The following is a 70272-nucleotide window of genomic DNA, read 5'->3' as shown; positions in this document are numbered from 1 at the left end:
TGTATTTGTGGAACTTTGGACTTTTTCCGAACAAGACCGTTTACACTTTACACAAATGGTTGCGCAAAGACAAAGTGCTTCCTGTCCATACTGAGGCACAGTTAATTGGCCCATTTTACCTTGTTAAAATAATCATTATTATTATTGACACATTTTAATTTTCATACATTTTACAGCCTACCTGGAATGTGAGAAAAGATCCAATGCATAATGGCGTACCTTAATGCAAGTAAGTCTTTGATGCATATAAGTATAATTGTGTACCCTATATCAAAGTCAGCACATGAAAAGTTCCTGTTCCTCCTAAAAGTGTCATTATGAAATAAATCAATAGAAGACGCATCAAGTCAACAATACTAAATTTGAGTGGCATAAATAATTGATTCTACACAAAGTCAAGAACAGATAATTAGTAGGAGTGTAGTAATGAAACGGTAAAAAGTTGATTAGCGGCACATCCATGTTAATTAGAGGAGAAAGAGTCGAATAATCACTGAATGCTTTGCGTAACTGAAGGCCCGCGGCGTGCACTCTCTCCTTTTGCGTGCTTATTGGGCCAGAACAAGTCCAGGAAGTTTAACAAGGCTTCAGATATATTTATCAATCAAACACTTGTTGAAAAATCAGGCCATTGATTAGCTGTTAATTGATGGTTGCCCTTGGAATTTTTAATGCTGGCTAGCCATTAAGAAGAGCCGCTATGTTTCGGGGTGGCACCAGACAAGCAACTCATCACACGGAGTTCAAAGGCAACAAAATACAACTGAAAAAAAAAACCAGTCAGTTTACGTTGAGGTACATTTGACAGAAAACAGATTAGTACCAATTCACATTTCCAGCACGCCCAAAGTCAAGAGTTCCTCACGGCCGTTGTCATCGTTTCGGTCGCGATAATACATTTGCCAGTCCTCCGAGGAAACAGGCATGTTTCCTCGAAGGACTGGCAAAGGTGAGCGGTAATTCTCAGACGGCCGTCGACAAGATAACTTGCTGAATCCGCAGAGGACAAATGAAGGTCGCCGAGCTTGTTAGTCAAGCGAGTGCAACGACGTGTCTTCGTAACGTCTCGACAAAGACAGATCACTTTGATGTCCCTTCCATGTTGATAACAGTGATCTGCAGTGAGGTTTCATGACTGGGGAGGCACTGACGTCACCCCCCCACCCGGTAAAATTTGTGCGACACCTAACCGTGTCACAAAAAAGGTTGGGGAACGCTGCTCTAGAGTGGCTTATTCATTATTTAATTTTCGATCGTGCGTACCACTCCGTTTGAAAAGACATGCTCCGAAGTCCCGTTGTCCGAATCAAACCTTTTAACTCCGGAGTTGGTCTTCCTTTACTGATGACCTCCTGCTTCGACCGAAAATCCATAGTTGAAAATCGGTTGGATATGTAATCCTCCATTGTAAACGAAATGTAAAAACGAGGAAAAAGAATATAAAACGAAATAAATAAACGACTCCTCCTCAGTTGTTCACTATAAATTTGAAGTGGAGATCACTTATTCTACAGGTGGGCGCATGAAGCATCCCGGGATCACTAGCGCCCCCTGCCATAAGGCTAGAGAACCTTTTTTTTGTTGCCTCCGTAAGGTCTCGTTTCAAAGCTGTTTTGTTCACATGACGTTACAGACAGATGACAAAAAACACGAGATATTATATACATTAGTTTAACTACGGAAATTAGTTCATATAGCCACAGCGACATAGAGACAGACAGCAGTTCAATCTAACTGCATAGACTGTCAGAATAGGCAGCCGTGTGACATCAGTCACATTATACATCAGTTTTTGTGAGAATCTGTGTGTGCAGACTAAGACCTTCTGCACGTACAACAACGACAAACCTTGGTTTACACTGAACCTCAGGAGGCTGCGCAAAGTCAAGGAGGAGGCCTACAGGAGCGGCGACCGCGAGCTGTTCAGGCAGACCAGAAACACACTGAACCGAGAGGTCAGGAAACCTAGGAGGTGTTACGGGGAGAACCTGAAGAGACACCTCTCTGCCAATCCTGATCCCTCAACGGTGTGGAAAGGTCTGCAGAACATCACGGGCTACAAGAAACGAACCCCCCCCCCCGTCCTGTAGAGAGCCCAAGGCTTGCTAACCAGCTAAACAAGTTCTACTGCAGGTTTGATCGGTCCTCCCACACAACGGGACCTCCTGCAGCACAATCTACATACTCACCTCTCCCCACAACTGCTCTGTCCACACCTCTATCATCGTTGTCACCCACTCACTCTCTTGCAGAGGCCGCGCCCGCACTCCAGGTCCGCGAGGAGGAAGTGCGGCAGATGTTCCGGAGACAAAAGACCAGGAAGGCAGCGGGCCCAGACGGCGTGTCACCTTCCTGCTTGAAAGTCTGCGCTGAGCAGCTGGCACCCACCTTTGCACGGATCTTCAACCGTTCTCTGGAGCTGTGTGAGGTGCCCTTGTGCTTCAGGAGCTCCACCATCGTTCCGGTGGCCAAGAAGCCCGCCATCACAGGTTTGAATGACTATAGACCCGTCGCACTGACATCTGTGGTCATGAAATCGTTCAAGAGGTTAGTGCTGAACCACCTGAAGGAGGTCAGGGGCCCCCTGCTTGACCCCCTCCAGTTTGCCTACCGGGCAAACAGGTCAGTGGATGATGCGGTCAACATGGGACTGCACTACATCCTACACCACCTGGACACCCCAGGAACGTACGCCAGGATCCTGTTCGTGGACTTCAGCTCGGCGTTCAACACCATCGCTCCTGACATCCTCCAACAGAAGCTCATCCAGCTTGCGGTGCCTGCCTCCACCTGTCAGTGGATCACCAGCTTCCTGACCAACAGGAGACAGTGTGTGAGGCTGGGGGGCATCACATCTGACATCCGGACCACCAACACTGGGGCCCCTCAGGGTTCCGTCCTCTCCCCACTGCTCTTCTCTCTCTACACCAATGATTTCTCCTCAGGTGACTCTCCTGTGAAGCTCCTGAAGTATGCAGACAACACCACTCTCATCGGACTGATCCAGGACGGTGATGAGACTGCGTACAGACACGAGGTGGAGCGGCTGGTCCACTGGTGCAGTCAAAACCATCTGGAGCTGAACCCGCTCAAGACCGTGGAGATGACAGTGGATTTCAGGCGAGACCCTTCACCACTTTTACCCCTCACTATCCGCAGTAATACTATTCTCTCCACAGACACCTTCAAGTTCCTGGGAACCACAATCTCTCGGGACCTGAAATGGACCGGCCACATAGACTCTGTCCGGAAGAAGGCCCAGCAGAAGCTTTACTTCCTGAGACAGCTCAAGAAGTTCAACCTGCCGCGAGAGCTTCTGAAGACCTTCTACACTGCCATCATCCAGTCTGTCCTCTGCACCTCCATCACTGTCTGGTTTGGATCGGCCTCCAAACAAGACAAGCACAGACTACAACGGACAATCAGAACTGCAGAAAAGATCATTGGAATCAACCTCTCATCTATCCAAGACTTGTACCTGTCCAGGACCAGGAATCGGGCAAGGAACATCTCTACAGACCCTTCTCACCCAGGTTGCAGTCTATTTGAACTACTCCACTCCGGACGGCGTTATAGAGCTCGGTACGCCAAAACCAGCAGACACAGAGACAGCTTCTTCCCCCAGGCTGTTGCTCTGATGAACTCACACCACTCATAGTGTCAGAGACATTACTGTGGAATAACATCCTGCTCTTCACACCTTTTTGAATTTGTCTACACTGTTTTTGCTATTATTCACATGTCCTGAATGTTGTTAGTCACCTAAATGTTGAACAGAGGGTGTGTTTTTACCGAAGTCAGATTCCTTGTTTGGCACGCTCAAACATGGCGAATAAAAAACTCTTGAATCTTGAATCTTGAATTACACAATCCTCAGCGGAGGCAAAGCAGGAAGTTGCCTCCTCCGAGCGACTCGTCTTCGGTTTTAACACAACTATAAAAATTCAGCAATTTTGGTTCAAAATGATACAAAACTACTCAAATTAAAAGGAAAATTGCTTTATAATAAAAACAATTGAATTTATTTTTTCCCCTTTTTATGATGGCAGGGGAGGGCTGGCCTTTCCTCCTCTGACCGCACGGTGCTGGTTGATAACCCGGGCCGGACTGGGAGATTTTTTCAGGCCAGAAGTCAGTTATCTAATCAGGCCACCCTGGCCTTGCCCACACGTGCATGTTCACACCCACACTTAAATGCATGGGCACAAGCAAAACGCATTTGCGCGCGCACACATGCACACAATAATGCTTTGGGTTTTATTGTGGGTGGTTAGGGTTAGGGTTAACAAATCAAAATCTCTCTCTGAGTCTGACTGTCTGTCTGTGTACTGAGTTGGCCTTTCCCTTGCCCTGTCTTGCTGTCTCCCTGGAGTTGTCTTGCCAGTATACTCTGCATCTGTTGGCAGTGTCAGAACAACCAGCATAGTAATTATATTATCGACAAGAACACATTTAATCAATATCAAAAGAATGATATGGTTAAATATATGTTTTTTTTTCCAGTGTTTCATGCATAGTCATAGTCTATTCAATCCCATGCATTGATAGATGACTGTCTGTTCTTAACCTGTCAGCTGCTCTGATCTAGTTTGGGCCTACTGTCTGAAGCACCAAAACTGGCAATATTTCCACCTTTGCATAGGAAACATAGACATATACATATTTTAATATTAATTTAGCCAGGGCCAGTTACAAAGTTTAGAGGAATATGCAAGTAGAATAACAAATGACTTTTCAACTTACAAAATCAACTAGAACTAAATCTAACAATAAATAAGCAGAGGGGCAGCCTTATGGCTGCGGCACATATGCACACAACACATGCAAACTGGCATGCATACACGTGCGGGCACACCGTTTTTAATGGCACCGTGTGTGTGTGTGTGTGGGGGGGGGGAGCTGAAAAAATCCGTAACTTTTCTGCGTTTGGCCGCGTCCTCCTCCAGCGCCTTTCTTTTTTTGTCCCTCTCCGCACTGCCTTTCCTCTTCTTTTTACCACGTTCGAAGTCCATTATCCTCACTAGCACCACTCGCTAGCTACAGCAGATGGCACCTGCCATAGTAACACACCCCTTCCTCCACACACGCTCTGTGTGGTTGATACGGACTGTGGGGGCGGGTGTTAATTGATATAAACCAATCGTCTCTCCCTCCTCACATGCTCCTGGCCTGAGTGGCCTGGCCTATCTCTTTGATAGGGTCGCCGCCGCACCAGCAGATTTATAGAAGGAAAAACAAAAAACAGAGACGCAGGCCAATCCTAGGCCGGCGCTTCGGGAATACTCCCGATTCTCCCGATGGTCAGTGTTGACAACTATTAGCTTTTGTTTGGGAACGTTCCGTTGCAGCTCGAAGTCTGAGACATAATTCAGCTGGAGTCGGGCCAAAGCCTGCTAAGAGCAGAGAGTGGATTTGGTTTCTGGAAAATGGACGCTTTTGGAGGTTTCTGTTGGACGCCAGCAAATGATGTCAATTGTACGTCACTAAACTTCATCTGACGAGTCTCACTTTTGGATTAAATGTATGAGTTTGAGCTTCTGCGCATGGGCTTTCCAAACAGCTTAACACCAACACTGATCCTTCGAACAAAAGCCAGAAGACCAAATCTTGTTCTGTCTGTGACCAAAAGACCAAAGCTGACTGGAACTTAACTTGAGGCCCCAAACCAGACCCCCATGCAACAGGCTCCAACAACTGTCTATCATGCCATGTCAACCAGCTCAAAAGCTGTCAGCAGGCTGAGTGGTTGTATTGCTCCCCAAAGTGGTGGTTGGTAGGAGGCAAAGGTTCTTCTCACGTTGGCGTTCCGATCTGATGTTCGTCGCGTTGTGCTCAAGATCGTGGTGTCCGAGGCCGAGACCTGCCTGAGCCCAGAACTGGCTACTCGACCCGGGGAAGACCAAGATTTTTGGGAGTTCAGACCCAGTCAAGACCCAGGTTGAAAGTAGGAGCAAGAAATTACATTTAAACCCTGCACTGTCCAGGTGTTGTTTGAATGTTAGTGTTCTGTCAAGTTTCACACCGAGGTACGTGGAAACGGGCTGATGCTGTAGCCAGGTATTATCCACCATGACGTTCAGCTCACGAGCTGCATCCTTGTTGTTGAGGTGGAACATTGAAGATGTTGTCTTGCCCATGCTGAGCTTGAGACGCCAGTTCCTCATGTATGAGGACAAGATATTCATGTCCTCGGAGAGGCCCTGTTCTGCTGCTTCCCAGGATGGCTTATGAAGTAGGATGGCCAGGTTATCTGCATAGCCATACTTCTTTGACTGGGTTGCAGGCAGGTCATGGATATAGATGTTGAACAGCATTGGTGTCAGCACTGAGCCTTGTGGGATGCCGTTCTTGAGTTTCCTCACCCTTCTGCATTGTCCATTGCTGGTGTGTAGCCGGAAAGTGCGGTTTTTCAGCATCTCCATGATCAAGTTCACCATATGGTTGTCTGGGATGGTTTCCAGGAGTTTCATATGCAGCCCACGCATCCAGACAGTGTCGTATGCAGCTGTGAGGTCCAAGAAGACAGTGCCAGCCTTCTCCCCTGCTTGGACGCTGTCTTCTAAGTGTTGGCACAGAAGGGTCACCTGGTCCGCCGTGGACCTATCGCTTTGGAAGCCAACCTGTTCTCTCGGCAACTGGGGGTCGATCACTGGGTTGAGACGTGCATGGAGAAGACGTTCCAGGAGCTAATCGCGCTAATAGCTAGTGATCATTTGAACATCTAGACGTCTATTCAACATTGAGGTTCTCTTCAATACATTTAACCTGTGATCCTTACCTTTGTGTAGTTCCAGGATGTTGTGGAAATGCATTTAATTAGGTCCAGGGTGTGAACATTTACATTTTTTAATACAGAAGAAGTCATACTTGTGTTACCTGCAGATATAAATACTGTTGGATTTTGTACACAATTTAGGGCTATCAGCGCCTCAAGGCAAAAGCCATTGCCAATCAATGATACAATTTACTCACTGCGTGCTCGTTTGATTTCTTCAGATTTAGGAAAATGCTAAGACACTGAAGCAGAAATTAGATTTACACAGGTTGGTTGAGTTTGTTGGATTTTGTCCACAATTTAGGGACCGCGCTATCTGCGCCTCATTGCAAAAGCCATTGTCAATCACCTGTTATCCAATTTACTCACTGCGTGCTCGTTTAATTTCTTCAGATTTAGGAAAATGCTAAGACACTGAAGCGGAAATTAGACTTACACAGGTTGGTTGAGTTCAATCACAATTCTTGTTAAGAAAGCTCTGTTTTCAGGAAAGTACAATACAGCGCTGGGCCTTTCGTGCGACCATGCTCAAGAGCAGAAAGTCTCCATTCAGAAAAGGCAACGTTCAAGGTTCTTTGGTCATCTTATATTCAGTTGCACATGCCGGTGTGGGCCGAGTTTGATGGGTGATGAGTCTTTGGGGTGGGGCAAGTTCGCAGTAGAGTTTGATTCCATGGGAGTGGGTGGTGGTTCGGTGAGAGCTTGTTCCGTGGGGTTGGGTGCTGATTATGGGCGATTCGATGTGTGTGGGGGCTGTTGTTTTCCTAGGTATAATTATATACTTAAAATATTTCTTTTATTGATTTAATATGTGAATATACTTGTCTGGGCGGCTCGGTGGCGCACTGGGTAGCACGTCCGCCTCACAGTTAGGAGGGTGCGGGTTCGATTCCACCTCCGGCCCTCCCTGTGTGGAGTTTGCATGTTCTCCCCGGGCCCGCGTGGGTTTTCTCCGGGCACTCCGGTTTCCTCCCACATCCCAAAAAACATGCTTGGTAGGCTGATTGAAGACTCCAAATTGTCCCTAGGTATGAGTGCAAATGGTTGTTTGTCTCTGTGTGCCCTGCGATTGGCTGGCAACCGGTTCAATGCCCAATGACGGCTGGGATAGGCTCCAGCACGCCCGCGACCCCCGTGGGGACTAAGCGGTTCAGAAAATGGATGGATGGATGGATATACTTGTCTGCTTATGTACTTTATTTGATGAGGTTTGAGCATATCTGTTTTTGTAGCTAGGCAGGACTTTTTGTATTTCGACCCCATTCCTTCACTCCCTCTGTTGACCGCAGTTTAACTGAGGTCACCAAAACCGTTGATACCACCAGGGTCCCTCTGTTGGCACCCCACGTCCCTCTGTGGAGCTGCATCAAGTCACTCTGTGGGGCCGCCAATGAGTGAGAAAAATAAGTATAGGTAAAATTCATACCCAGACATTTGTAAAAGATGGAGAGTGGAAAGGCAATTGGCCTAGACAACATTCCAGTGACAGCATGGCACTATCAAGGAGAGATGGCAGGGGAGATTCTTAAAAAGCGAGAAGATTCCTGGAAAGGTGCTGACTCCCATTTTTTATTTCAGACCACGGCGATGCGCAGAACTGTAGTAGCTACAGAGGTGTTGTTATGTTGATTAAGCAAAGCATGAAGTTATGGGAAAGAATGTTAGAAGCGAGGCTTGGAAATCTGTGGAAAAAATAATGGAGAGTGTGTCAAAGATGAAGATGTTGCAGGACATGCAGATGGTTGGTGTGACAGGACAGAAAGATTTGGAAACGATTGTTCTGTTGTCGCGGCCCCTAACAAGAGCAGCCGAAAGAAGAGGAAGACGAGAAAAATATGTGAGAGAAAAATACATAAACAGATAACGAATTACATACATACTGAAGAAATGGGGTCGAAATACAAAAAGTCCTGCCTAGCTACAAAAACAGATATGCTCAAACCTCATTGAATAAAGTACATAAGCAGACAAGTGTATTCACATATTAAAGCAATAAAATAAATATTTTAAGCATATAATTATACCTACACACCAAATCAATAAAGCAGACATAACTAGACATTTTTAATAGGTGGTAATGACAAAGGTTTTTATAACTTTATGAACTGAACTATATTTCTGAGCACTTTGAAATAACAAATGTTTTTTGATATATTGCCTGAATAGCTTAATGACCCTTAAGGAACTGTTTAATGCATGCATAATGGTTTTCTAAATCACGAACACTGCCAAAGTTGTCTAAAAATGTTCAATACTTGATTGTATCTTATGTTTTTACTAATGCTAGACGTCAGTTTTCGATTACCGTTTTTTTCCGTGTATAGTGCGCGAAATTTACCTAATTTATTGTCCTAAAATCTGGGGTGCGTATTATACATGGGTACAAAGAAAAAAAAAATTTAATTTTTTTTTTTTAATTTCCTTTTTTTTTTTTTTTTAAAGAAAGTCATGGTACAACAAAACCAACAACAGGACTGACCGACAAAGTCGTGGAACAAAAAGACAGGGTGACATTACCAAAGACAGAAACAGAATGACAGTAACACATGCAATGATCCAACGGTGAGCGAGGGGCAGACAGGACTTAGATACAAAACACGTTACATCGATTGAGGTGACACAGGAAGAGAGGGGCGACGCGAACAGAAACTATGGCAACCTAGACACATAGCAAAACTGGGGACGAGACATGACAAATCTCCCCCGAAATAAAACTCACCTTTCTTCTTGTTTGTTGTCAATCGCGCATCGCATTCAGCCATCCTGGCCAACACACTTAGTCAGTAAAATACATAATTGACGACACATCGTTTGATGCGATGGTGCAATCCTTGAGGGTGTGTTATTGTCAAATATTGTTTGTTTTTAATCTCCATCGCGGACCGGATGTCATACGGAGGCCGCCATTACAGATGCGCAGAACAGATGCGCAAGACACGTCAGCTATATTAAGAGCGAGAGTTGTTTTCTTCCTATTAGTTTCAATTCAAAGTTTAATTAGCAGTTTCAATCAGCAAATAACAAAATGCGTATTACAGGTAACATTTTATTTCACAACACTTTGCCTTGTTCCTTTGGTCTCTGCTGTTCATCCTAAAACACAAAGGCGCTCTTTAAGCAATGCGACAGTGAGCGCCCGGCGCGCTACGGTTGCGCGACCGCACCAAATTAAGCTCCCTGCGCAGTGCGCACTGAGGTCCACTTAAATTTTAGAAAGTACATCAGGACTTTAAAAATATCTTCTAAATTTCAGCGACGGCTCTGTCACAATAATGCTACCAGCGCGGTGCAGTTGGGCGGTCGGCGGCGTGCTACGGTTGAGAGTTCTCTCTTGCGCTCTCTCTCTCGCTCTCGCACACACGCGCACACACGCTCACGCGCACACACGGAAACCGGATATCATACGGAGGCCGCCATTACAGATGCGCAGAACGGATGCGCAAGACACGTCAGCTATATAAAGAGTGAGAGTTCAGTTCTCTACCTAAATCCGTATTACAGGTAATATTTTATTTCACAACACTTTGCCTTGTTCCTTTCGTCTCTGCTGTTCACTTCAAACACGCTCCATGCGACCGCATTGCTCTCGTATCAGACAAGGCTTGCTCGATCACCTGCTCGTTTGCTGTCCCGTGCGCGCACGGAGCGCGGTGGTGCGTTTACGGGCAGTCGGAGAAATCAACGCCAACAAAAAAAATTACATCCAGCCTAGTTAAGACCATACCAAAGACTATAAAAATGGGACCCATTGCCTCCCTGCGTGTGTGACGATCATTGGGACTTAAAAAAAAAAAAAAAAAAATTCATAAAAATTGGGTGCGTATTATACATGGGTACAAGCTTTTTTCCAGCATCAGCATGCCATTTTTAGGGGTGCGTACTATACATGGGTGCGCACTATACACGGAAAAAAACGGTACTACTGAACGTTCTGGACAGAGGGAAATATTTTGCCTAACAAAGAAAAGATATGGTTGGAAGCATGATTAAACTAAGAATATGATGACGTAAGCAAGTACATGGAGTATCAAAAGAACAAACAAACAAAAACATGGTAAATGGTGAGAACAAGCGTCTTTGGGTTCTTGAAAAGCGCTATACAAATATAATGAATTATTATTATTATTAACAAACTTTGCATAGTCAGGGAACATTGCCGTAATTTTCGGACTATAAATTGCTCCGGAGTATAAGTCACATTCTGGGAGGCAATTTATTCAACAAAATCCAACACCAAGAACAGACATGAACGAGCAATAACAGGCTAAACGATACGGTATCCTAACGTGACAAACACAAACAAGGAGCTGAGAATGGGCCTGACCTAACATTCAGTTATTTAAAAAAAACTATTACATAAATAACACGTTTATAAAACCATCTGTGTCACTCCAAATCATTAAATCCGTCGATCGTCCTTTGTCAACAATGCCGTGTGCCGCGCCGCAGTTCAGATTATTCCACAGGCCCATTCAATGATATATAAACTATATTTTAAATAACTATCACATAAACAATATTATCAAACCATTTGTGTCACTCCAAATCATTAAATCCATCGATCACATTTCTCATCCTTTCTCAGCAGGTGCCAGAGGGAGCCAGCCAAGGACTCGGCCAAAGATGATCGCCAAGGCCGAAAGACGGGATGGAAGATCGCCCATAACCAGCACCCACTCCCATGGAATCAGAATCTCCTGCGAACTTGCCACACCCCCTGACTCATCACCCATCAAACTCGGGCCACACTGGCATGTGCAACTGAATATAAGCTGACCAAAGAACCTTGAATGTGGCCTTTTCTGAATGGAAACTTTCTGCTCTTGAGCATGGTCGCACAAAAGGCCCAGCACTGTATTGTACTTTCCTGAAAACAGAGCTTTCTTAGCAAGAATTGTGATTGAACTCAACCAACCTGTGTAAGTCTAATTTCTGCTTCAGTGTCTTAGCAGTTTCCTAAATCTGAAGAAATCAAACAAGCACGCAGTGAGTAAATTGGATAACAGATGATTGGCAATGGCTTTTGCCGTGAGCACGCTCCCTAAATTGTGGACAAAATCTAACAAATGGTGACCATCCGACGTGATTTCTTCAGAAGAGAAAGTGCATGCTCCAGGAAGGATTCTTCTTTCTTCGCTCTTGCTCAACAATATTGCAGTCCGATCGGCACAAAAGGTAAGGGGGAACCTTTTTTTTTTTCAATAAAATCTCCCAGTTCAGCAATATTGTGGAGTGAAAGCAGAGTAAAATTAAAAATTAATAATAATAAATGTGGTTGTATCTACATTTATGATTGTATGGATGACTTCTTTTTGAAAAGAGAAAGGTGGTGAGGGCTTTGTCTGATCAGGAAAGGGCGCTCACACCGATGGAACTCACGCTGGAGCCTATCCCAGCCGTCATCGGGCAGTAGGCAGGGGACACCCTGAACCGGTTGCCAGCCAATCGCAGGGCACACAGAGACAAACAACCATCCGCATGTTACGGCTCCGAGTCACAACGAGGGACAAGTTTTGAGTTTCCCAGGGTGTTTTTATTCGCCTCCCACTTCTACACAACCGCCTCTTTCACCTGTCCGCACCTCTCTCTTTTCTCTCGTTTCTTCTCCTCCCCTCACCGATCGCGGTGGTGCCTTTTCGGGGAGTCGGAGAAATCAGCATTCACAAAAGAAATACATGCAGCCTAGTTAAACAAACACCAGAACGAAGTCCCAAGTCATTTTTTTCTTGGTCAAGTCAAGTCCTTAAATAGGTCAAGTCAAGTCCAAGTCAAGTCCTTAAATAGGTCAAGTCCAAGTCAAGTCACCTTATTATTGCAATTTTACCCGCAGAATCTGATCTTAGTAGTGAAAAGATAACTCAGTAACTTTAAGTAACCATCATTGTCCAATGTGTCTAACCTGTTTAAAAAATATGACAATAATTTGGATTTGCACTGTAATTACTGATATTCAGTAAAATACACCATGGAATCAAACAAAAAAGAAATTACCTGATACAATGACTTATTGACAGCTCAATCTAAACAAATGAACGTCTGCCGAAGGTGATGACTCGGGGTACCGCTCCCGCTGACATGTTATCGCATATCTGATATAAAGGGGCATGATTCTCCAATTAACACGTTCGGTAGGTAGAGAGGGCACGATTCATTGATTGACAGGGTAGTGATCCAATCATGACAACGCCATTCTCAGCCTGCGCTCCTACCATGTTATCGATATTATTTTTTTTAAATGTATTATTAATTTTATATTCAAACTGAAAACATACACTAAATAACACTGAAGTCATCCAAGTCATCGTGTCTCAAGTCAAGTCCCGAGTCTTTAACTTCCAAGTCGAGTCTCAAGTTTTTTCATTTTTTGTCAAGTCACAAGTCATCAAAACAGCGACTCGAATCGACTCGAGTCCAAGTCACAGTGACTCGAGTCCCCATCTCTGGTGGCCAGGAAGTCTACCCTGAGCCACTGAAGACAAAGACTGCACAGCTGATGTTTTCAGGTTCTTTCTGGACGGAGCAGAGCTGCAAAGGGGGTAAGAACTGTGCTTACTCTCCACTAGTGGGCGTGCCAAGCCCCCAACGGCTGAACTACTGCGAGTAAGTGTTATCTCGGACTGATATTATTGATAACATTTTGGTCGCCTAAATGAATTGGAAAAGATTGTATTTGTGGAACTTTGGACTTTTTCCGAACAAGACCGTTTACACTTTACACAAATGGTTGCGCAAAGACAAAGTGCTTCCTGTCCATACTGAGGCACAGTTAATTGGCCCATTTTACCTTGTTAAAATAATCATTATTATTATTGACACATTTTAATTTTCATACATTTTACAGCCTACCTGGAATGTGAGAAAAGATCCAATGCATAATGGCGTACCTTAATGCAAGTAAGTCTTTGATGCATATAAGTATAATTGTGTACCCTATATCAAAGTCAGCACATGAAAAGTTCCTGTTCCTCCTAAAAGTGTCATTATGAAATAAATCAATAGAAGACGCATCAAGTCAACAATACTAAATTTGAGTGGCATAAATAATTGATTCTACACAAAGTCAAGAACAGATAATTAGTAGGAGTGTAGTAATGAAACGGTAAAAAGTTGATTAGCGGCACATCCATGTTGATTAGAGGAGAGTGAGTCAAATAATCACTAAATGCTTTGCGTAACTGAAGGCCCGCGGCGTGCACTCTCTCCTTTTGCGTGCTTATTGGGCCAGAACAAGTCCAGGAAGTTTAACAAGGCTTCAGATATATTTATCAATCAAACACTTGTTGAAAAATCAGGCCATTGATTAGCTGTTAATTGATGGTTGCCCTTGGAATTTTTAATGCTGGCTAGCCATTAAGAAGAGCCGCTATGTTTCGGGGTGGCACCAGACAAGCAACTCATCACACGGAGTTCAAAGGCAACAAAATACAACTGAAAAAAAAAAAAACAGTCAGTTTACGTTGAGGTACATTTGACAGAAAACAGATTAGTACCAATTCACATTTCCAGCACGCCCAAAGTCAAGAGTTCCTCACGGCCGTTGTCATCGTTTCGGTCGCGATAATACATTTGCCAGTCCTCCGAGGAAACAGGCATGTTTCCTCGAAGGACTGGCAAAGGTGAGCGGTAATTCTCAGACGGCCGTCGACAAGATAACTTGATGAATCCGCAGAGGACAAATGAAGGTCGCCGAGCTTGTTAGTCAAGCGAGTGCAACGACGTGTCTTCGTAACGTCTCGACAAAGACAGATCACTTTGATGTCCCTTCCATGTTGATAACAGTGATCTGCAGTGAGGTTCATGACTGGGGAGGCACTGACGTCACCCCCCCACCCGGTAAGATTTGTGCGACACCTAACCGTGTCACAAAAAAGGTTGGGGAACGCTGCTCTAGAGTGGCTTATTCATTATTTAATTTTCGATCGTGCGTACCACTCCGTTTGAAAAGACATGCTCCGAAGTCCCGTTGTCCGAATCAAACCTTTTAACTCCGGAGTTGGTCTTCCTTTACTGATGACCTCCTGCTTCGACCGAAAATCCATAGTTGAAAATCGGTTGGATATGTAATCCTCCATTGTAAACGAAATGTAAAAACGAGGAAAAAGAATATAAAACGAAATAAATGAACGACTCCTCCTCAGTTGTTCACTATAAATTTGAAGTGGAGATCACTTATTCTACAGGTGGGCGCATGAAGCATCCCGGGATCACTAGCGCCCCCTGCCATAAGGCTAGAGAACCTTTTTTTGTTGCCTCCGTAAGGTCTCCTTTCAAAGCTGTTTTGTTCACATGACGTTACAGACAGATGACAAAAAACACGAGATATTATATACATTCGTTTAACTACGGAAATTAGTTCATATAGCCACAGCGACATAGAGACAGACAGCAGTTCAATCTAACTGCATAGACTGTCAGAATAGGCAGCCGTGTGACATCAGTCACATTATACATCAGTTTTTGTGAGAATCTGTGTGTGCAGACTAAGACCTTCTGCACGTACAACAACGACAAACCTTGGTTTACACCGAACCTCAGGAGGCTGCGCAAAGTCAAGGAGGAGGCCTACAGGAGCGGCGACCGCGAGCTGTTCAGGCAGACCAGAAACACACTGAACCGAGAGGTCAGGAAAGCCAGGAGGTGTTACGGGGAGAACCTGAAGAGACACCTCTCTGCCAATCCTGATCCCTCAACGGTGTGGAAAGGTCTGCAGAACATCACGGGCTACAAGAAACGAAGCCCCCGTCCTGTAGAGAGCCCAAGGCTTGCTAACCAGCTAAACAAGTTCTACTGCAGGTTTGATCGGTCCTCCCACACAACGGGACCTCCTGCAGCACAATCTACATACTCACCTCTCCCCACAACTGCTCTGTCCACACCTCTATCATCGTTGTCACCCATTCACTCTCTTGCAGAGGCCGCGCCCGCACTCCAGGTCCGCGAGGAGGAAGTGCGGCAGATGTTCCGGAGACAAAAGACCAGGAAGGCACCGGGCCCAGACGGCGTGTCACCTTCCTGCTTGAAAGTCTGCGCTGAGCAGCTGGCGCCCATCTTTGCACAGATCTTCAACCGTTCTCTGGAGCTGTGTGAGGTGCCCTCGTGCTTCAAGAGCTCCACCATCGTTCCAGTGGCCAAGAAGCCCGCCATAACAGGTTTGAATGACTATAGACCCGTCGCACTGACATCTGTGGTCATGAAATCGTTCGAGAGGTTAGTGCTGAACCACCTGAAGGAGGTCACGGGCCCCCTGCTTGACCCCCTCCAGTTTGCCTACCGGGCAAACAGGTCAGTGGATGACGCGGTCAACATGGGACTGCACTACATCCTGCACCACCTGGACACCCCAGGAACGTACGCCAGGATCCTGTTCGTGGACTTCAGCTCGGCGTTCAACACCATCGCCCCTGACATCCTCCAACAGAAGCTCATCCAGCTTGCGGTGCCTGCCTCCACCTGTCAGTGGATCACCAGCTTCCTGACCAACAGGAGACAGCGTGTGAGGCTGGGGGGCATCACATCTGACACCTGGACCACCAACACTGGAGCCCCTCAAGGGTGCGTCCTCTCCCCACTGCTCTTCTCTCTCTACACCAATGATTTCTCCTCAGGTGACTCTCCTGTGAAGCTCCTGAAGTATGCAGACAACACCACTCTCATCGGACTGATCCAGGACGGTGATGAGACTGCGTACAGACACGAGGTGGAGCGGCTGGTCCACTGGTGCAGTCAAAACCATCTGGAGCTGAACCCGCTCAAGACCGTGGAGATGACAGTGGATTTCAGGCGAGACCCTTCCCCACTTTTACCCCTCACTATCCGCAGTAATACTATTCTCTCCACAGACACCTTCAAGTTCCTGGGAACCACAATCTCTCGGGACCTGAAATGGACCGGCCACATAGACTCTGTCCGGAAGAAGGCCCAGCAGAGGCTGTACTTCCTGAGACAGCTCAAGAAGTTCAACCTGCCGCGAGAGCTTCTGAAGACCTTCTACACTGCCATCATCCAGTCTGTCCTCTGCACCTCCATCACTGTCTGGTTTGGATCGGCCTCCAAACAAGACAAGCACAGACTACAACGGACAATCAGAACTGCAGAAAAGATCATTGGAATCAACCTCTCATCTATCCAAGACTTGTACCTGTCCAGGACCAGGAATCGGGCAAGGAACATCTCTACAGATCCTTCTCACCCAGCTTGCAGTCTGTTTGAACTACTCCCCTCCGGACGGCGTTATAGAGCTCGGTACGCCAAAACCAGCAGACACAGAGACAGCTTCTTCCCCCAGGCAGTTGCTCTGATGAACTCACACCACTCATAGTGTCAGAGACATTACTGTGGAATAACATCCTGCTCTTCACACCTTTTTGAATTTGTCTACACTGTTTTTGCTATTATTCACATGTCCTGAATGTTGTTAGTCACCTAAATGTTGAACAGAGGGTGTGTTTTTACCGAAGTCAAATTCCTTGTTTGGCACGCTCAAACATGGCGAATAAAAAACTCTTGAATCTTGAATTACACAATCCTCAGCGGAGGCAAAGCAGGAAGTTGCCTCCTCCGAGCGACTCGTCTTCGGTTTTAACACAACTATAAAAATTCAGCAATTTTGGTTCAAAATGATACAAAACTACTCAAATTAAAAGGAAAATTGCTTTATAATAAAAACAATTGAATTTATTTTTTCCCCTTTTTATGATGGCAGGGGAGGGCTGGCCTTGCCTCCTCTGACCGCACGGTGCTGGTTGATAACCCGGGCCGGACTGGGAGATTTTTTCAGGCCAGAAGTCAGTTATCTAATCAGGCCACCCTGGCCTTGCCCACACGTGCATGTTCACACCCACACTTAAATGCATGGGCACAAGCAAAACGCATTTGCGCGCGCACACATGCACACAATAATGCTTTGGGTTTTATTGTGGGTGGTTAGGGTTAGGGTTAACAAATCAAAATCTCTCTCTGAGTCTGACTGTCTGTCTGTGTACTGAGTTGGCCTTTCCCTTGCCCTGTCTTACTGTCTCCCTGGACTTGTCTTGCCAGTATACTCTGCATCTGTTGGCAGTGTCAGAACAACCAGCATAGTAATTATATTATCGACAAGAACACATTTAATCAATATCAAAAGAATGATATGGTTAAATATATGTTGATTGATTGAATATTTATTGATCCCCAGGGGTGGGGAAATTCAGGCCCCAGCAGTATTCATACCACAGAGTGGGTATACAAAGACACACAGATGGCATGAGCGCAACTCAATAGGCTCTCATAAGGCTGCCACACAACGGCGCCACAAAGAAAGCCAGAAAGTGCTCAAGATAAAAGCCATCAAAGCAAAACAAAGCTAAAAGACAAAGGAAAAAAAATAACTGTGGCCAACCAGCACCCCTCAATACAAGAGAACACCCCAAAACACACAAAATAGCCTCCACGGGGTCCATAGACAGGTGTAACGGCAGTCCAGTTCAACGGCGCCCAATGGACCGTGGTCGTGAATCGGTGAAAAACATCACAAAGCAGGCAAACGTGTGAGCAGCGTCCTGGGCACCCAGTCGGATGCACGTGCAGATGGTCACCACGGGGCTAGCATGGCGAAAGTTGTTGGTTACGACGAGCACGAGGGAGCGGAGTCCCCACAGGGGTTGCGGTTGCAAGGCCAAGGCGAGGGACCCGGTCATCACTGGCCGGATAAGCAGGAAGCCGCCGTAGAGTTACGCCGGTCTCGACCGATGATCCCGGTCCCAGGAAGAAAAAATAATAATACAAAATATCCGATCCGAAGAGATACCGAGGTGCGGTAGAAGGCACCAGCATCGCCGAATGGACAAAAAGACAGAAAGAAAAAGGAGAAAAGAAAGAAATAAAGAGGAAAAGAGAGAACACTGCTGGGAGGCAGCCACTTACGGCGCCATACCGAGAAAAAAAGTGGAAGAAAGTCACAGGGCAATAACAAATTCCTGTGTAAGATCCTTGTTCTGCCTGTGCCATTTTCTGGCTCTAACTCAAAAACTGGACTGTCCTCACCCTTTTGGTGTTTGATGACGTAAATCTTGTCTTCCCAATATGAGCAGATCTTTCCCGGACCTCCCTTCTCAACGACATTTCTGACAAGAACACGGCTGCCCACCTGAAGTGGTGGACCATAGATTTTCCTGTCGTACTGTCTTTTACCTCTATCGGCTGACTTAACTGCATTCCTGGAGGCGATGTTGTAAGCCTCAATCATCCTGCTTCTCCATTTTCCCACATAGTCTTGGTAGGAGCCCGGGCTTTCTTCCTGCTCAATGCCAAATAGAAGGTCCACCGGAAGCCTTGGTAATCTACCAAAAAGTAAGAAGAATGGTGAATAACCAATGGCCTCATTAGCAGTACAGTTGTAGACATGTACTACTTTGGGAAGGTGTGTTTTCCAGTCCAATTTTTGCTCTTCGGTAAGGGTTCTCAGTAGGGGTGTAAATCGCGGGTTTCGTCACGATACGATATAATATCGATATAAAGAACTACGATACGATATTTGCCGATATCTTAAAGCCTGCTGCGATTCATTCACGATATATCGCGATATAGTGCTCTACGATCGATTTTTCTTTTTTTTAATAAAAAATATAGAACAATATCCTGATTTACAACAATTCATACGCAAAATCAACAAGGTACTGCAAACTCTTTATTTAGGAAATGACAAGAGTATTGTAGTATACAAATTGCTTACTTTAACACTGAACTTTGATGTCGTGTTTTTTCTTTAAATGTGCGGCGAGATTTGTGCTCCCTGAATATTTGATCACCGCATGGCAGGATTTACAAACTGCACATGTCTTGTCCGTTGAGCCATCTTTTCTTTGGAATCCAAAGTGCTTCCAAACGAATGACTTGAAGCCTAAAGGGGAGCAAATTTCCTCGTCTTTTTGGACACTAGCCATAGCACCAGCCCAGGAGCCGCGTACTAGTTGTCGACTCTAGGGGTGTAAATTGCGGGTTTTGTCACGATACGATACAATATCGATATAAAGAACTACGATACGATATTTGCCGATATCTTAAAGCCTGCTGCGATTCATTCACGATATATTGCGATACAGTGCTCTACGATCGATTTTTTTTTTTTTTAAAATAAAAAATATAGAACAATATCCTGATTTATAACAATTCATACGCAAAATCAACAAGGTACTGCAAACTCTTTATTTAGGAAATGACAAGAGTATTGTAGTATACAAATTGCTTACTTTAACACTGAACTTTGATGTCGTGTTTTTTCTTTAAATGTGCGGCGAGATTTGTGCTCCCTGAATATTTGATCACCGCATGGCAGGATTTAAAAACTGCACGTGTCTTGTCCGTTGAGCCATCTTTTCTTTGGAATCCAAAGTGCTTCCAAAGAATGACTTGAAGCCTAAAGGGGAGCCAATTTCCTCGTCTTTTTGGACACGAGCCATAGCACCAGCCCAGGAGCCGCGTACTAGTTGTCGACTCCCCTTTCATGTGCAGCAACGCCGCGCACTGCTCCCTGCTCCCGGAAAGAGGAAGCAAGCAACAATGAACTGGATTTCAAAATAAAGTCGCGTCTAATGTCCGAGGTCAAACACGGCGATATAAATCGATGTTTACCTTTAGCATCGATGCCAATAAATCGCAGAGCATTATATCGATTAATCGATGTGTATCGATGTATCGTTACACCCCTAGTCGACTCCCCTTTCACGTGCAGCAACGCCGCGCACTGCTCCCTGCTCCCGGAAAGAGGAAGCAAGCAACAATGAACTGGATTTCAAAAAAAAGTCGCGTCTAATGTCCGAGGTCAAACACGGCGATATAAATCGATGTTTACCTTTAGCATCGATGCCAATAAATCGTAGAGCATTATATCGATTAATCGATGTGTATCGATGTATCGTTACACCCCTAGTTCTCAGCATAGAGAGGAGAGTCCTATTGAATCGTTCTGTTTGCCCGTTCCCTTGGGGATGATATGGAGTTGTGTGAGATCCCTTTACACCGGACAACTCCTTCAGGTGACTTAACAGCTTGTTTTCAAATTCTCTCCCTAAATCGTGGTGGAGCTTTTCTGGGAAACCAAATCGAAGGCAAAAGTCATTGAACAATCTTTCTGCCACAGTCTTTGCTGATTTGTTGGTCGTTGCATATGCCTGTGCAAAGCGTGTATAATGGTCCATGATCACTAGAATATACTCGCAACCCCCCTTACATTGTTCCAGATGGAGAAAATCAACTGACACTAGCTGAAAGGGGTGAGTGGTTACGATATTCTGCATCAGTGCACGCGCTTGCCTGTTTGGTTTTCTCTTCTTCAGACACTCGCATACATTCATGACAAAGTGTTCAATGTCTCTTTGCATTTTGGGCCAATAAAAACGGTCCCTTACCAACTTTAGTGTTGTCTCTGAGCCCAAGTGGCCCATTTGTTTGTGCAGTTCATCCAATACAAGGGGGTGATATATCGAAGGGAGAAGCAATTGTTTTTTGGTTGCAGTTACTCTGAACAAGGTCCCGTCCTCCCTGATCTTGAGCTTGTCCCACTCTCTGGCCAACGCCTTTACCTCTGCACTCTCAACTTTCAGCTCATATGCTAACGGTCTCCTTTTTTCCTGCAAGTGACGATATATTTGACCTATTACAGCGTCCTGCCGCTGAGCCGCGCCAATCTCTTCTCTGGTCAATGGCTGAACAGTATGTGGCAGTCCCTCCGCTCCTGTTTGCTGCTGAAGCACATCTAAGGGAATTGCGCTGAAGATAGGAGTTTGTTCAGCTTGCTGTGCTAATATGCCCTGTCGGGTGGCTGTTACAACATCCTGGTCGACAGACTGTGTACAATGACTCATATAGTCCTCAAAGTCAATGGCCATCCTCGATAACCCATCTGCATCTGCATTCGTTTTGCCAGGTCTGTATTTTATGGTAAAATTGAAATCTGCCAATTCTGCTACCCACCGCTGACCAGAGGCATTCAATTTGGCCGTTGTTAATACATAGGTGAGCGGATTATTGTCTGTGTAGACTACAAAAAAAGGTGCGTGTAACAAGTAATCTCTAAAGCGCTCACAGATGGCCCACTTCAGTGCCAGAAACTCCAATTTACCCGCGTGCATGTGGCAAATTTTCTCCGATGGTGTTAAAGTTCTGGATCCATAAGCGATAACTCTTAATCTTCCATTGCGTCGCTGATATAGCACGGCTCCCAACCCCGCTTGAGAGGCATCCGTGTGTAGCACAAACGGATGATTCAAGTCTGGGTAAGTTAGGATAGGAGGACTAGACAGTTTGTCAACCAGAGAACACAGAGCCTGATGGTGAGTGTCTGTCCATGTAATCGAGACAGAGGATGACAACTGTCCTCGACTGTGTTTGTTTTTCCCTTTTCCTCTTTCCCTCTTTCCCTCTGCCGCTTTGAGTTTTGGGGCACATTGGAAGTGGTTGATGGCGCTGCTAGGAGTTTGTACAACGGTTTGGCAATGCGGTCTTCTATATATGGCCTGTAGTAGGAGAGAAAGCCCAAAATTTGCCTCACCTCCCCCACATTACAGGGCTGCCTATCTTTTAGTGCCATCACAGGAGCAATTTCTGCTGGATCCATACTATGACCTTCTTTCGACACAATCCTGCCCAAAAACCTGACTTTAGGCTTGAAAAGTTCACATTTACTAGCACTTAGTTTGACACCATGCTTCTGGTACCGTTGCAAAACTGCCCTCACGTGTTCAACATGGTCCTGAAACGACTTACTGTGAACTAAATTGTCATCAAGGTAGGGTAGACAAATGTCATCCCGCAACCCCCACAGACATTCCTCCATGCTTCTCTGGAATTCGGCCGGGGCAGAGCTGAGACCAAATGGGATCCGTACCCACTGGTACAGACCCCAAGGCGTGATGAATGCTGTGAGTGGCTGACTTTCTTCATCCAAGAACCCTTGATGATATGCTTTCCCTTGATCAAGCACGGTAAACCATGAACTACCCGTCAATGTATCAAGCATGTCTTGTATCCTGGGAATAGGGTGTCTGTCCGGTACTGACTTGCGATTAAGTTCGCGGTAGTCTACACAGAGTCTAAGCTCTCACGATTTCTTTCTTACACACACTATTGGTGAAGAGTACGGTGACTTGGACTTCATGACCCAACCTCGGTTGATTAAATCCTGCAGATACGCTTTTACCTCCTGGTGTAGGGGTTTTGGCACACTAATTAATGTATGTTTTCTGGACCGGGGTATGGTCATGAAGGGAAATATGCATGCGGAGAGTCGGAATGCTGCCAACATCATTTTCATCTCGAGCAAAGGCCTTGCACTCTTCGCGGAGCATTTTCCTCACTAACTGTTGCTGCTCATTAGTTAGATGGTCTAGCATTAACGGAGGGTCCCAACTTTCACTCGCGTTACGGGAGAAGACGATGAACTTTTGAGGTCTGCCTCATTTACAGAGTGATATTATGACTCGAGGTATTAGTGATGGGTACTGGGACCGTGGTTGAGTTGCCTCTCTTTGCCTTAAACAGTACTTCTTGTATAAACAATCCTTCAGGCAAACTCTGGTTGGACTCTGGGCAAAACAGCATAGCAATGTCATCATCAACCTGTATATGCGTGCGACAGCGAACAGTGGTAGTTTCATTCGGACCTAAGACAATTTTACTTCTTCCCGTTTTAACCTGAATCTCCTCGTTGACTGCGTGGTGTGTATGCAGCAACTGGATAACAGTCTTACCGGAGACCATGTCCATGTCAAAAGCATCACTCACAATGTTAGCTGTACATTCACTCTCGGTTGAGCCTTGTTTCACGTGCTCATTAATGACTTCCTCGATCACATTGAACCCTATGATAGGGCTCTGAGCCACATTGTGGTCGCTGGACACGAGGACAGGCACTAACAGGCCAGAACTTGAAACTTCTGTGCCCGTTATTTTAAACTCAACAGGAACCCACCCAATAAATGGTATTTTTGCCTGATTTGCGGCCAGTCCATTTAGAGGTTCTGGTCCCAATAGTTCCTCAATCTCTCGAATTGTGGTATAGGGCAAGTGCCCCTTTCTCCATTTATCATTTATCACCGTAGCTTGTGCGCCTGTATCCCACAGGGCTGTAACTGGTACATTATCAAAAGTACACTTGACCATCCTACGTCTACCAATTAATTTGACAAGTTTTCTCCCTTGCTTATTTTGAAAAATATCAAGTTTACCCATGTGTGATGACCACCCTTTTTCTCGCCTCTCACTCAAATGATGATCCACCATTCTTAAGGCGGTGCAGATGTGTTTGTGTTCCGGCCAGTGTTGAGTCTGACAGGCTTTGGAACAGTACGAGGCAGATGAGCAGCTTGTGCAGGTCTGGAGCAGCGTGTCACCTTGTTCCTCTCGTCGACAATGGTGGCAGTAGCGGGACTCCTGATGAGTTGGCTGGGTCACTGCTGGTCCCATGGCAGCGGCCCTCTGGCGTTTCCCTGAAGTAGAGGGGGAGCTCGGCATCCTCTGGATATGTGACCTGCCTGGCCACACTTGAAGCAGTGGGTGCAATTGTCTCCCTCGCCGTTGTCCTGGCAGGTCCTGCAGCCTCTCCTTCTTTGGGTGTTGTAGGTTGGTTTCCGGGCGGGCTGGAACTTGCCGGCATTCAAGGAATTAAGCACCATTTGTTTCATCTCTGCCACTTCAGTTTTTAATTCAGCGACCATGGCCTGTACTTCCGGTGGAGCTGCAGCCCTCTGGATTTTCTCTTTCACTACTGCTGTGTCCTGGGGTTGATCAATTTTTGATACAAGTCGGATGTATCATCTTTCCTATAATGTCCTCTTAGTATTGTTTTTAACTGAGAAAGGGTTATATCAGTCTTTAGTTCAAGCATATCTCTGAGTTTAAGCCCTGGGCAAATAGCTCTTATAAGCGCTTTAATCACTTCTGATTCGCTGTGGCCTTTACGAAGTCAGAGTTCCATTTGATGGAGCAAGTTGGTATAGGACAGCCTTTCGCGCTGCCCACCTTCACCTATTTGTCCACAGATGCGAAACTCCCTGCGAATAGTCACCTCCGATATTTTGGCAGGTGATGAGCTTTGGCTCACGGCTGGTGATATGTCCACCATTTTAAGTTTCTCTTGCAATGCTTGTAGCTCTACCCGCAGCTCCTCGTAGTTGCGCGTCACATCAGTGGGGCGGTAAAAAGTGCTCCTCTCGCGAGCGTCACCTTCCCACCCAGTGTCTCTAATAAACACCAGCAATTCATCAATGAATTGGACTACTTCCACTGACTTGTGACTTTGCTCAACTTCATCAATTTTATTTTCAATGAGTTTCATCAAGTCTCGTCGGCTCAATTTCTTGATGGCTTCCTCGTTCTCGCCAGTATCGTCGACATTGGAGCCCTTTAGAAAGTTACATACCCCCACTAGTTGATCCCATTCTAGCCTACACAGCGTGGTAGTAACTTGGTCTCTTAACTGTTCTTGTTCCATCCTCGGCACTCACGAGGTAATCCGTTTGTCAGGAAGATCCCGGTTTGTTGTTGGAGCAAGGGGGGATTTGTTGGTAGCGATGCGCTAACGTTAACCGCTAACGATGTACCCACTCAGAGCTCTTGCTGATCTCGAACAAAACAAAACCCCCTGGCTCCTGGCTGGCTCGCCAAAATATGTTACGGCTCCGAGTCACAACGAGGGACAAGTTTTGAGTTTCCCAGGGTGTTTTTATTCGCCTTCCACTTCTACACAACCGCCTCTTTCACCTGTCCGCACCTCTCTCTTTTCTCTCGTTTCTTCTCCTCCCCTCACCGATCGCGGTGGTGCCTTTTCGGGGAGTCGGAGAAATCAGCATTCACAAAAGAAATACATGCAGCCTAGTTAACCAAACACCAGAACGATCACCATGACAAATGCGAACACACAGAAAGAAAATAAATAAGTGGAACATCACTCAAACACCGGTGATCCCATCGAGAGTCCCACACGCACTCGCGCCTAGGGACAATTTGGAGTCTTCAATCGGCCTCCCAAGCATGTTTTTGGGATGTGGGAGGGAACCAGAGCGCCCGTAGAAAACCCACCCGGGCCCGGGTAGAATATGCAAACTCCACACAGGGAGAGCCGGAGGTGGAATCGAACCCGCACCCTCCTAACTGTGAGGCGGACGTGCTACCCAGTGCGCCACCGAGCCACCTAAATAATACATTTATAATAAATATATAAATACAATGAAATAAAATGATACGACTGACATAAAAACAAGTACAAATGACAAAAATAAAACTCACCATTACGTTGAATTAGTGGGAGCACTGAGTTTGTTTATCAGAAACGAGCCGGTCCCATCTAGATGTAATCGGAGACAATGACACCCGAAGTGATTAAGGTTTGTCTTTTATTGCAGGATGCTTGGTCTCCATGTGTTGAAGCAGTTTTGAATGCTTCATTGCCTGGTTAGTTAGCCTGTCGCCACATATTAGCTTTGCGGGCTCGACTGGGGAAACATGTCACGTGACCGGGACGAGTGTCTTGACCTGAATTAATTGAGCGTCAATATTTTTTTTTTTTTCATTGCGGCTTGGCGGCCCGGTACCAAGTGACCCACGGACCGGTACCGGTCCGCGGCCCGGTGGTTGGGGACCACTGATCTAGTTCATCTAGTTGTCCCCTCCTTCAAGTTGAGGAAGAGCAGGGCCCGTCTCGATGGAAAATCACGAGTCCGAGACTAATTTTGGGCGTGAAGTCCGACATCAGACCGAGAGCTTTGCGTCAACCTGACCTTGTCAAGCGTTACAAGCGTTTCTAGTGGCACCTGTGCGCCCTCTGGTGGTATGCCAACGAATCACTGCCCAAGTGCGCTTGACTGGTCTTGGAATGGTTCACTGCGCGTGTGAGCGTGCGCGCGTGCGTGCATCTGTGCGTGTGTGTGCAGAACCTATCCGTTTCACGGTATAAAAGATGGCAGGTGGGCGGGTGTGGGGTCAGAGGTGCGCCCCGCTGACGCAGGTGAGTGTTGAATTCATTTATCTTCCACTGCATGAACTAGATGTGAATGTGAGTGCGGAGTTTGTCTCAGTGTGCCCTGCGATTGGCTGGCAACTGGTTCACGGTGTCCCCCGCCGACTGCCCGATGACTGCTGGGATAGGCTCCAGCACGCCCGCGACCCCCGTGAGGACAAGCAATTTAGAAAATAGATGGATGGATGGATGGATGGATGGATGGATGGATGGATGGATGGATGGATGGATGGATGGATGGATGGATGGATGGATGGATGGATGGATGGATGGATGGATGGATGGATGGATGGATGGATGGATGGATGGATGGACGGACGAACCAAAGACCGTTTTGGATGTAAATACGCCATATGTATGTATATGGATGTACGCGTCATACTGGGAATTGGAAAAGTTCTTCAATCTCTACCGGCTCGAATCCAGCCTCAAACGTATTCTGCAATCCAAACATAGCTGCGTACACCAGCACTCGCCGCATGAGACAAGAGAACGATATGGAAAGGAAGGATTTCCGCTGCTCCTGATGCGACAAGTGCTCATTTGACGAGTGAGTCGAAGCGCGTTACGCCCTCCTCGTACGTGTTTGCTTGTATGCGCACGTGAGACCCCAAATTGTCGTCCTCTATCTTGGAAATCGTGTAAGTCCTTTGAAGACCACACAAGACTTTTCCTACCTGTTCCGTCCGATCTTGCCCAAACAAGCAAGAAACACATTATAAATGAAGGCCCGAGTCTAAATTTAGATCGGCCCGAAGCATTGTGTCATAAAATCAATAATAAGTGGCCCGGTGGCACTGTCGCGTGGACCTGCGCGCCCCAGAGCGAGCCACAGAAATGAAACTCGTCCTAACGGGAACGCGCACATGAGCCAGCGCTCATGATCCGTTGCGAGCGTGTCTCCTCCGTCCCTTCCCAATTCACACGCACACAGGTCCGTTTGCAAGATAATCAGTGACACAGACACTTCCTCATTCAAATTCCCGGACACCAAAGACTAAGGTGACGCTAAAATCAGAAACGCTGCAAGTGACGCTGCACAGGGAAAGGCAAAAAACCCAAAAAACCCCCACGGACGACTGGTGAGAGCTGACTACTTCGTACTAACTCCACACACTACTACGCGTCCGCGCCGCCCACTCACAGTGATCGCAAACAGACTTATTATTTTGTGATTAGTATGTAAGAATAATTTAATTTGGATTAAAAATCTGACATGATGCAACCTGGCCTGTTTACTGCAGTCACAAACACCAATATCACCCTTCTCATTAATACAACAATAACAATAATAAAACAAACTTAATACATCTAATAAAAAAAACCCTTCAACTTTCAAGAAATTATTCATATTTATTTAATTTATTATTATTGTAATATTTAACTTTTCTGGTAGTTCACTTGACAACAGATTCTCATTTGCAATATCAATTTATCGGCAGACAGCAAAGGATATAGTTACATATTTACAATTTCATTTACAATGGTAATCGTTCGAGGAACGTGTGAATGGTCGGCCCCTATATATTTTCATCTAACTAAATCTGGGCCGCTTTGCAAAAAGTTTGGACACCCCTGCGCTACATCTTGCGTGAGTAGAGAAGGGAAAATGTGGCGGTCCAGTCACTAAAGTGTCGCTTGCACTTGAATTGGAAATTATCTCTCAGCTTCCTTCCTCTAGTTCTTGAGCCATTCTCTCCTGTTCTATTCATGTGACTGATTTGAAGCGAATGCCTCCAAGTCCCACCCAGCACTCTCGTCAGTCGAGCAGCATCTTATGATCAACCGTGTCAAATGCAGCGCTGAGACATAGCAATACCAAGACGGCCAGCAGTCAGTATTCAGATAGATGTCATTTGAGACTTTTTGCCATGTCAGTGCTGCGCCATGGTCAAAAACGCATGAAAAAGATCGCTTTGCATCATACAACTGTGAACCTGTTGGAAAACATACCTTTGCATGATTTCTTCCCCAAACTGAAGATTTGAAATGGGGCTGTCGTTACATCCAGGTTGTTGCTGTTTTTCTTGAAGGGCTTTTTAAGGACTGGGGAGACTGCTCTGATTGAAGAGAATGAATTAATCACTTGGAGTCGTGCGGTTACAATCAAAAACATTTTTGAGAAACTGTGAAGGCAGTATATTGAGACAGTATGTTGTGGGTCTTCACTTCAAAACCATTTCTTTCAAACTTGTTTCATCTTGTCATTTTTCCAGAGAGGGAGCCATGCACATGTGTTTGTTGCTTAGGGACTATTCAAAAAGAGATTGTTGTGATTGCTCAGCACGTGGGTCGTGACATGGCGGCAGCGGCCAACGGGACCCAGCTCATTGAGTATCGAGACTCCCTCAGCAAAGCAGTGCTCAAGAATGTACTGGTGCTCGCCATCGGACTGTCCATCAACTACATCAACGCCAGCCTCGTGTACACCTTCTGCAAACACCAGGTAGACCAGCACACAGCAACAGAATTTATCCATGCTGTCTCCATCCGTCAGAGTGCGACGGTTTCGCAAAGTGAGAAGCTGAGATGCTTGCTCGCAGCTTTTGCGTGCGAGAGCCTGACTCTGAAGCCAGTCATACTCTCCCACCGTGGTGATGGTTCCATTTGCCATGATGGGCCAGACCGCGAGAGGGGGCAATTCCCAAAGACTGTGCCATTTGCTTTGGCTATTTCCTTCACCGGTCTTTTGTCAGTAAACCATGGCCGTTTTCAATTGTCTCATGTTAGATGTGAAGTCGCGCTGAGTTGTCCGACACACAAAACGCAGAAAGACAAAAGGGCACCATCAAGGTAGGTCGCAAATTACTTTTTCACAGTGGCGGCAGATTTGCGGCAGAAATTGAAGTCACCAAAGTGTTTTTGCTGGTTCATTCTTGCCAAAAGATGTATTAGCAATCACAGATGGGGTCTGGTCAACTTTGTGTGCAGATCTTCTACTGCAACCCTCGCTACATCCTCTTCTTCCACCTGGTTGTGAACGACATGATCCAGATGAGCGTGAGCGTCATCCTCTTTGTGATCAGCTACACCCTTTATAGGATCAGCGTCCTATCGTGCACCCCCTTAATCCTGATGGCTGTCATCACCGGGGAGAACACGCCCCTCAACCTGGCGTGCATGGCGGCCGAGTGCTACGTGGCTGTGTGCCTCCCGCTTCACCACACCCGAATTTGCACGGTCAGGAGGACTCTAGCCCTCATTGCCTTGTTCTGGGCAATCAGCGTCATCTCCACCTTCCCGGATCTCTTTGTCACTCTGGCCTCTGAGCCTCTGGAGTTCTTCTCCTCCAGAATCTTCTGCCTCCGAGAGACGGCTTTCCCCAATCCGTTGCTGGCTCAGAAGCGGGACATCACCTACATTGTCTACCTGGTCCTGGTGTGGTCAGTCATCTTCTTGCTGTATTTCAAGATCCTCTTCACGGCCCAAACGGCAAACAAGGATGCCAAGAAGGCTCGGCGCACCATCGTCCTGCACGGCGTTCAGGTTCTGCTGTGCATGACCATGTACACCGAGGCTCTGGTCAAGATGGCTCTGCTCCGCTGGTTCCCCAGGAACTACTCGGACTCGCTGTTTGCCTGCTACGTTGTGGTTCAGTTGTTACCCCGTGCCATCAGCCCCATCATATACGGCGTGCGTGACAAGTGCTTCAGGAAGTACCTCAAACACTACCTGGTCTGGAAGAGCGGCCATGTGTGACTTTGCACTCGGAACAACAACACTGTGTCTCACCATGACATCGGTCCTACTTTCAAGCACCTTCACCAGAGGACTCGAGACTGCAACTTTTTCTCCAACATGTTTTTGCTTGAAAAATCACCGTTCAAATGTAGCTTTGACCTAATATGTTGTATTTATTGACTTCTGACGGGTCCCCAGTTGTTGTGCGCCCCATACCGAGGACTCGATGTCGGTGGCCTCTTATCTGGTCCCAGTGCAGACGACTCTGTGACATAGTGTCTTCTCACCGGAGGCTCTGTAAGTACTTGCAACACTCACCTGTCGTCTCAAGAATGTTTGAATTTTGTTGCGTTTTGTTCAAGATGTCCGTTGTTGAGCAAGGAAAACAAAGATGTGGAGTAGCAGTTGTTTTTTATTTGCAAGATCTTGGGTTGTTTAATGGCAGTCAGTGCACAAAGCACTTCAACAGATGAAATAACGTCATACTCCAGATCAAAAGGTTTTATATTGTCCACTAGCGGGAACTAGGAAGAGAAGGGGAGGGAAGGAAAAACATGTCCTTGTAAGGTTCTGTTATCACCTGAATGTCCTGTTATCTACTGAATGTTTTGTCACTATGTGTCATGGAAAGTTAACTGAGCTCTGAAAGAGCATCTATGTTTGTATAAATTAGTAAAAATATACACATTGACTGACATGATAAAGTATATAGGTTTGTATAAACTAATAAGAGTAACACATTGCTCTTGCTCCCTCTTCAATTTACCAGAGTATGCAAGAGCAGTTTCGAGTTATTGGTGGCTCTAATACCATCATTAAAAAGGTGGCGTTGATTGATCTTCATTACACTCGGTAAGAGGTTATGATCGAGCACACTTGAAGTTGTTGGTCAGTGCACCACAAACAAGTTGGTGCTAATGGTTGTTGTCATACACTTACTAACAATTGGTCTTTTTCGTAGCAGCTTGAGGTTTCTGGCCGTCCTATACGGTTTTAGGAACAAGTTTAGCGGCTTTCCGTCATCTCTGACTGGTTGAGCTCTTTGTTGGCAGAATACAATTGCAATGAGGGCTTGGCATACCAAGTACACTGCTCAAAACAATTACAGAAACAGTTTTTTTATCAGGGTATGGCATGAATTCAATTACACTTTTCTGATAAGGTTTTGGTCAGGTACGCGGCAGAGGGGGTTGTTAATCAATTTCAGCTGCATTGGTGTTGATGGAATTAACAACAGGTGCGCTAGAGGGGTAACAACGAGATGGTCCTCAAAACAGGACTGGTTTTGCAGGTGGAGGCCATTTCAAGTTCCTCCCTCTTGATCTTTTTTAACTGGTTTTCCACAAGTGTTGGCTTTAGCTAGAGTCATTATCACGACTGGGAGCATGACCCTCCTGAAATTGAGCAGATTGTCCAACTCCTCCAGGATGGCACAGCCATGCGTGCTGTTGCAAGAAGATTTGATGTGGCTCCCAGTACAATCCCCAGAGCATGAAGGAGATTCCAGGAGGCAGGCAGTTACTCTAGGAGAGCTGAACAGGGCCAGAGACGGTCCTCATCCCATCAGCAGGACCGATATCTGCTGCTTTGTGCAAGGAGAAACAGGTTGAGCACTGCCCGAGCCCTACAGATTGACCTCCAGCAGGCTACTGGTGTGAATGTCTCTGTCCAAACAGTCAGAAACAGACTTCACGAGGGTGGCCTCAGGGCACGACGTCCTGTGCTCACTGCTCAGCACCATGGAGCTCGCTCGATTGGCATTTGCCATAGAACACCAGAATTGGCAAGTCCGCCACTGGCACCCTGTGCTTTTCACAGATGAGAGCGGGTTTACCCTGAGCACCTGTGATACACGTGAAAGGGTCTGGAGAAGCCAAGGAGAGCGCTATGCTGCCTGCAACATCATTCAGCATGACCGGTATGGTGGTGGGTCTGTAATGGTTAAGTTAAGTTAAAGTCCCAATGATCGTCACACACACATCTGGGTGTAGTGAAATCTGTCCTCTGCATCTAACCCATCCCTGTGTGATTTTAATCCATCCCCTGGGGGAGAGGGGAGCAGTGAGCAGCAGCGGTGCCGCGCTCGGGAATCATTTAAATGGTCTGGGGAGGCATTTCCATGGAAGGACGAACAGACCTCTACAGGCTAGAGAACGGCAGTCTGACTGCCATTAGGTATCGGGATGAAATCCTTGCACCCATAGTCAGACCCTACGCTGGTGCAGTAGGTCCTGGGTTTCTCCTGATCCACGACAATGCTCGGCCTCATGTGGCAGGAGTATGCAGACAGCAGGGCTGTGGACTCGGTCGGTTTTAGCACCGAGTCTGAGTCCGGCTGTCCATTTTTTCTGTTAATTCATGTGACTGCTTAGTCTTTATTCAAGGCTAATTTAGATAAAAATCTAAATAATTACAACAGTTTTGTGATGGCTTTATCTTTATTAAACATATAAACGAATACAATAAACAGAAGTTTTAATCATTAATTACACCATTATAGCTCAGACATTTATCTAAACACATATAATTAGTGACGACCCCAACACTATCGAAACACATCAATGATATAAGCTGGGTGACATTGGTACATAATGTAAACATTAGCCTAAGTGCAACTCAACGTGGCCGCATTGATCGTAACTTACGCTTACGCATGCATACAAGCACGTGGGGGCCACACAAGATATTGAAAATCATTTGTTGCAGAAATTGAATTTAGGCAAAATGGACGAGCCTGCCACATCATCTTTTCACTTTGATTTTTGGGGTATCTATATACTGAGCCCTCTGTAGGCTGAAAACTCTTATTTCCATCAAAAGTTTTTGTTCCTGAGACATTAAACTGTCCATGTCAGTATAGCTATCCAACATTTTTGTTGTCACCATTGAAATCTGATATATTTTCAAAGTGTTCCTTTAATTTTTTTGAGCAGTGTATAACACTTTGTTTATTGCTTGACAATTATTATTATTATTATTATTATTATTATTATTATTATTATTATTATTATTATTATTATTATTATTATCATTATTAATTTCTTACTCAACACGGTTATATTTCTCTGCCCTTTATTTATTACGCTCTTTGTTTGTTACTCATGTGCAATACTGTTTGTTCTCTTTTGTACTATTTCTGTGTGAGCGACTGGTACTAGAATTTCCTGGGGGAGCAATCCCAAAGATTAATAAAATTGAGTCTAAGTTATTGGTCGTCCTGATAAGTTTAGCAGTCATATTTTTTGTGTTAAAATTAAACATCGACGTTAACGTGGCAACTGCAGGGAGGCGCCGTTACTCTAGGGGCAGTGTGGCACATTATAGGCCTTCGCTCAGAGGAAAAAGAGGAAGCTCCAGCTCAGCTCATCCGCTCCCAGTCACCGAAGCGCTCGTCTCATCAGTTGTGTTTCCTCTGTCAAGGTCCCACAAGGTGAGTCCAACTGTGCGCAATTTGCCCGCGCCAAACCTTTCGAGGGGGCACTCGAAAACGTTTTGCACTTTCCCACGTCGGCAAAGTCACTCGGGCCAAACTATTTGCTGGATTTGCGCCGCTTTTCACCATCTTGCAAGCATGCTTGTTAGCTGAGTTGCGGGGCGTGTTCGTTTGTTAGCCGGCGAGATCATGTCGCTCTCCTCCATACTTTTAACAGGTCATCAAAAGGTAATCTTCACAAAGGACGGAAGAAAGTCCAGGCCCAGTGTCAAAATGAAGTCCTTGCTCCAATAATAGTCTTGATGTCGCCAGTAATACGCGGAGAGTGTTACCAGAAATGTCCGCGGTGACCTCACATGAGCCAGAGGTGTGATTGGTCACTTTGTCGTGTTGTCATCAAATCGCGTTTGTAACCGTGGCGCTCGACTGTTTATCGAAAAAAATCCGAGCAGGTGTTTCACTGTGCATCGTGCATTTTTGTTTTTACCACTTAGTCCGTAATAATATTTTTCGTATTCAACAATTGAGTTGGGGGTATGAACATTTGCAGAGCTAAACATTTTTGCCTGTGGATGTTTGTGTTGTACTTTTACTGGACAGGTTATGTCATCGGTCAGGCAAATATAATCACTATTGGTTTTCCCGTTAGTGCTTTGTAGTCTCACGCGCTCGCAAACAGCTTGGAGTTATTGCTCATTCCCATACGCTCTGTAACAGGTTGAAGTTTGTGGCTCGTCCAACACGCAACAGCTTTAGATTTGGATTGAAGTTATTGGCCGTTTTAAATCCTCACGCTGTCATCTTTGAGTTCTTGTTGGGGCTCAGCGATGGTGTTTTTTTTTGGTTCTTGTTTTCCTCCCTCCAGGTGATTGCCATGTCGCTGGCCAAGCCGATGATGCGAGGTCTGCTGGGAAAGCGCCTGCGCTTTCATCTGCCCATTGCCTTCGGGTTGTCCATCCTGGTAGCCGCTGCCTTCAAGGTGACATAGTTGCTGGCGTTTGTCTTCTCAGTGGCAACCTGTCGGCCAGCCCGGTTGAGTCGCAAGCGAGTGGCTAACAGCTCTCTCGTCTTGGTCATTCTAATCCTCTTGCATATGCCTTGAAGTTGTTGACAAAACAATGATTGGCAGTTTAGCCTATTGTCCAACGCGTGAAAAAAAACAGGACCGGAATCATACATGATTTATGTTTGTGGATTTTCTACACTTTCCATTAGAAATAATGAAACGATCATTAATCGACTCTGACAGATGCTTTATTGAACACGGGGGGAAATTATGTTGCCAGCAGTTACATACATGAACAGGTAGACAATGCGAACATCTGACACGACAAAAACGATAATAAAAGAGAGGAAGAGAATAGATCTGATTCAATTAAATAGATAGGTCAATAATAATAATATTTAGTAATTAAATAGATCAAATAAACATGAATGGATTCTTAAAATCTTTAGTTGCAGCTCTAGTTTCAAGTTATTGCTTGGCCAGGTTATCATAACAATTTTCCCAGCCAATATCCTTATTTGGCAGCGTTTTGAGCATTACTGCTTTTTGACCAAAAATTCAATCAAAAGGATTTTACGCTGAGAGGGAGTAGATTTTGAAGTGTATCAAAAAAAGGCAGATGCGCATTTTGGCTGTGGCAACAGGTTTTGCAAGTACATGGTGCTGGGACCAGATTCAACGATTTGGCCGGTAGCTTGCCGTTGGGGCCCGTTCGTATCGTCGTCGCAAACTGTTTGCCACCAATGTTGAACACAACAGCATCCCCGGGTCATGCTTCATTGCTAATTAATGGTAAGATGAAGAAATCACAAATGGAAACAGGCAGATGGCGTACGTTCGTTTTGCGCAGCTTGATGAAATTTGCTCCAAAATTTTTTAACATTCTGGATGAGAAACTGACCAATGCAGTGTCAAGAAAGACAAAATGATGAAAGCTGTTATGTTTGCACGTGCGTGCAGTACACAGTGACGGAGCCGCGCAAGCAAGCCTATGCTGAGTTCTACAAGCAGTACGACGCCGTCAAGGAGTTCAACGCCATGCGGGAGGCCGGAGTATTTGAGAGCGCGCGGCCCTCTGGAGATTAAAAACTGGTCAGCCATCCCGCCGCCCACACCTTGTGCAACAAAACCAGCGTCACCAAATGGGAAATGTTTGCTTTTCTTCCTTGTAGTCGATTCCTGACACTCGTTCCTGCTGAGATGAATATTGAGATTGAATTTACATCTAATAAATGTGCAGCGTTTCAACCAAGGTTTTTGGGGGGTGCGGGGGTCCTTCACTTTTTATGCATTATTGGTGAAGTATTTCCTGTTTACCCTTAATCATACTTCATAGAAAATTGAAAGGGGTCTCACTTTAAAACAGTGGTCCCCAACCACCGGGCCGCGGACCGGTACCGGTCCATGGGTCACTTGGTGCCAAGCCGCACAGAAAAGAAAAAAAAAATATCGACGATCAATTAATTCAGGTCAAGACACTCGTCCCGGTCACGTGACATGTTTCCATAGTCGAGCCCGCAAAGCTAATATGTAGCGACAGGCTAACTAACCAGGCAATGAAGCATTCAAAACTGCTTCAACACATGGAGACCAACCATCCTGCAATAAAAGACAAACCTTAATCACTTTGGGTGTCATTGTCTCCGCTTACGTCTAGATGGAACCGGCTCGTTTCTGAGAAACAAACTGTGTTCCCACTAATTCAACGTAATGGTGAGGTTTAATTTTTGTCATTTGTACTTGTTTTTATGTCAGTCGTATCATTTTATTTCATCGTATTTATATATTTATTATAAATGTATTATTTATTTATACAAATGTATTTATTTATATAAATGCCGGCCCGCGAAAATATTTCTGACATGTAACCGGTCCGTGGCGCAAAAAAGGTTGGGGACCACTGCTTTAAAATACAGCACATGACAATGCACTTTAGTTTATGCAAGAAATACTAAAAAACGATCTAAAACAATCCCCAGGTAAAGAACAAAGTTGAATATCATTATATTGGACAACTTGTGCTAAAATGAGGAAGATTTTAAGACCCTACATTTGGCCTCCAACATTGATTGCATTGGCACGAATTGCCATCATTTTGTTTGAATCCAAATCAAAACCTTAGCAATTTTGTGAAAACACCTGCACTTTAAACCGCTGACCTCATACTTTTGTCATTGGCAAGTTTTTCCCCGATGACGTTGCGCCTTCTGTCGGTAGGGTCCGTCGCTGCAGCCCCTCAGCTGTCCCCTTTAGTCTTCATTCTTCTCCGCTCTTCTTCGTTTCCTCTTCGCTCTTCTTCGACCTTCCTCGTCAGCCGTCGTGCTTCTCCGTTCTATATCGCTCTTAGTTCCTGGTTGCCCCACCGCCGCCGAATATCCGCGGTGCACCGCCCAACAAGTCCAAAGTTGTCTGAACACGGGAGGAGAGGTGGCCACCTTGACGGGGAGCCCCGGTCCAAGAAGCTGATGGCACCTCGCCCGAGTATGTGACGTGCAAGGCGACAGTGAATTGAGGGCTTTTCGACGAGCGGTTGGAAGCGAAGTCGGCTCTTGTTAGCCGCGTAGCTGCTCCTATCTCGACAACCGACAGCGCTATCTGTTAGCCACGGCTGCCGCTGGAGAACCGAGCATGGAGAGCAGGGACAAGGTGCAGATGCGGAACCATCCTCGCAGGTAACTGCTGACCTCCTCTCGCCGACTTGGTTTGTTCGCCCCCTTGGTGACGCCGTGACGACATCAGGCGAGCGTGCGACCTGCTGGCTCGCTTCCTGACACTTAAAATGACTTCGATCAGTCAATTTAATTTCAAACCAACCCGAGTTGATTTTCATTCATCGGAAATTTGAAACGATTTGATGGCGGCGCTCTCTTTAAGTTATCGTTCGCTCTGCCGACGGCTCCCTAAGAACTTTTTTTTTTTTTTAGAGGGGGAGGGGGCGGCGGCCGTGAATTAATTCGTTTACTTCAGTGGAGGAAATTGATTTGTGAAATCATGCCACAGATGGGTTCTTAAGACTGCTAGGAACTCCTTGACTTTTTAACTGGGTGTGTGCGAGGCAGGCAGCTGAAGAAGTTGAGCGAGGACAGCCTGACCAAGCAGCCCGAGGAAGTGTTTGACGTCCTGGAGAAGTTGGGTGAAGGGTGAGGCCCGCTACCGTCGCCGTCGCTTGCTCTCTTCACTCATTCGTTGGCAACCTCCTGTCTGGTGCGCCCGCCCGCGTAGGTCGTACGGCTCCGTGTTCAAGGCTCACTACCGAGAGACGGGAGAGATCGTGGCCATCAAACAGGTTCCCGTCGAGTCAGACCTGCAGGAGATCATCAAAGAGATCTCCATCATGCAGCAGTGCAACAGGTGGCCTCATACTCATGACGCGATCATATGTGGAGCGGTCCTCCGGGCCATGCTCGTAGTATCGGTGGTTATTTGTAACAACGTCCGTGACCGTCTCCAAGCTGCTTGCGTAACAGCCGTTTGTCTTTGTAGCAATCCACAAATCAATCAATTTCATTCACGTTTGTAACAATACCGCACGTCAATGGTGCGCATAACAATCATTTAACGTCCCTAACGCTGCCATCTTTTGTATTCATAATTACAAGCAATGGCGATTTATGTTGCTAACGACACATGGCAACATTGTTTTCTCGGCAACTGACCATAGCAGTCATCGTTCTTCCTTGCTGCTCAGTCCACATGTGGTGCGCTACTACGGCAGCTACTTCAAGAACAGCGACCTGTGGATTGTCATGGAATACTGTGGGGCCGGTTCCGTGTCCGACATCATACGCATACGCAACAAGACGGTAAGACTCAAGCACACCCGCAAGCTGTTAGAGCGACACACGGTGGGATTTTGAGTTAAAACTAGAAGTTGTCTGAAGCTAAACGCAGAGCAGATGCATGCAAAGCTGTGTCTGGACTATGGCAATACTCACTCGTGCTTCATTTCAACTCAACCGGTGTGCTTTTGCGTAGCTGAGCGAGGAGGAGATGTCCAGCATCCTTCAGTCCACACTCAAGGGATTGGAGTATCTTCACTTTATGAGGAAAATCCACCGTGACATCAAGGCGGGAAATATCCTGCTCAACACGGACGGTCAGGCCAAGCTAGCCGACTTTGGCGTTGCCGGCCAGCTGACGGTCGGTCCGCCGCCGTGCCCCCCCCCCCCCCCCTTACCTGCCCCTTTTGACCCCCCAACCCCCCCTCACTTCTGCTGGCTCCTCGCGGCAGGACACCATGGCCAAGCGGAACACGGTCATCGGGACACCCTTCTGGATGGCGCCCGAGGTGATCCAGGAGATTGGCTACAACTGCGTGGCTGACATCTGGTCGCTCGGCATCACCGCCATCGAGATGGCCGAGGGCAGGCCGCCCTACGCTGACATCCACCCCATGAGGGTGAGGCGGCCCAAAACCAACAGCAACTCTTTTGTTCCTCACACCCGGATCCTTTCTACAGCTTGTTTGACTGAAAAGTGCCAAAATGTCCTCCACAAAAGCAGACTGTGTCTTCTGACAGGCCATCTTCATGATTCCCAGCAACCCCCCGCCGACGCTGCGTGACCCGGACGCGTGGTCGCCTCAGTTCCGGGACTTTGTGAGCCAGTGTTTGGTGAAGAACCCAGAGAAGCGGGCCACCGCCACACAGCTGCTGCAGGTAGATGTGCCGCCAAATTGTCCATTTTGCTGGCTTCAGCGTTGAATGAAGATCGAGCAAAATGGAGCAGGGACTCACTAAAACTATTTGCCATTTGAAATCCAATGTGTTTCTTAGAAACCTTTTTATTCAGTAACAGCATCTACACGAATCTACAACAACAACAAATACAACTTTATTTAATAAAACATCGGGAGACAGACAGATCGCTCCTCATTGCAGCGTCCAATCACACAGTCATTCAGTCTCACACACACGCGCACGCAAACACACGCACACAATACTCACACACACACCCTTCCACTCTCACACTCTCCCCTCATTTGTTTTGTTTGCACTGATGTTTCATTGGCTAAATGAATGGCTAGTCAGCTGATGGTTCTCAACTGCTACAATGTTCAAAACAACAGCAAAACGTTGACAACAAAACACCCTTTCCTCTCTCACACTCTCTCCCCTCTTGATTCAATTGCACAGACTTAAGTTGCACAGGCTAAACAAAAACGAATCGCTAGTCAGCTAGTGGTTCTCAACTACTACCTTTCAAAACAACAGTAAAACGTTAACAATAAACCCTAGTTTACAACACATTTGTGTACTGACTGTATTAAAGACCTGAGCACCTTTTAACTCGGCATTGTGCAAAATTTTCATTTCATGCGAAATTAACCACAGAAGAAGGGCAATGGGTAGCCTAACCATAAAAAGGGAGGGGTTACGTTGCCTTGCTTACCTAACTGCTGCTGTCTTTACTCATTGTCATAAAGACTTCTCCTTCTTTTTTCATTCCCCAATTTAAAATGCCGCAACATCTTTATGGCTACGAGTCCATGACACGCTGCTGCAAACCATGCAGCGCTACAGTCTACAAAACACATGACAGAATCAATAATGACGTTACGCACGTCACGCAAGGCCTATCGCTTACAGCATAGTGCGTGTATTGGGCGCGCCGCTACTTCCTAGGCAAATCGGGTCATGACGTGAAGAATTTGGAATGGACAAGAAGTCAAATGTCACACCTTATGGGACACTAAAATTTTCACAATCAAGTCCTTTTTTTTTTCTGGCAAAAAAACTCTTTCTAGATTAGTCCTATATTTTCCCAGGAAATTAAATCAGACAATGATAATTGTTTTTTTTTTTTTTTGGAAAAAACAAAAGCATCTTATTCAAAACACAGCAAGGTAAGCTGTGGACATCTTGTGAGGTTGGAGCCACATTTCCATCCATCTTCTATACTGCTTGTCCCCACGGGGGTGCCGGGCGTGCTGGAGGCTACCCCAGCAGTCATCGGGCAGTAGGCGGGGGACACCCTAAACCAGTTGCCAGCCAATCGCAGGGCACACAGAGACAAACAACCATTCACCCACACACCTATGGGCAATTTGTTGTACTCAATCGGCCTACCAAGCATGTTTTTGGGACGTGGGAGGAGAAAACCAACATGGGCACGGGGAGAACATGCAAACTCCACACAGGGAGGGCCGGAGGTGGAGTTGAACCTGCACCCTCCTAACTGTAACCAGTGCTCCATCGAGCCATTGGAGTCACATTTAATAATTAAAGAAAATAATTTGAGAAGTTGCAACATTTTCCCTGAAGTCAAACTTTTTTTGTTCGGGCGTTTCCCACTACTTTTGTCCCTTTAGCGTGAGTTTATTCATTAGCCCGTCTCGTTGTGGAAGCTTGCAAGCCAAGAAGTGATCATACATGTTTGAATGACACCACGGTTAGTGTTGTTGTTGTTTTTTCCAGCACGCTTTCATCAAGGCGGCCAAGCCTGGCAGCATCCTGAGAGCCCTCATCAACGACGCCATGGACATTAAAGCCAAACGCCAGCAGGCGGTACACGCCGAGCGGAATGACGAAAATGATGACGCCAATTCTGTAGGCCTGCAATGTGTTGGAATACAAAACTGCCCTCCATTTGAGGCTCTCTTGTTCTGCTCTCCCAGTCTATTATTGACTGTCCTTTTCTGCCTTCCAGGAAGAAGACGACGAGGTGGACCAAGGGACCATGGTGAGGGCGGGACCGGGTGGCTTGGCAACCATGCGCGCCGCCACCACGTCGGGCCAACCAGACCCCAACGACCAGACGGGAAGCGTGCGCTCGCAGTTGGGCACCATGATCATCAACTCGGACGACGAGGACGAGGCAGGGACCATGAAAAGTGCGTCAATTCTTCTTCAAAATTGCCAATATTTCAAATATGGCATGCGCCACCTCTAGCCTAAAAACGAGACGGCCTTCTGACAAACATGCTTTGACACCCATATTGCGCTTCTTTAACTGTTTTCGCTCTTGTGATGTTGGCGAGTGGAGCAGCCATGCCCGAGCAGCTGGGATGTTGTACCGCCTCCTGACATATGGGGAAAATAAATTTTGGCCATTGCTCTTTACTCATTACTCTTGGCTTTCAGCTCACTGTTTGTTTGGATGGAGTAATAACTGAATCAAAGCAACAAATTCTGCAATTGCACATGGGAGGGTTGTTGAAGGGGGTGGGGGGCACTTCTTGCCTAGTGATTGATGCCAAGTCAGGGCTACCTGTTAGATGGCTGATGAGGCTTACTTGCCGCCCGGTGCTGATTCCAATATTTGACACGAAAAAAAAACCCTCCAAAATTGAAAATTAATTTTTCGGAGTGCATGCTTGCAAAAATGCAAATGTTGAATGCTTGGACAACACTTTCTCCTCTGCAATTTAACTCCAAAACAGACCAAAGAAATGCAATATGGCCATCCAATGTGAAAATGCCGGCCAGCCAAAAGGGCCGTTTTTTTGATGAGCATGCGCTTTTGCCTGTCGGTCAGGGACGGATGAGGCGTCTCCGCCCGCCAAGCCGTCCTTCCTGGAATACTTTGAGCAGAAGGAAAAGGATGCCAGCATCAGAGGAGTGGACCGCAAAGCACCGGCGGACGCCCATCTAGAGCCGGTGAGTCTGCCTAATATGAACACGTTCCAAAATATCAGTCTGGGGCCACAACTCGTGACCGTCACCATTCGCCAAACTGTGTCAATTGTTGTTTTTTTCACTCAAATCTGATAATTAAAAAAACATGTTTACATTCCCCTTCCTTTGCAATATAGAGTGCAGTAAATGTGCAAACATGTTGGGCCAATGATGGCCTAACGTCTGTCACTTGGCGCAATTGCAATGAACGCATCGATTTCTAAGTCTTGTCGTACGCACGAAGCGCACTGGCTCAAAGGTGGGCATTCAATTCGAGATAGCATCTTGGAGTTGGGTGGCAATCTTGACTCGCAAGGTTTAGCGCCCTTTGGCTCGGCTCGGACCGCTCGCCAAAGAGAGACAATTGTTTTCCCTCAACCGAGGCGTGGCAGCGATGATGCGGTCCAAGCCACCCACACTGCCAGCTCTTTGTTCTCTCGGAATATTCTCAACGGGCTCAAGGCTCAAGTCGGAGTCTGCCACCACCAGAGTCCAAACGCAGCTGTGTTGGGGGCTTTGAAGCGGGGCTGCCGACGGCTCGTATCTTGAGCCGAACGAGCGAGCTCGTCTTGCGCTCGTCTCCTTTGTGGGAGGAGATGGCGCTCATAGTGAAGCTGACGAGGTGAAGCCCACTCAGCTGCCGTCTCCGGCGAGACCATTGCCGCCAGTGCCTTTATGTGACATGACTGCCGCCGCAACTTGCCTTTCCACACGCCGGACGTGTTGATGTTGCGCCCCTGTTTTCAGGCGAGTTTGTGGTCGGTGGAGGACCTGCGTGTGCGTCTGGCTGCCTTGGACCCGCAGATGGAGCAAGAAATGGAGGAGATCCGTCAGCGCTACCAGGCCAAGAGGAAACCCATCCTGGACGCCATCGAGACTAAGAAGAGGCGACAGCGGCAGGACAACTTGTGACTCCGCTCACACGGCTCGATGAACATCAAGTACCGTCTTTGATCGGCCCATCAAATCCAAATGAAGAAGGCAAAGAGCATTGCCTCGTTTTGACAAAGCAACAATTGGTTTCTATTTAAGAGGCTCGCCTTGACATCGCCTGGGCATCACCCATTTTGCTTTGCCTGCAACTTGGATTGTACCCCATGTGGCCATCAACTCCAGTTTTAGGACTTTCTTGGCACTCCAATTAAATGATTTGGGGGGCTGTAAGCCAAAATGCTTGATAAACCTTTTGAATTTCCAATTTGGAGGATCCCATCCGCTCGCCAGCCTGCTGATGGCATGGCCGCCATCTTGTGGCGCCATTTTTCTTCGCTTGTCTGGTTCCTGCCATTGCTCCTCAGAGTGAAATGTCAATTTTGGATGCGCTAATACTGTTAGTCGAAAGCACTGGAGGGGAAAATGCTGAAATGTTCTAATTTTTGACAAGCTGTGTTATCGGAAACAGAATGTTTGAATTTTCGGGACACCTTTCAAAACTTTTTCAGGGAAACTTGCGTGCGGTGCACTCTTGTCTTGTGCTAGGGAGGAGGTTGTTTATGGTGGAGAGCTTGCTTTTTCATCAATTCAGCCTGCAATCCATTGAACGGCCTTTTGAGATGCAGTGACGTCTTCCACATTTTGCATAATTGCAAATGTACACGGAACCGACCATCAAGGACCAACTTGTCCGAGCCACTAAGCATTCACCCCCCCCCCCCTTACACACACACACACACTTTTATTTTTATTGTACTGTTGCCTTCAAGTCTGATGTTTGCCGTATTGAAGGTGTCAACGGAATAAAGACCCCAGAAAATGTTTTCAAGGTGCTTTTTTATTGGCATCTTCACAACATGTTGATGCGGCTCCACCATGAAAACCCAAAAACCGAGACAAACACTGAAATGGGAAAAATCAAACAAAACCACAACTCTGTCATACAAATCATTGTTCTAACCACTTTGGAATGTGGTGTTTTCAACATCTTTCATGTGTGACTGCTGGGATAGGCTCCAGCAAGCCCGTGACCGCCGTGAGGACAAGCGCGCTAGAAAATTGATGAACTTTGAATTGTTTGACTGTGGATTTTTTTTTGTATAACAAATTAAAAAAACTGTATTTTGATGGATGCCCAAAAAACATTGTTAGAAAGCCAAATTCAAATGACAGCATAGTACAACAAATACATGTCATCATGTCAGACATTTGTGAGATTTGTCATGAATGTAAACTTTCTTCATGTAGTTTTTCATGTGTTTAATGAAAAAATGTCAACTCAGATTGTGCCAAGATATTTTTATTTAGACTTTGTGAAATTTTCTGGCTGTCATGTTTATTTAACAAAAACGTAATGTTTTGATTTTCTAAAAATACAGAATGGCTCACGAGTTTCCATACATAAGAAAATCTGGAAACTTGGGGGTTAGCTTGAGATTGACGCGTAAGAGAGAAAAAAATTTCATCCAAACACTAACCCATTCACTACTACACTAGAGCGTGAGCGAGCACGGGCACACTTTGGAGTCAACATCCTCAGACGCACATGCGCGCGCACACACACTATAACAAGGCAAACTCCGAACACGCGCACCCAAAACCTGTTTCCCAATTGGCAGACTGGGTCCTCGGAAGGCCACATTTTGGAATGAATGGCGTAATTTCCTGTACGAGACGACCGCACGTGGGGTCCGAATTCACCTCAAACATGTACCAAATGGCCAGGGTTGATGCTGGGGTAGCCCAAGATGCCCTTGAAAGCGTTCTCCGGAAATGACGTACGGTGACCAGAAATGCTACCTTCAGACGACGAAGCAGTCTTTAAATTTGGACATAGCAACGGAGAGTTTGCGAGGGAGCGTCCTGGAAAGTTGTGCTCTTTTCGGAGACGTCCCCATTTCAACCTCCTCAGTCAGTGTGTTAATGTCGCACGTCCTCACTCATGCGCGCGCCCACACACAAGTACATAGTCAAACCCCAGCAAGCGGAGTCAGTCCTTAGGGGCAAATCGAGAGCGAACAAGCGTGCTGAAGTGAAGACATCTCGAGGATTCTGAAGAGGTTGTGAGTGTGCCTCTCATTTGTGAGTACTTGCAACATCTGCACACACGCGACTTGACAGATGTGGACAGATGATGGACAGGTGAGATTGTGGCAACCAAAGTCTGCCTTTTTCAATATGTCGACTTGGGTTTTCAGGTTGTGGCGTTCGTTGTCTGTATTTTATAGTTTGTGTTGGTCTGTGTCATTCTAAAATGTTTGAATCTTTTAACAGTTGTTAATGCCCCAGTAACATTAGCCAACTATTTTGTCTTCGTATTTTCATGTCTATGTCATGTGTAGCAGGCAGAAACATTGTACTTTGGAACCATACCTCCAGTTCAAACCCTTCATTTTCAAACCCTTGTTTGAATCACTGGCACTAATTCCAAACCCTCATTGGAAACCCTAAGGCAACTAACACCCTACACTTTGATTTAAAATTCAAACCTTTACAACTTTACGCCTGTATTCTTTTCCTCTTTTCCTTTTGGCTTTTCCCCTCAGGGGTCGCCACAGCGAATACCGTTATTTTCCGTGTATAGTGCGCAAAATTTAACGAATTTATTGTCCTAAAATCTGGGGTGCGCATTATACATGGTACAAATTTTTTTATTTTTTATTTTTATTTTTTTAGAAAACAAAACCAACAACAGGACTGACCAACAAAGTCGTGGAACAAAAAGACAGGGTGACATTACCAAAGACAGGAACAGAAAGCAAACAGACATCATGACAGTAACACATGCAATGATCCGACGGTGAGCGAGGGGCAGACAGGACTTAAATACAAAACACGTTACATTGATTGAGGTGACACAGGAAGGGAGGGGAGACGCTAACAGAAACTATGGCAGCCTAGACACATAGACAAAACTGGGGACGAGACGTGACAAATGTCCCTCGAAATGAAACTTGAAATCACCAAGTTTTGGTTTCCAAGGGTGTTTTTATTCCTCTTCAACGTCTCTCCCATACAGAGCCGCCTTTTTCACGTCCGCACGCCTTTTTCCCGTGCGCGCACGGAGCGCGGTGGTGCGTTTATGGGCAGTCGGAGAAAGCAACGCCAACAAAAAAAATTACATCCAGCCTAGTTAAGACCATACCAAAGACTATAAAAATGGGACCCATTGCCTCCCTGCGTGTGTGACGATCATTGGGACTTAAAAAAAAAAAAAAAAAAAAGAAAAAAGAAAAAAATTCATAAAAAAAAATTCATAAAAATTGGGTGCGTATTATACATGGGTACAGGCTTTTTTCCAGCATCAGCATGCCATTTTTAGGGTGCGTATTATACATGGGGGGGCACTATACACGGAAAAAAACGGTAATCTGTTTCCAACTCACCCTATCCTGTGAATCCTCTTTTCTCACCCCAACTAATTTTAAGCCTGTATTCTAATTGCTACCGTTTTTTTCCGTGTATAGTGCGCCCCCATGTATAATACGCACCCTAAAAATGGCATGCTGATGCTGGAAAAAAGCCTGTACCCATGTATAATACGCACCCAATTTTTATGAATTTTTTATTATTTTTTTATTTTTTTTAAGTCCCAATGATCGTCACACACGCAGGGAGGCAATGGGTCCCATTTTTTATAGTCTTTGGTATGGTCTTAACTAGGCTGGATGTAATTTTTTTTGTTGGCGTTGCTTTCTCCGACTGCCCATAAACGCACCACCGCGCTCCGTGCGCGCACGGGAAAAAGGCGTGCGGACGTGAAAAAGGCGGCTCTGTATGGGAGAGACGTTGAAGAGGAATAAAAACACCCTTGGAAACCAAAACTTGGTGATTTCAAGTTTCATTTCGAGGGACATTTGTCACGTCTCGTTCCCAGTTTTGCTATGTGTCTAGGTTGCCATAGTTTCTTTTCGCGTCGCCCCTCTCTTCCTGTGTCACCTCAATCGATGTAACGTGTTTTGTATTTAAGTCCTGTCTGCCCCTCGCTCACCGTCGGATCATTGCATGTGTTACTGTCATGATGTCTGTTTGCTTTCTGTTCCTATCTTTGGTAATGTCACCCTGTCTTTTTGTTCCACGACTTTGTCGGTCAGTCCTGTTGTTGGTTTTGTTTTCTAAAAAAAAAAAAAAAAAAAAAAAATTTAAAAGTTTTTGTACCCATGTATAGCACCCCAGATTTTAGGACAATAAATTCGTCAAATTTTGCGCACTATACACGGAAAAAAACGGTAATTTGATACGCTCACCATGGATTAACAACCTCGTTTAAAACCTTAACCTCATTTTGGAATCCTACCCATGGATCAATTGCTGGTTTTTTTTGTGTTTGCTACTGTCTGAGTTAGGTGCTCGCTGAGCCGGTAAATATGACTATCTTATAATATTGGCCAGGATTCAAAGTTTTTCAACCAAATATCATATGACAGGGCCTCAACACAAGGGTTAACCCTAACCCACACTCCAACATGTTAGAAACATCAACCCCGAGTTTAAGATCCTAACCCTTCATTAAAAGTCTCACTTGAAAGTGGATGGAACGCGGCTTTTCAAACGTCCCTTCTTGAAAGCGAGAGCCATGGTGGTTTGGACCTGGAGAGCCAGGAGAGGTTGACGGCTGGGAGGACACGAGGACAAAGTGGGCCGGCGGACAGCCAGAAGGCAGCCAGGCGTCCCGCTCGTCTTCTCAAGCGTTGTTGTCCATCTAATGGAGGTCAGGAAGCGCCACGAGATGACAAATAGGAACAAAGAGGAAGCAAATGAGGACAAATGTCGGCAAAGGCGTCCTTAGAACACTTCAGCCACGCGGCAGCGTGTGTTTTGAGAGGAATGTTTTGTAAGAGGTTACTGGAGGTCACGTCAACTCAGCATTTGCACATGATGCGATGTGTCCTTTCTCAATATTCTTTACTGCAGGCTCTGGCCTTCTGCATGGCGTCGACAACCCGGCCCTGGCCCTTCCTCCTCGTCTGCGCACTTACGTGGGCGATGGCGGTCGCCGAGCCGGCCGGATGCAAGATCCGGATCACGGACAAAGGCCTGGACATGCGTAAGACCACTCGCCCGCCCGCTAGTTGCCCATGAGCTGCCTGTGTTGTGTTTTTGCCTATAGTCAAGTGGGAGACGCAGAAGTTTGTGGCGGAGGAGCTGAGCAACATCAGCATGCCCGAGATGAGTGGCAAGGAGGGAAACTTCCAGTACACCGTCAGCGAGTGGGTAGTGGCGTCAGGCGCAGCGACACCTGTTCTCACGGCGCATGTGCGCATCACTGCACACTCCAACTCAACAATGTCCACTGTAACCAAAGTAGCACTTCCGTGCCATGCCACAGCATGGCACTCCAACATAATGGTGGAATGTGATCATGTCACGCAACAGCCCAATGCTACGACATAACACATTGGCGTGACGCTATCAGCTAACGCCACAACCAAACACTGCACGGTAACACTGTGACACCATCAAACCACGTAATGTTGTCATCTCATGCTAAGTTGTCAAACTGCTACGTGCTCTGCGGTGAAACACTATAGCCTAATACTACGTTACGATGCTATGGAGGGAAGCTACACATCTGGTTGTCAGTCTGTCGCTCCATGACAAAAGCTACGCTGCAACGGCATGGGAAGCTCCAGTGTAGCACTGTGCCCTAAATCCCCAAGGGAGCCTTTGGGCAAGGGGCTGTGGCCTAACAGCAGGCTAGAGCATATTAAATGAGATGGCGCAGCGTTGTGGCCAGCTGACCGTTGCTGACTGTTGCGTGCTTTATCCAGTGTGAAGATCACAGCTCTCAACCTGACTTACGCCGACTTAAGCTTCTCGCCCGAGGCGGGCGTGATGTTTGACGTCCAGAACTCGTCCATCGCTCTCAGTTTCCACCGACAGCTCCTCTACTGGTTCTTGTGAGTTCTGGTGCTGCCGGTGGCCAAGCCACAAAATGTCTCTCAGTCGCTAATCAATGATTTCTAAATCATCAGTTACGACACAGGAACGATCGAGGCGTCGGCCGAGGGCGTCCGCATTAACGCAGCACTCGGCTTGGGCCGAGACACACGCGGACGCCTCAAGATCAACAACGTCACCTGTGAAGCCAAAATCCAGAGGATGAGGGCAAGGTTTGGCGGGACGCTCGGGTAAGGAGGTCGTCGCTGATGTCATCCGTGACGTCATGGCCCACGTCCTGATTTACCCACAGGAGAGTCTACAACTTCCTGGGAAAGTTCCTCACCACCGGCATGCGCTTACTCCTCAACAAGCAGGTCTGTCTGTGAGTCCCGTTGCCGCCATCACCGCCCATCTGTCTTCCTCTCATCAGTCTTCCTCCCGCTGGTGAGTACCCGCTTCCTGGCATTTAACGGCCAGCTGTGCGCCTGCGCATGCAGATCTGTCCGGCCTTGCAGCAGGCGTCTCTGCTGCATGTCAACTCCATCCTGGAGAGCATTCCTGTAAGAGCGGAGGTGGACAGCTACATCGGGATTGACTACGCACTGACAGACGACCCGTTGGTGACGTCTCGGAGCCTGGATATGAACTTCCGAGTACGGCGCAATGCGAGACGCGCGGCTTGCGACGCGTGTGTGCATGACGCGTGCCGCCTGCTGTTGGCAGGGGATGTTCTTCCACCTGCGGGACGACGAGCATGACGCACTGGGCAACTATGCAGTGGAGCCCACGATCCTAGAGTACGACAGGATGGTCTACTTGGCCCTATCGGAGTTCTTCTTTGACAGCGGGCTGTTCTCCTACTACAAGGCGGGAATTTTCCAGATGAACGTCACCAACGACAACGTGAGCCACCGGCACCAGCACTTGATGAGTCTTGCCGGCCGGTGAGCCACAAAGGTCTTTGACTGTTTGTGCCTTTGGCAGATGCCCAAAGATTTGGAGATGCTGCTGAGGACAACCTACTTTGGAACCATCATGATGCTGGCGAGTGGCATCGTGGCTCGGATTAGAGATGCACCGATCCGACTTTTTCAGTTTCGATACCGATACCGATACCGAGGCTTTGCGTATCGGTCGATACCCGATACCGATCCGATATTATGGTTGACTTAACAAGCTACATAATTCTACATGTGGAACAGAAAAGACCAAAGGCAATGGCATCAGGCAGACTACACAGTTCTTTGCTCTAAATTAGGGGTGTCCAAACTAACGGTCCAGTTTTTATTGGCCCGCAGCAAATTCTGAAAACATAATTGAATATGGCCCGCACAAGAAGCTTGAGCTCAGCTTCTCAGTTTCCACACTAGATGGAGCCCGCCACACAAAGCGTTTGACGTCCCATTAACACCCCCCCGGAAGAGAAGCGAACACGCAGCGTTTGACATCCGATTTTTGCCGTGCTTTTGCCGCATTGTCACCTGCACCTGTGATGTCTGCCCTACCCTTGTCCCCCGACGTCTGTTTCTGTGTCTTTGGTGTTGCTTATTCCACATCTTGGGTGTGTACGCTTTCCATGTATCACGGCTTTGCGTGCGTTTCAAAGTGTTCCCCTCCTTTCAACGTCTTCACCTATCGGCCATGTCAGTCAGTGTTGCTGTGTTTAATGTGCCCGTTTTCTGAGCATTTTTCACGTGTCTTTGATATCCGTGTTTGCGTTTTTTCATTTGTCTTCTCAAGTCTGTTTGCACATCTTTACTATCCATTATCAAGGGCCTTAAATGTATGTTTAAATCACTGGTGTGTCTTTGATGCTGACCTCTTCACACCTCTTTAATCTTTGATTGCATTTGAGACGAGCTTCCCAGTGCATTTCTTCGACTTAGGTCTTTCCAGTGTGCTTGGATGTCTTGTGTTGTGTCGTCAATGTCTGTTCAACCGGCATGCAAAGCGTTGACTTGCGTTGCGTCTGTTAGAATCCGGCGTTGATGGACTCGCCCGTGTCTTTGGAAATGGCTGTCAATGCACCGCCAAAGTCCACCATCAAGACGTCCGGCGCCACCGTCGCCATGACGGCTATAGTCAAGGTGATGATGATGCCTGCCGGCCAGCCGCCCGTGCAGCTCAGCAGTATGACCATGGTATGCGCACTTATCCTCCTCATGCCAAGAGTCCTCGAAAGGTCAGGATGTTGTCTTCTGCGCTTCTCCAGGAAAGCAAATTTAACGCCATAGTTTTTATCCGAAGAAAACACTTGGCGGTACAAGTCGACCTGCGCAGGTATGCACGCACGTAGTCGCATGTCCACAAGTGCAACCGTGTGGACCTTCACCTTTGATTCTTTCAGGTTCAAAATCTACTCCAACCAGTCAGCGTTGGAATCTCTGGCAGTAAGAGAGGATCGCTTCTCTAACATTCTTGATGTATGGTCTTATGTCTTTCATGCCTGCTTTTCAAGTCTCAGATTGGTCTGTCCACTGTGATGCCACCCCCCTGCTTTTGAAATCCAAGTGTGTCTACGGCATTTCCATTTTCAATGGCTTGAAGTCTATTGTTGGCATATGTCTTGAATGTGCCTGTCTCCTCTGTTTTTCATGTGCGGTCTCTTGTCTTCAGACATTATCTTTGATGTTTGTGGTAGTGTCTTTGGAGTGTCCGTTTTTTGCATCTTTGACATTTGTCAGTTGTTGGCATCTCCTTGGGTGTTGATGTGTTCCTTTGACGTCCGTCAGCTGATTCCACTGCAGGCTCCTTTGAAGACCATGTTGCAGATGTCCGTGGTACCTCTTATCAACAGTAAGACGACATCAACGCACGACACATTCCAGTCCACGCTCGTCACGTGTGTGCGCACCTACCTTTCCAGACTGGATCAAGCGAGGTGTTCGTATTCCTCTGGCAGATGGGATGGACCTCATCGAGGAAGTGGTGGAGTACCACAACGTAAGTGTTTGCGTGCATGTGTGAGACACTTCCACGACCGCACTGACCCGTGGCACCCTGCAGGGTTTCATCGTGATTGGAGCAAACCTCCACTTCACAAAAGCCTGAGGGAGATGGTGGCCATCCCTGTCGCTGCCAAATGAATACGCACCGTGCGTGCGTCCATTGGCCTTTGTGTTCACACATGCGCACACACACGTTAATAGGAATGTAAATATGAAAAAAAGTACACACACGTATATTGTTGTGTAATTTTCAGCGGTTATTCGAGGCAATAAACCAGTGTGGAAAACAAATTGGTTTTTGGGTTTCTTTTTATTTTCAGAACTTCAAATAAGACACAAGTGGAATAGAACAGTCTTGTGGTATGTAAGAGGAAAAAGAATCATGGGAAAAAATTCTTAACTCTAACCCTGCAGACAGGACAAGATGAGGAGGAAATTTTAAGTGTTTGTATTGTGGTGAATGGTCTTTGTTGTTTCGCTGGTCTCCAAAAAAACACTCAGTGGACGATGGCTGGTCCGGGTAAGGAAGCACTTCGGTGACACACGGCTGATTGGGAAAAGACTTATTCAACCGATGTCAAAGTGATGTCTCTCCAAAAGTTAGAGTGGCCCCAAGAGCAAAGATGTTTCAGCTCTCGACAGCACAGATGTTCGCCCCAAAAAGGCCCCCGCGCTTCTTGCTCTTGCCCCTTGCGCGCCTGCACTTGTCCTTCGCGCCTTCCGCGCTCCTTGCCCTTTGCGCGCTTCCTCTTTTTTTCTATCTGTTCTCCCCCATCATTTGTACCTCCTAAGACAACAGCTGCGGTCCGAGTCTCACTCTACTGGTTACTTCCGATGCCCTTAAAAGTGCATGGACAAAGGTCTTCCTGGTCACGGACGAATGGCCCTTCCATATTCTAAGTACCTACACATTACTGAAACTAGAGCTTCTCTGTACCGCAAAAATAGCTTAGGGTCTTCTCACTGCTGCAAGGTCGCCATTTAAGGTGACATACAGTGACGCATAGAATCCAAAATGTACCTCAGTATCCTGCCCTCCAAATATGTTGAATGTTCAAAGACAGTAAGCTCAACCATTTTCACTCATCAAGACTCTGAAGGCCAGGTTGAAGGTTGACTCCAGGTTTAATAACAAGGGAAAGGGGGAAACAACGATGCCTTGTATAACACAAAATGTAGGTAGTAGTTTTGCCGAACTGCAGGAGAGAATAGAACAAGCAGCGTTCTCTTTCAACACTGCTGAAACATGCGCTTACTTCCTGACTCTAGTCACGTGACCAACTCTATCTTAACACTGATAAAAGACTACAAAGATTCAAGAGATTCAAGAGTTTTTTATTCGCCATGTTTGAGCGTGCCAAACAAGGAATTTGACTTCGGTAGAAACACACCCTCTGTTCAACATTTAGGTGACTAACAACATTCAGGACATGTGAATAATGGCAAAAACAGTGTAGACAAATTCAAAAAGGTGTGAGGAGCAGGATGTTATTGCACAGTAATGTCTCTGAGACTCTATGAGTGGTGTGAGTTCATCAGAGCAACAGCCTGGGGGAAGAAGCTGTCTCTGTGTCTGCTGGTTTTGGCGTACCGAGCTCTATAACGCCGTCCGGAGGGGAGTAGTTCAAACAGACTGCAACCCAGGTGAGAAGGGTCTGTAGAGATGTTCCTTGCCCGATTCCTGGTCCTGGACAGGTACAAGTCTTGGATAGATGGGAGGTTGATTCCAATGATCTTTTCTGCAGTTCTGATTGTCCGTTGTAGTCTGTGCTTGTCTTGTTTGGAGGCCGATCCAAACCAGACAGTGATGGAGGTGCAGAGGACAGACTGCATGATGGCAGTGTAGAAGGTCTTCAGAAGCTCTCGCGGCAGGTTGAACTTCTTGAGCTGTCTCAGGAAGTACAGCCTCTGCTGGGCCTTCTTCCGGACAGAGTCTATGTGGCCGGTCCATTTCAGGTCCCGAGAGATTGTGGTTCCCAGGAACTTGAAGGTGTCTGTGGAAAGAATAGTATTACTGCGGATAGTGAGGGGTAAAAGTGGTGAAGGGTCTCGCCTGAAATCCACTGTCATCTCCACGGTCTTGAGCGGGTTCAGCTCCAGATGGTTTTGACTGCACCAGTGGACCAGCCGCTCCACCTCCTGTCTGTACGCAGTCTCATCACCGTCCTGGATCAGTCCGATGAGAGTGGTGTCGTCTGCATACTTCAGGAGCTTCACAGGGGAGTCACCTGAGGAGAAATCATTGGTGTAGAGGGAGAAGAACAGTGGGGAGAGGACGCAACCCTGAGGGGCTCCAGTGTTGGTGGTCCGGGTGTCAGATGTGATGCCCCCCAGCCTCACACGCTGTCTCCTGTTGGTCAGGAAGCTGGTGATCCACTGACAGGTGGAAACAGAGAGCGACTCACCGTGGCTGCCATCCGCGGCGCCATCATATGACGTCAATATTTTGTCCAAAGACATGAAAGACATAACACTCCCCCGTCTGGCATTTTGCCACAACCTTAAAGGTCCATTATACATTTCTTTCTTATCGGGGGCAAGAAGGAGGACCGTCTCGGAGACAGGACGCTGGTACAGTTTTGTCCCGCTCGTCTTGAGGACCTTGACCTCGACTTTACGTACCATGCCATCGTTGCTGGGGAAGACCTGAGTCATCAGTCCCAGAGGCCACTCGTTTCTCACGAGCTGATTGTCTTTGAGAAGGACAATGCTCCCAGGCTGGATGTCTGGGGTGGGAGCCTGCCACTTCTGTCGCGGCTGAAGTGATGCGAGGTATTGTTTCTTCCATCTATCCCAGAATGTTTGGGCTAGATGTTGGACTTGGGGCCACTGGGACTTGTGGAGGTCTTTGATCCAGTCACCGACTGGGGCTGAAGGTACACTCACCTATTTGGTGAGGAGGGTTCCTGGAGTAAGAATGAAAAGATCGTCCGGGTCAGTAGAAACTGGAATCAGAGGCCTGCTGTTGATGATCGCAGTGACCTCCGCCATCAGTGTGGAGAGTGCAGTGCGTCTCTTGTGGAGCAGGACCGCGGCCCCATTGGAGTCGGCCAGGTGCCGAAGGACTTCAAGTTTGGCGGTGGTAAGGCCCTCGACGTTAAGTTGAAGCACCGACAAGCCTCGTTTTTTGACGGTCGGGATAGCTCCCCGTCCACTGTTCCTCAGTCTGCAGGCTCTGCGTTTGTTTGGCGACATTACTTTCGCAAGCGGGACTTGCACCCTGACCTTGCTACTCACAGGGAAGACCGCGTGAAGGTTGTCGTCCATCTTCCCCAACAACATCCTCAAAATTCCTAGGTTTCATCTCGCCAGGTCCATCAACACCAAGCAACACGGTGTGGCAACCTTCGTCCGCACTGGAATAAACTGGGCAGCCTGTAACCAATCCCCACTAGGCTCCAACATCGAGTGGCTGGTTACTAAAATCCAGGAAACCTCAGTCATCAACGTCTATAAGCCCCCACCATCGGAGCTAACCACAACATCACTCCCATCTGTAATTGCACACGCAATCCATGCGGGCAATTTCAACTGCCAGCACACAGACTGGGGGTACAACCATTCAACTCCTAGGGGAGTGGCGCTGTGCGAATGCACCTCCAACACTGATGCCCTGCCACTGTACGACCCCAAGGAACCCCCAACCTTCTTCTCTGCACGCTGGAACACCACCACCAACCCGGACCTGGCCTTTGCCATCTGCCACAGCAACGACCCAAGACTGGAAAGGCGTGTTCTTGACCGGTGCCAGGGAAGCCTGTGAAGAGATGGAACTTCCGAAAAGCCAACTGGGAGTCGTATACTGAGGAGACGGAAAGGAGGTCTGCCGGCCTGCCAGACCCAGAGTCCACAGATGTGGAAGCAGCCTATGCAGCCTACTGCCAGGTCCTCCTGCGTGCGGCAAAGAAGGCCATCCCACGTGGGTACAACAGGAACTACATCCCAGGCTGGGATGGGGAGTGTAGCCGCCTCCTGAAGGAACACCAGAGAGCCAGCTCCAGAGAAGAGGACGCAACGGCAGCAGCACTGGTCGAAAAGCTGGACGCCACCCGCAAGGCGAGATGGACAGAAATCATCGAATCAATCGACTTCACCCATTCCAGCCGCAAAGCGTGGCAGACCATCAACCGGCTCACAGGCAGAAATACACCAGCCCACAGATGCCCAGTCACTGCAGACTCCATTGCCTCCCAACTCCTGAAGAACGGCCGCTTCCCGGATGCAGACAAAGACTTTGCACGACTAATATCACGTGAGGTGTCTTGCATCTCAAGAGCGGCCAATGTCGATTTTAATCTCTCTGGAGCCTTTACAGCAGAGGAACTCAGTGAGGCCATTCGCAAGCTAAAGCCGGGCAAATCCCCGGGCCGTGACTACTTTCACCCGGAGTTTGTCATCCACCAGGGCCCAACAACGAACTTTTTCCTGTGAGGGCCACATAACTTTTCCCTTTTCTGATGGGGGGCCGGCGTCAGTTTGTAACAGAAAAAGTGTGACGATTGTAGGGGAGGTTAAAATTTTTATTGTTTTCCAGAAAGCCACACATAACCAAATAACGGTTATTTAATAACCCTTTCCAGGTTCTTTACAGAAAAGAAGTCAGGAAAAATAATAACACTATTAATGAAATAATTAATAACTAAATAACCCTCTCTGAGTTCTTCACAGAAAAAACAGGAAATAAATAATAACTAAATAACTCTCTCTGGGTTCTTCATAGAAAAAAAAGCCATGAAACATTAACTTTCTGTTGTGCCAGATAAAAGATAAAAGTTCAGCTCAGTTGTCAGAGCAGAATCTCTCTGACACATATGAGCAGTCTCTTAAAGTTCTTGTGTTCCTTCCTTATAATCCTTTTGTAGGTTCCAGTAGGCTTGTAGACACCGCTGTCTTTTTTGTTAAAGTTTCCTAGTGCGTCATAGTCTGGAGTAAAATTTGTTGTGGCAATTCTTAGGCGAGATCCGAGGTGTTGGTCCGTTTACCTCGATCTGTGACGGGTTGATGTTGACGTCCATGTGGCTGAACGTCACGTCGCGTACGTCAAGCCAAATTGGCCACTCTCTTTTAAACGCTCGGCACTGTGTCCACCTTGCTTTTCCTTGGGCGACTCATTTTAATGGAAGGATTCCAGGGAAAGGTTTGTGGGTGGCTTCAGCGCAAAACTGCATCTGAAAGCTCAGTGCGCGAATTATAAGAATGCAGTTGTCACAGCCCACGCTCTAAATTCGGGACTGATACAAATAGAGCGCGAGTGCGCCATGTATGTACACGCACTTGTGAGTGTGCACCGAGCTTTCTGACACGTTTTCCGGTAGTAAATGCGCAGGCGAGCGCTTCCCCATTTACTGGGGAAACGCAGTCATTGCAGGCAAAATGACCAAAAAATAAAGTTTAATGATACAATTTGTTCAGGGTTGGCGGGCCGGATTAAACGGTCTCGTGGGCCGTATCCGGCCCGCGGGCCGTAGTTTGGTGACCACTGGTTTAAAGGTTTCTTCACGTCATGCTACCGGAGATTAAAGCTCCCGAAGATCTGGCGTAGGGCCTCCGTGATAGCTCTGCTGAAGCCAAACAAAGATGCGGAGGACCCAAAGTCATACAGGCCCATCTCACTGCTGAGTGTCCCGTTTAAGATCTTGGAAAGAATGATACACAGCCGCATAGAGCCAGTGGTGGACTCACAACTCCCACAGGAACAAGCTGGTTCCTGTCGCGGAAGGTCAACAGCAGACCAGATTACCCTACTCTCCCAAGACATCGAGAACAGCTTCCAGGATAAGGAGAAAGCTGGAGTGGTATACCTGGACTTAACTCCCGCATATGACACAGTGTGGCACCGGGGACTCCACCTGAAGCTGCTGAGGACCATACCGGACCGGCACATGGTGCAGTTCATTACGGAGACGCTTTCCAACCGCAGCTTTACTTTCCAAACCAGCAGTGGGCAGTGCAGTAGGCTCCGTAGACTGAGGAGCGGGGTACCGCAAGGGTCAGTTCTCTCACCAACACTATTTAACATCTATATATACGACCTACCGGACACGCATCCAGAAAGTATGGCTATGCAGATGACCTTGCCATCATGCTGAGTCGACCGTGGAAGGCGACGGAAGAAGGCCTGAATGAAGACATGCGCACCATGGCAGCATACCTTCAAAAGTGGCATCTCCAGCTCAGCGTTGTTGGTGCATCATACCACCTCAGCACCAGGGAAGCAAGGAGAGAACTGGCAGTGAGCATTGAGGGCAAACGCCTGGACGTTCAACAAGCCCCGAGGTACCTCGGCATACGTCTGGATCGGACCCTATCCTTCAAACAACACCTCGAAGATCTGAAGGCAAAGGTGACATCCAGGGTTCCACTGATCCGCCGCCTTGCTGGAACAACGTGGGGAGCCTCTGCTAAGATCTTGGGGATATCAACCCAAGTGGTGGTCTTCTCTGCAGCAGAGTACTGTGCTCCAGTTTGGAACAGAAGCCCCCATGCCAAAAAAGTGGATGTGGCAATTAACAACGCCCTCCGAACCATAACAGGAGGCCTGAAACCCACCCCTGTGTCCCTCCTGCCTGTCCTCGCGGGAATAGCGCCGGCCAACCTTCGGCGAGAGGCTGCCACCCTCGTTCTCGCCAGGAAGGCAAAAAATAACAAGTGGCACATCCTGCACAACACTACAACAACTCCAGCTCCACCAAGCAGACTCAAGGCATGCCACCCCTACAACATGGCAGCACAAGAGATGGTCAATTCCATCCCTGAAGACATCTCCAGAGATGCCTGGCTGGCAGTAGCTTGGAAGCAGGAGTGGGAGGCAGCTGGCCCCTCCCTCATGCACCGTTATGTCTGGGAACCAGGAGACGGCGCCATAGGAGGAGACGAACTACCTCGCCAGCAGTGGACCACACTGAATCGCTTAAGAACTGGTGCTGGCCGCTTCAACACGTCTATGCGGCAGTGGGGACTGGTGGACAGTGCGGCATGCGAGAGTGGAGCCCTCGAGCAGACAGCCGACCACATCATCAACACCTGCCCCCTATATAGACCACCCTCAGAGGCCGGCCTCTACGACCTGGGACCAGAGATGCTGGCATGGCTCCACGACACCAAGTTGGAGCTCTAACGTTACACGAGAGAGAGAGAGAGTGTGGAGAGTGCTTCGTGGCTGAGTCTCGAAGTTCCAAGCTGGAGGAACATTGAGTCCAGGATCTTTCGTGGTACTCCAATCATCCTCTCCCACGAACCGCCCATGTGAGAGGTGTGTGGAACGTTGAACTTCCATGCACATCCTTGGTCCAGGAGGAACCTCTCGACCGAAGCGTTGTCGACGTTCAAGGGTATCTTCAACTCCTTACAAGCGCCGGCAAAGTTGGTTCCTCGATCGGAACGGATGCGCTTCACAGGGCGCCTGACGGCAAGAAAATGCCGGAGGACGTTGATGAAGCTGGAGGTGTCTCAGGACTCAATGACTTCGATGTGGACGGCTTGTACACTCATGCACGTAAATAACACTGCCCAGCGCTTACTGTGAGCGAGGCCACCTCTCGTACGGTGTGATGATACGATCCATGGTCCGAACACATCGATGCCCACGCTCATGAATGAAGGTTTGGTAGAAAGGCAGTCTGCCAGAAGGTCGGCCATCTTCTGTGTTCTGGGGGGTGCCATGCAGTTTGCGACATGTGACACACCCGTGGATCAGGCTGCTCACACGCCTTTTGCCGCCAATTATCCAAAAACCAGCGGCCCGCACAGCGCTCTCAGTGAACAGTCATCCCTGATGTTTTGTCTACTCATGGTGGTGTTGTACCAAGAGCATTGCTATGTGATGTTTTCCAGGTATGATGAGAGGGGTTTTCTCCTCTTGCTGGAGCTGCGCTTCTCTGACACGACCTCCAACCCTCAGCAGACCATCAGCGTCGATGAAAGAATCTAAGGTTTTGAGAGGGCTGTCTTTAGAAAGTTTATCCTTCTTTCACTGACAGGCGTACTCGGGTAGGGTTCTTTTAGACTGAGAGAGTTCATTGATGGAGATTACTGCGTGGCAGTGATGCCAACCTTTGCAGCCACTGGCTTCGGTTGCAGAATTCTTCTGGAAACAACAGCTATGGCGTGGGTCAACGATGTCCAACTTTAAAACTTGGAGAAGCGCTGAGACGCGAGTTGTTTGCTCGACATGGTTGTGCTCATAGTCGACACTAGGGGACGGATGTCTGGATCTGATGAAGGATTCACCAGCTCGAAGGAGTCTTCTTCAGGCTGGACCTTAAGGGGCTGCTTCAAAAACGCAGGTCCAGACAGCCATCTGGAGTCTGAGAGACGTGCAGCAGTAACGGACCTCGTGGCGGTATCTGCAGGATTCAGTTCTGTAGACACATGCTGCCACTGCTCTTCGTCCTCCTTCAGAGGAGGGGCCACTTCTGCGTGTTTGTTCCGAAAGACCTTCTCCATGAAGGTGAGAAAATGCTGTTTCCTTTCCATGATGTTCAGGAACGAAAGGTCGTCAATGGAGGGAGCCACCTTATTATCATCCTTTGTTTGTTGAAACACTGTAGAACCCAGCTGGTCGGTTTCTCCGTTGCAGGTAAGTTTCTCTGTCGACTGTCGCTTAGGATGATCGGTGCTTTGGACTGTACCTCTCTTTCACCTGAAGGACGTTCGGGCAGGGTTTGAAGATGGAGGGGCATTTCTGCTCCGTAGTCCTGGTATACAGGGCGTTTATGGTGTCAGGCTTGTAAGGAAGTAAGATGGTGGCGCGTGCACACGCAGCGGACTCTCTCTGTCCCTAACGGTGTTTTGTTTTGTCGTTTAATGTGGGTTTGTCCGACAGTTTTGTGTGTTCGTCTCGTCGCACCGGGTTGTGCTACAAGTACAGCGGGCTGGTTCTGCTCGACATCGGCGAAAGCGAGTTTTGTGGCGATCTGGACTTTGAAGCGGGGACATTAAAGGCGCTCGGTCTGCTCCGTCCTGAAGCGTCGGAAGCGGTGTGCGAGGAGGCTGAAGAGGGGTGAGAGCGGGGGCGTCCGGGTCAGGCTGGCGGCCAACCCAGCTCGCCCGGCCGTGCCTTCCGTTCTTCTGGCGAACGGCTAGCGTGCTATCGGGCGGACCGGGCAATTGTACGAGGGGGAACATCGCGAGGAGGTGGAATGCGCATCTACATCCGTGACGAATGGTGCCGAGACTCTGTGGTGGGATGCAAGCACTGCTCGCCTCTGGCGAAGTTTGTGATCTCCAGGCTTTTGGGGTCCTGAACTCTCTCCCCCGTTGTTTACTTGTATGTTACTCGTGTACTGTGTCTCGTCACCGTGGGATGGAGGAAACGTAATTTCGATTCCTTTGTGTGTCTTGGCATGAAGGAATTGACAATAAAGCTGACTCTGACTCTGAACCCCTCCCAAACACACATTTCCGACGATCACCCATCCGAGGTCGAGTTTCTGGGCGAATGGAGCATCTCTTGAACCGTTCACCTGCTTGCGGACTTTATGGGCTGTGATGATGTCTCACCCAAGGAGAAGCATTATGGGGGCTAAAGGGAAATGTACTTTCGGCAGTTTGCAAACACATTTGATTAAGGCTGCGTTAGACACATATAATCATATCAATATAATTTCTAGTAGGAGTGTGGTCGCATATTAAGTGGAAAGGAATGTGGAGGCTATATGAATTTGTTTTCTACAAAGTATTGTGGAACAGGATGTCCAGACAGGGAGGACATCTCAAGGCCGGTGAGGAATGCGAATAACAACTCGTCATTGTGGTCCAGACCCAACCGCTCACAACTGAGACCAGACACCAGCGCTGAGCGGAAAAACCCAAATGAGGAGGAGATGACCATCAACCAATCACCACACAATATTTTGCATGCTTGAATATTCATATTGTGTTTCTTCAAAACTGGGCAACCCGGAAGAATGTGTTGTCTTTTGATGGTCACAGAAGGCACACTAGTTTTTGTGTTAAGGACCCGAGACCCAGGCGCCTGTATTAGCTTGCTTTGTCAGGATTAAACAATTGGTAAATTCGGCCTAATTGATCTACTGGTCTTCTCTTTGACAGAACGAACTCGCAAAATTGTTAGCTGCGACAGTGTGTGGATTTGGACATAACAATTCTTGTGTTAAGTGTTGATCGCAATTTGGAGTCAGATCAATAACTAAAATCCGTAGCCTAACAACTTCTTGGTGACCCCGTACGTGAGGTCAAGAGAAGGGTAATTGACTAACTCGTGGTCTGTATCCAAGTCACCGGACAGTTTGTCTGGGACAGCTGTCTCCCGGTCGGCGTACCGTTTGGGAATAAGGAATAAGCGCACAACGTTGAGCTGGTACGACGTCTCCTCAACCCTGAGCTCATCAATGATAAGGTAAGCAGAATACCTGTTACTATATGTCGAAATTCTGCAAATTGAAAGAAGAAATTTAAGTGGACACTGTCGTTCAGATCAAATAAGGTGTGCAAGAAGTTAAGGCAATTAGAAACAGTTAAATTCCGCTGGGGCGGTGTGGAGCCCCCTAACTTACAAGTTAGTTAAATTCCGCAGTGGGAGGGCGGACTCCTCTGTTTTGCTTCGTCGTGGCGGACAAGGGTGCCGTGACGATCACATTCAAATAGTTGGGGTGCTTGTGAGATCCCCGATCTGACCTCTGTGTGCGCACTTTGTGTATTGGCGTGCGTGCGTGCAGATGCGTGTGTGTATGTGCGGTTGTGTGCGCGCTCGGTGTGTGTGTGTGCATGGCCAACAGCGAACGTGCATGATTGAAACTGAAACATCACTGGCACTAATGTTTAACAGTTTGCAAATAGGCGAGAGAGGGGCATGCTTGAAATAATCATTCGAATACTAATGTATGTATATTTGTGGGTTTTAGGAAAACAGTTGGGCCGTGGCAGCAGTGATTTATGGCAGGACGCTACACATTCGGCCCAAGACAGATAGAAAGAGGGAGTGAGAGAGAGAGGGACTAACTCGTAAATAGTGAGGAGATAATTGCTCATGGGGGTTAACAATTATCCAAATTCTAGTCACATCTTTTGAGGGACCACAGCAACAACATTGTATTTGCAGGCCATTAATTTAGTAGGTGATGACAGTGTCTAGATAAGTAGACTGTTTTATCAAAAAATGAAACAGAAGGCTGAATTGCTAAACTTAATTGACCTTTATCAAAACGACAGAATTTAATTACACATCAACTGCGACTGATTTATAGGATGCGTATTTGAGCTTGAAGGGGTGAGGTGCCATAAGAAAGTTGGAATTTTGGATGGTCAGCAAAATAGTAATACAGGGCACTACTTAATTAAAAAAAGGATACAGTAGGGCTTTAAATAACAAATACAGTGACATGACCCTTGCGACAATTGATTTAAATGGCACTTTATGATAGGCATTTAGGGTTAGGATTTGAATCCATCCATCCATTCATTACTGGTGCGGCTTGTCCTTACGAGGGTCACGGAGGATTAACAATAATAACTAAAATTTGTTATTTCTGGAGAAATTGTGTGTGAAGGCGAAGAGGCTGAATAAAATTTGTGGAATGCTAACAAGATTATGTTTAAATTTGGAATGTGTTGAATTGGTCAGAAAATGGATGAAAATTTAGAAAGAATTTTGTAAGATTGGGCGTGAATTTTAAAGTTGAAAATTTGAAATTTTTCACAAGTGGGAGTTTTGGAATAGGTAGGCATAAGATCAACAGTTAAAAAATTGAAATGGGTTGAGTCAGTGAAAAAGGTTAATTAGAAATTAGAAGGGAAAAAGGAAATTTTGCAAACTTTTACCGCAATGTAGAAAGTGAAAGAAGGTGAATTGGAAAGTGAAAGAAGGTGAATTGGAAAGTGAAAGAAGGTTAATTGGAGGAATTATGTGGAAGAAAATGAGAAATATTGAATGTGCCATGAAGAATGAATGGTGAAATATTGGCTTGAAATTTGTAAATTTCTCGAAAACCGTAAATATTTAGAATATTTGGCATGAATATTTGGAATGTGTTAAAAGTGGAATGAAGTGAATCAGATGAATTCGTAGAAGTAGTTAAGCTAAAAAAAAAAAAGAATAAATAAATTTAAAAAAAAATAAGGCAGAAGAAGTTGAATAATAATAAAGTCAAGGCAAGTCAAGTTTATTTATATAGGCCTCAAGCAAGTCTCAAATGAACACAAATTGACAATTTAAAGTACAGGAACAATAAGTGTGAGGGCCACAATGATGATCATGACAACAAAAATATTCCTAATTGGTTTTGATAGGTACAAAGGGGGAACGTGGAAGAAGGTTTTCAAAATTTGTTATATGGCGTGACTCCATTATCAAGAGTAAGCATTTTTTTTAATTCTGAGAATTGGCATCAACAAAAATGAGAACAATAATCTTCAAGGTGATAGCGTAAGTGGCAGGAGGAAGCTGTGTATATTGTTTTTAAACATTGTTTTTGGTATCATTAGTTTTTAGGAGGGTCAGTTATGCTTGTGAGAAGATGAATGAAGGAACAAGGTAACAGTAAAAGGGAGTGCTCTATAAATTGTTGGTTCTTTGCCAGAGGTAGTTATTTGGAGGGATGAATTTAAACTGAAAGCAAAATGGAACTGTTTAGTGGAAGAAACATGGGAAGGTGGAAATATTGAAGTTACAGCTCAACACAAAGTGTCAAATAGTCTAAGTTTGAGATGTGAGCAAATTACCGTTTTTTTCCGTGTATAGTGCGCCCCCATGTATAATACGCACCCTAAAAATGGCATGCTGATGCTGGAAAAAAGCCTGTACCCATGTATAATACGCACCCAATTTTTATGATTTTTTTTTTATGAATTTTTTTTTTTTTTTTTTAAGTCCCAATGATCGTCACACACGCAGGGAGATCCAGAAAGACCGCGCCCGGCAGGACCGCCCTAGGTGGGGTCCTAGAATCCTTTTCAAAGGCTGGCTGTCTGCTCGACAGCTGGGATCTAAAGGTTGAAGGCATTCCGAGGTGCAGGGGTGAAGAGAACCAGAAGGTGAGTTTTTTTTTTTTAAAGAGTGGTGCGGCCGAGGGCTCATCGTGCCCTATAAAGGTCCTAGGACAGAACGGAGAGGTCCGTTGAAATAAAAGGACAGAGGTGTCCAAGAAAAGTTACATAACGGAGATGTCCGTCTAAAATAACAAAACGGAGAGGTCCGTTGAAATAGAAGGACAGAAGTGTCCGACGGAGAGGTCCGTCTAAAAAGGTCAGCGGAGTCCACGTGAAGCCGAAAATTCCGTAAAACTGTGTGAATGAGAGTGTGAATAGGAATACATATCACTAGATATAGTATTCCATATTAAAGCAGTGAGGAACACATAACGTGGTTCTGTGGACGCAATAGGCAAGGATTCTCCACCAGAACGCTGGTAGAAGTGAGAATCACCACAGGATCTTTTCTTTATCCCACTGGCAACACCCGACTTTAGAAACCCCTATAGTTTTACAGTTGGGACCAAATTGATTAAAATGGGGAACTTGCAGACCAAAAATAAGATCCGAGATGCACTTAAATGTAAGGATTGGAAAATAATTGAAAGGCAGGATCCTGACCGACTTAAAAATCTTGATAAATGGGTTAAAAAATATAAATTTGAGGGTCAACTTAAAACAACCAAATTGACCGAACTTAGAGGTGCCATAAAAGAAAAGACAAAAAGAAACCCCAAAAAGATGAAGGAAGAGGGGGATGAGGATGTAGTGTTTTGGTTGAAAGTAGCGGGAGAGAGAGAGAAAGGAGAAAGAAAGAAAACTCAGAAAGCGCTGTATTGCAGGCAGGAAGATGATGAGACAGGGCCTAGCAGCAGGCAGGCAAGAAGGATAGATAACACACAGAGAGCTGAAGAGGAGAGGGGAGAACTAAAAGAAGTACAAGAGCGGGAGGAGGAAACACAGGCTACAAATTCAAAACAAAAGATCATAGAGAAATTGTATCCGCAATTACATGACATACCCAAAAATGAGGAATCACCTCCTCCCTATGGGACGACAGACAGGGCCACTAGGCAGAAAAGCCCACTAGAAATGAATTGGTCAAAGAAAATGGGAGCAGATTATCCATTGTCACCTAAAAACAAAGCTATGCCTTCAGCCCCATTAGTTGAAGAAACTAGTGTTGAAGATTCTGAATTAACTCAAAACATGCCATTGTATCCAATGATACAAGTGGCCAACCCAAATTATGATCCAGGTAATGAACATATTCACCCCAGGGTGGTAATGGTCTACAGGACGTGGACAATGGAGGATGTAAGGAGAGCATTAGAAGGGGTGGTTTCTTGTAAAGAGGACGTTGAACAATTCTGTGCAGGTATGGAAGACTTGAGGAGATCTTACAATCTGAATGGGACTGAAGTCCAACAAATTTGGATGACTGCTTTGGGTCCAGATTAGCACATAGTCAGAGGGGACTGGGCACCCGTCAATGCCCAGGATCAACCCTTGCCCTATAACAGCCCAGAATTAATTAATCAAGTGAAAGGGCTGATTAATCGGGTACGCAACAGATATAGAATGAGAGCAAATTATACAGAGATAGGGAGAACAAAGCAAAATGATAATGAAACTTTTGATGAATGACAAAAGTGTTTAAAATACACAGTGGATTAGTAGAAGATAATGCACCTCAAGGTGCTTATCAGCAACAATTAAAAAATGCCATCCACACAGGGTCCAAGTCAGCAATACATAGCTGGGTGACGAAACATTATATCGGAATGAACACTGGAACTTTGGAGGAATACATAAATCATGCCCTCCATGCCAAAAAAGTAGTGAAAGACAAACAAAAACAAGTAAAGGCAACAAAAGACACTATTTTGATAGATCAGGATAGTGACACTTTTTACCAAAATACGGGCAGAGGGTGGAAAAACAAAAGAGGACGAGGAGGATCAAATAGGGGAGGCTCCAAGGGCCGCGGGAGAGGATTTGGACAACTCAGCCAAATAGAATGCTGGAATTGCGGAGAAAAAGGTCACATGGCACGTGACTGCACAAATGAACAAAAACAGTTAGGACTAGACCAAGATCAGAATAAATCAGATCCCCACGTAACAAAGTGGGAATCTGACTGCCAAGATGAAATAGAGATTAGCCTAAATATACAGGAGATCTTTTCCTTAGACACAAAGGGGCCGCAGATAAAATTGCTGGTAAATGGGAAGCCAATCATTTTCTTATGTGACTCATGTAAATCAGTCTGTTGGGAAGCAATACCAGGCTCGCACTTATCAGGGAACATGGTGGGAGTCAAGGCCGCAAATAGGCTAATGACTCGAGTCAAAGAGTCTGAGCCAGTTTGGATAAGTGACCCTGAGGGAGAGACATGTAAACTACCAGTTTTGCTGTATCCTGGTTGTCCAGTAAATTTATTGGGAAGAGATGGCTTGACGCAATTGAAATTGGCATTAATAACTGATTTGAGTGGGAAGTTAGTGGTGAAGAGAAGAAATGAATTGTTGAACAGCAATGCAATGGTTCTCCAAGGTACAGGACAACCATTTTATTATTATGCTTTGAGTGTACCAAACACACAGCCGGTGAGAGTGGCAGAAGCACTACTCCATGAAGGAGAAATGTCTCTGACTAAACCGGAAGAAAAAAATGCAATCTGATGGTTTGCATGTCACCACCTGGTACAAAGATATTCCAGGACCTGACAAATTGTACTATGACGCTCTTATGAAGGTATCACCAATTGGAGCCACAATCACATATCTGTACTCAGATACTGAAAGTGTGGCGGCAGCAACAATAGGATTACCAAAAGGAGTTGACCAAAAAATAAACAGGATGAGATATCCGTTGCATGTATCATTATTCCGAAGCAAGCATATGGAATGGAAAGACATGAGGGAATATGTAGAAGAGGGAGAGAATGTCACAGATTGGGTTGCAACGTCAATAAACACGTGGAAAAGTGAGCGTACCGGAATGACACGGAAAGCGCTAAATTGGACAACCCATTTTAAAGGGGAAGTCCTCATGAGATCTGATGAAGAAATGTGATGCGTATTTTTAAGACAAGAAGAAGAGGAATTCTTGACAGAAATTCCTCCACAGTTGTGGTCCCAAGGACCAACTGATGTTGGATTAATAAAAGGAGTTTTGCCAGTAATAGTCAGACCCAGAACAGAATATAGGCCGTGTGTTAGACAGTACCCATTGAAAACGGCATAAAACCTGTAATACAGGAGTTGATCCAAGCAGGGGTGATAGTAAAATGTAATGATTCGCCCTGCAACACTCCAATTTTTCCTGTGAAAAAAGTGCCACCTTCCACAGGATGGAGGATGGTGCAAGATTTGCAGGCAGTAAATAACGCTGTCATCCAAAGAGCCCCATGCGTACCAGACCCACATACGCTGTTGAACTCATTAAGGCAGTGCTTCTCAAATAGTGGGGCGCGCCCCCCTTGGGGGGTGCGGTGCTATTCCTGGGGGGGCGCGTGTGACCCTGGGGAACAGGCTTTTTTTTGGGCAGTACTAGAATAAAGTGTAATTGCGAATCTTCACAGCAGGGGGCAGTGGCGCTCTCATTGTTACTTCTGTGACGTTTGCGACAGTGCAACATTTTACGACTTACAAGACAAGTTAGGATAGTCACGGTGGGGAAGGGGGGGCGCGAATAGTTTTCTTCTTGCTAGGGGGGGGGCGTAACAGAAAATAATTGAGAAGCACTGCATTAAGGCCTGACGCTAAGTATTTCACCGTTGTGGACATTAGCAATGCATTCTTTTCTGTACCAATTGATAAAGGAAGTCAATTTTGGTTTGCGTTTACATATGAAGGACAGAGATATACACACACCAGATTACCACAGGGGTACTGTGAAAGTCCTACTATTTATTCGCAGGCCATGAATGCAAGCATGTCCACGTTTCAACCTACGGGAGGAAGCCAGATTTTGTTGTATGTAGATGACGTGTTGTTGGCCTCACCCGATGAGGAAAGTTGTCAAACAGATACCATAGATTTGCTCAGGCATTTGGCAAAAGAAGGACACAAAGTAAACAAAAGCAAGTTACAGTTATGTAGGTCAGAAGTGAAATATTTGGGGCATAACCTGAGTGCAGGAGGAAGAACTATTGTTTCAGACAGAAAAATTGCCATACTGCAGGCGCCAAAACCAATAACAAAAAAGCAAATGATGTCATTCTTAGGATTAACAAATTACTGTAGAAATTGGATTCCAAATTATGCAGAAATTACAGCACCATTGCAGAGATTAATGTATGAGGAAGATATAAAAATGTCATCACCAATCAAGTGGTCAAAAGAGGCGGATGAGGCATTCTGTGTGATAAAACAAGCATTGGTGTCAAGTTCAGCCTTAGCATTACCAAATTATGCTAAACCTTTCATCCAAACCGTAGATTGTAAAGGTCATTTCATGACGTCACTGTTAATGCAGAAATCAGGAGATAAATACCAACCGATAGCTTACTTCTCAGCTAAATTAGACAATGTAGCATGTGCGCTGCCACATTGTGTAAGAGCAGTAATTGCAGCATCCATGGCAGTGGAAGCGAGTGCAGGAATTGTACTGTTTCACCCATTAACCCTTAGGGTACCCCACGCAGTGTCAGCACTACTGTTACAGACCAACATGACATTCTTATCACCAGCAAGGCACTTGTCATGTATGGCAACCCTGGTGTCGCAACCACATTTGACCTTGGAAAGGTGCACAATATTAAATCCAGCCACATTGATTCCAAGTGAGGAGGATGGGGAAAAACATGATCGTCAAGAATTAGCCGAAAGAACTGCCAAGTGTAGAACAGATTTACAGGACACACCTTTAGCAATGGGGGAAATACTGTATGTTAGTTAGTTTATTGTTTAGCACATATTATTATATCAATAACTGTGCAAGGAGGGAGACGAAGCCTAGGGATTGTAAAGAGCTCCACTCCTTCTAACCCCCAATTCCAACCCTTAATGCTGAGTGCCAAGCAGGGAGGCAATGGGTCCCATTTTTACAGTCGTTGGTATGACACGGCCGG

The 70272-nt window shown here is 46.5% G+C and overlaps 4 protein-coding genes across 9 annotated transcripts; all 4 read left to right on the top strand.

Annotated features, from left to right (window-relative positions):
- Positions 1-29064: 29064 nt before the first annotated feature.
- Positions 29065-30668, top strand: LOC133162692 (odorant receptor 131-2-like). The gene is made up of 2 exons (XM_061292064.1): positions 29065-29211; positions 29697-30668. Exons 1-2 carry the CDS (start codon positions 29065-29067, stop codon positions 30462-30464), a joined length of 915 nt encoding a protein of 304 aa, XP_061148048.1. The 3' UTR covers positions 30465-30668.
- Positions 30669-33742: 3074 nt separating this feature from the next.
- On the top strand, positions 33743-36137 carry LOC133161825 (cytochrome c oxidase subunit 6C-1). The gene is made up of 4 exons (XM_061290474.1): positions 33743-33876; positions 34745-34858; positions 35846-35977; positions 36058-36137. Exons 2-3 carry the CDS (start codon positions 34754-34756, stop codon positions 35969-35971), a joined length of 231 nt encoding a protein of 76 aa, XP_061146458.1. The 5' UTR covers positions 33743-33876; positions 34745-34753; the 3' UTR covers positions 35972-35977; positions 36058-36137.
- Positions 36138-36281: 144 nt separating this feature from the next.
- LOC133161823 (serine/threonine-protein kinase 4-like) lies at positions 36282-44716 on the top strand. 3 transcript variants are annotated; one of them, XM_061290472.1, is made up of 11 exons: positions 36282-37557; positions 37945-38025; positions 38108-38236; positions 38550-38688; positions 38861-39025; positions 39117-39284; positions 39406-39543; positions 41302-41433; positions 41534-41717; positions 42362-42483; positions 43249-44716. In XM_061290472.1, the coding sequence occupies exons 1-11, from the start codon at positions 37514-37516 to the stop codon at positions 43411-43413; spliced, it is 1467 nt and encodes a 488-aa protein (XP_061146456.1). In that variant the 5' UTR covers positions 36282-37513; the 3' UTR covers positions 43414-44716. The 3 variants fall into 3 exon arrangements, with proteins under 3 accessions (XP_061146456.1, XP_061146455.1, XP_061146457.1); XM_061290471.1 differs by having other exon boundaries at positions 38547-38688; XM_061290473.1 differs by having other exon boundaries at positions 36697-37557; positions 38574-38688.
- A 302-nt stretch (positions 44717-45018) lies between these two features.
- Positions 45019-52556, top strand: pltp (phospholipid transfer protein). Of its 4 annotated transcripts, XM_061290470.1 has the most exons (15): positions 45019-45576; positions 48349-48481; positions 48545-48644; positions 49206-49334; positions 49410-49565; positions 49628-49691; positions 49815-49970; positions 50041-50220; positions 50302-50361; positions 51294-51458; positions 51530-51597; positions 51665-51707; positions 52002-52113; positions 52184-52260; positions 52324-52556. In XM_061290470.1, exons 1-15 carry the CDS (start codon positions 45556-45558, stop codon positions 52366-52368), a joined length of 1509 nt encoding a protein of 502 aa, XP_061146454.1. In that variant the 5' UTR covers positions 45019-45555; the 3' UTR covers positions 52369-52556. The 4 variants fall into 4 exon arrangements, with proteins under 4 accessions (XP_061146454.1, XP_061146451.1, XP_061146452.1 ...); XM_061290467.1 differs by lacking the exon at positions 45019-45576 and having other exon boundaries at positions 47569-48481; XM_061290468.1 differs by lacking the exon at positions 45019-45576 and having other exon boundaries at positions 47569-48481; positions 51665-51740; positions 52050-52113.
- The last annotated feature ends 17716 nt before the right edge of the window (positions 52557-70272 follow it).

This window comes from Syngnathus typhle, linkage group LG11 (assembly GCF_033458585.1).
Source record: "Syngnathus typhle isolate RoL2023-S1 ecotype Sweden linkage group LG11, RoL_Styp_1.0, whole genome shotgun sequence".
NCBI lineage: Eukaryota > Metazoa > Chordata > Actinopteri > Syngnathiformes > Syngnathidae > Syngnathus > Syngnathus typhle.
Note: the sequence above shows the minus strand (reverse complement) of the source record. Positions and strands in the feature narration are given on the sequence as shown.

What these genes read in the sequence shown, in the direction of transcription:
- LOC133161825 (XM_061290474.1), top strand. Translation starts at nt 34,754, where the DNA reads ATGTCGCTGGCCAAGCCGATGATGCGAGGTCTGCTGGGAAAGCGCCTG. An exon ending in TGGTAGCCGCTGCCTTCAAG is followed by an intron (nt 34,859 to 35,845) that starts GTGACATAGTTG and finishes ACGTGCGTGCAG; the next exon opens with TACACAGTGACGGAGCCGCG.
- LOC133162692 (XM_061292064.1), top strand. Translation starts at nt 29,065, where the DNA reads ATGGCGGCAGCGGCCAACGGGACCCAGCTCATTGAGTATCGAGACTCC. An exon ending in ACACCTTCTGCAAACACCAG is followed by an intron (nt 29,212 to 29,696) that starts GTAGACCAGCAC and finishes CTTTGTGTGCAG; the next exon opens with ATCTTCTACTGCAACCCTCG.
- LOC133161823 (XM_061290471.1), top strand. Translation starts at nt 37,514, where the DNA reads ATGGAGAGCAGGGACAAGGTGCAGATGCGGAACCATCCTCGCAG. An exon ending in ATGCGGAACCATCCTCGCAG is followed by an intron (nt 37,558 to 37,944) that starts GTAACTGCTGAC and finishes TGTGCGAGGCAG; the next exon opens with GCAGCTGAAGAAGTTGAGCG. An exon ending in GCGTTGCCGGCCAGCTGACG is followed by an intron (nt 39,026 to 39,116) that starts GTCGGTCCGCCG and finishes TCCTCGCGGCAG; the next exon opens with GACACCATGGCCAAGCGGAA.
- pltp (XM_061290467.1), top strand. Translation starts at nt 48,202, where the DNA reads ATGTCGGCAAAGGCGTCCTTAGAACACTTCAGCCACGCGGCAGCGTGT. An exon ending in AGGTTTGGCGGGACGCTCGG is followed by an intron (nt 49,566 to 49,627) that starts GTAAGGAGGTCG and finishes ATTTACCCACAG; the next exon opens with GAGAGTCTACAACTTCCTGG. An exon ending in GCCTGGATATGAACTTCCGA is followed by an intron (nt 49,971 to 50,040) that starts GTACGGCGCAAT and finishes TGCTGTTGGCAG; the next exon opens with GGGATGTTCTTCCACCTGCG.